Source organism: Fistularia commersonii, chromosome 10, assembly GCF_037954325.1.
Source record: "Fistularia commersonii isolate RoL2024-O1a breed Wild chromosome 10, RoL_Fcom_v1.0, whole genome shotgun sequence".
NCBI lineage: Eukaryota > Metazoa > Chordata > Actinopteri > Syngnathiformes > Fistulariidae > Fistularia > Fistularia commersonii.
In genome coordinates this window covers 16964099-17022150 of record NC_141293.1, presented here as the reverse complement: position 1 = coordinate 17022150, position 58052 = coordinate 16964099, and the positions used below count along the sequence as shown (strand labels likewise).

Here is a 58052-nt window from a genome sequence, read left to right as displayed (position 1 = left end):
ACTGTATGTGCACAACTGACTCCAAGTCAGTTGGCTGTTAGTGGAGTCACGTGCAAAATTCAATTGTATTCCGTGCAATAACCCTGATTTATACACATAAATACTACATGTCATCATATACATGTACTTGTAAATAAACATGTATATTGTCACCCTCTTAAAATAATCGCCTAAGTCATTTTTTCAGGAAACACAAAAAAACTGAACCATTTGACATACTCTTGACATAGGCAATTTCTACTAAAGGGGTAGAATGGCACAATCTGTTTAACAGAGGATGTAGGCAATTTTGCAAGAGGTGGTCAGCATCATGAGGAGATGATTTAGGCAAAAAAACATTTTTGTAAAAAAAATGACTGAGGCGATTAATTTAAGAGGGTGACAAAATATTTTTAAATACTCTTTACTTAATTTTTATTGATTTCTTTCGATCTTTAACATTTGTATTTTATTTTTATTCTCATTTTTTTAATTCCTTATTATTCACTATTTCATTCGCTATTTTGTTCTTTATTTTTTATATGGAGTTCAATTTCAATTCAGGATTTTTATTTTGTGAGCAGGAGCTGCTTAAGACAAAAAGCACTTTCCCCCTTGGGGATCAATTAAGTGTTCTAATTCTGATACAGCCCGCAACATAGACCTGCGACAACCATACTTCTGCTGAACAAGCACGTCAAATTCGTTGCACGCCTCCCAAATACCTTCTCGTTCGCATATCGGTCAAACTGCTCAACCGAGGATGTTGTCTCCACTCCACTCGCACGCTAGAATGCTGTTCATAGACTTCAGCTCAGCATTTAATATGATCAACACTCATCAACCCGGTCTGCCAATCCAGAGGCGCTATCCCTGAAGTTCATGCAGAGGCATGTTAACAAGACAGCCCCACAATATCCAGAGCCTTGAGGAGCCCAGGGTGGATCTCATCCAACTCTGGGGGCCAGTCTCCCGACTCCAGGCCAGGAGATAGGAGATCCCATAACCAAGTCCCCAGAGCCAGCTTCCTCATTGGTCGGCATATCGATGGGATTCAGAAGGTCTTTGAAGTAATCCCTCCACCATCCAACAAAATCAGCAGTAAATTTTACCACTATCAACATGTTATCAAAAAGTATCTTCAAGAAACCTTGAAAAAAATTGCTCACAATGTACAGGACTGTCTCGGAAAATTAGAATATTGTGATTAAGTTCTTTATCTTCTGTAATGTTCTGTAATGCAATTAAAAAAACAAAAATGACTTTTTCATGATATTCTAATATTTTGAGATAGGACTTTAGAGTTTTCTTAAGCTTTAAGCCATAATCAGCAATATTAAAATCATAAAAGGCTTGCAATATTTCAGTTGATTTGTAATGAATCCAGAATGTATGACATTTTTGTTTTTGTAATTGCATTACAGAAGATAAAGAACTTCATCACAATATCCTAATTTTCTGAGACAGTCCTGTATAACCCATGTAACAATCAATAAGAAATGACAGAGAAAACAGTTATTGTGAAACCATAAGGAAAGAGAAAAAAAAAGTCAAAAAAATTTAGAATTAAAAAAAAGAAATATGGGATTTAATTTGATCAGTTTGATGCAATTACTATTCAATGAGAGTAAATAGAAATATTTTTAAAAGCACTTAATTGAGAGTTGTATGGATCCATTGGGTGTCCAAACTCAATGGCCTCCAGTCACTAAAGCAGTGACCCTGGAGGTTAATACCGGGGCTGTATCGCTCACCTTCCGCCTGGATTTTGCCCACTCCCACATGATGTAATGCACTACAGTATTCTGTGTTGACTTGTGCAGGGCGACAAAAGAAGCATGCAGATGATTTTGTGCAACGTCCTAGAAAAGAGGAGCAGCTTTGATGATTAGTCATTGGTTGGGGAGCCAACATTGCTTGCCATCAGACATGTCATCTTTTAGTCTTAACATTTTTCTGGCCTTAACTGGTAAGTAAATAAGCTATATTTCTAATGTCATGTATAACAACCAAAAATTTTGATATTAATCTTTTTGATGTTATTCATTCCTAAAGCAAGTGTTTCAGGTAGTTCGGTCTCAGACTGCTCATACTTGGGGCTTGTGAATCACCTGAATTTAAGAATATCCAATGATATTCTGACAGTCGTACGGCCTGTGAAGAACTGGACTGACGTCACCCTCGTCAAAATGGACATGTATCTGTATGGCATTTTGGATGTGGTAGGAATTTTTTAATCCTGAGAAAACAGAAAAAAAGTCTTATCAATTGATCGGTAAATCACCAATATACAGGAGAAGTGACTTTGTGTTTTTATACAAATTGGACAAAATAGAAATACAAGAAAAGAGTTTAAGAAATGCCCCCCCCCCCAAAAAAAATAAATTCAATATTAAATATTGAATTTATTGAATTAAAATAAATAAGGAAAAATTAATAAATCAGACAGGTTTTTAGGGGAGATGATATCAGTTTTGGGAATCAGATTTTTGCGTTTAAATGTGTGTGAACAAGATTTGAATATCACTCAAGAGATAAAACTCATTTAACACACGGTTCAAATTGAAGTTTTTTTTTTCATTTTATGTTTTAAGACAATAATTTCACAATTAAATACCCATTTTTCTAATTTTTCTTTGTTGTTTAAGATATATAATTCATATAATTCTCTTATTACTCTTGTCATTGCAGTCAGACAGCAGCAATATTTCAAAAAATAATCTTTTTTGATCTTAACCATCACTCAAAATCAGTTATATCGAAGTAAACAGGCTGTTTTAATCAGAATGTCCATTGGTATTAAACACAACACTGCTGATTGTCTGCAGAACGAAAAGTCTCAAACTGTGACGAGCCACATCTGGGTAAATATGGTAAGACTAATGGAGATAATCGTGCATAGAGGATATTTTTTGGATTGTATACCTTTGGCTCACTCAGTTTTTGAAACCCAGTTGATCTTGTCTTTGTACAGTATTGGCTGAATGAATTTCTGATATGGAACTCATCAGACTTTTGTGGGATTGACAATATTATCATTCCAGCGTCACTGGTCTGGATTCCAGATATTTTCATCCAAGAGGAGTGAGTCTAGCTACATTTGTCACATTGTTTAAAATTGAAGGTTCATAAAGCCCTGATGAGTTGATCCAGTCAGATATGTATTTTAACTAGAGAGAGTATATCATAATTGTTGAATATTTAATACATTTTTGGGAGTGTAAAACTCATGTTGTGTTAATTCATTTATTAACATCATCCTTTACCTTATATTACCTTATGTGGTTTGGTTCAATTACAGGTGCTATTAGTAAATTGAAAAGAAATCCCTTACAACTTAAAAATTTGCAAGAAATCTCAAGAGCAATAACACATGGCCTAGAAATGAGTAACAACTGATAAAGAATCATACAAATTACCTATAAAATTCCCCCAGGATTATTAATACCCTACCTTGCAGCAATAAAACCCAAGTGATTTTGAACTAATTTAATCCTATTTCAATTCTAATGCTGTTTTTTCCGCATTTTATGGCGGATCACTGTTTAACATCTATTTCCACGCAGTTTTGCATGACATCTTGTCTCACCCCATTAGTGCCTCTGACTCTGGGAGTATTCAGATGAGCAACCACCTCCACCTGACCTCTGATGGCCATTTAACTTTGAGATGGCGGCAACGGCTCACCTCCACCTGTCGCTTCAACCTTAAATACTTTCCATTTGACACACAAACGTGCAACATCACATTTTCACCCATGAACGTCAACGGTAATCTCATTTGAGGCCACTCTTTTCCAACATGAAGGACTGTTTCTTCACAAAACAAATATGTATATTTGACTTTGTGCAGATGATATTTTAAAACTGGATACCATCACCAATGACACCATCCTGACGATGATCTCTTCAGAAATCATGATCACAAGGGGAGAATGGCGACTCAGACGGATGGAAGTTTTAAAAAAAAATGGACCTTATCACAGCCAAATCATATATATGGTAAGAATTGTAAAAAAATAATTTTTTTATTTTTCAAGTGTTCAGTTCTTATATTTTTTGTGCAGTTAATATTTAAAATATAACATTACATACAATTTTATGAGTGCTTGTCTGCAACATATGAACCAACCATACACATACAGTATATGTACATATTTATGTCTGTTGAAAATGAGACTGTGGAAAGAGATTGCATCTGTTCAATTAACAAAGATACAAATAAAGAGAAGAAAATATTAGAAAAAAAGATCAATGGATAATTATTTGTGATTCTTTTTTGTTGCAGGTAAAAATCACAAGAAAACCGATGCTTTACGTGACAAACTTTATTATGCCACTCTTCTACCTCCTGGTTCTGGACTTGGCATCCTTCTTTATAAGTGAAGCCAGAGGGGAGAAACTAAGCTTCAAGGTGACGGTGATGCTGTCAATCTCTGTCCTGCTGCTAATACTGCAGGACATCCTGCCCTCCACTGAGAGCAACGTGCCCATGATTGGTGAGATAAACACAATTAAACCCATATGTTGATATTGTAAGTACAGCCAGAGACAATACTTTACCTGCCAGGCTTACAGTTTCTTTAAAATTACTTGAGAAATGTTAAGAAAAACAAAATGGAAAAAAAAAGGCAGAATTCTGAAATGATTTAAAATCGATTTAAATGTACAAGAGGCACTTACAGCTCAGCCCTGGTTCGATTTTGATAGGGGACCTTTCTGTGTGGAGTTTTAATGTTCTGCCCCGTGCATTGATTTTTTTTAGGGTTCACAGGTTTTCTCCCACAGTCCAAAAACATGCAGAGGGTTAAGTGGAAAAAATAGGGATTGCCCTTATGTGTGAATGAGAGAGTGAATAGTTATTTTCTCTCTATATGTGGACCTGCGAAAAACAAATAATGTGTAAACTTGTGTAAAGAGCAACACTATACCGTAGACACACCAATAAAAACATGCTGGGGGCTTTTCTTGCTGTCAGGAGGACAGACCATTCAATTTATCTGTATTATTTCTTGTGTATTTCTTATTCTCCCCTTTTTTTTACTATTTTTTTTCTACTATTATTTATTATTGTTATATTTTTCTTGTAACTCTGGCACGATGATTTCTTTGGGATAAATAAAGTTGTTCTTATTCTGATTCTTATTTCTGTATGTTTCTTTAGCAATCTACTGTGTGACGATCTTCGCCCTGGTCGGTTTGAGCGTCTTGGAGGCCATGCTGATCTGCTTCCTTATCGACATGGATGATTACTATGGGAATGATATATGTAAGAGATCTGACGAAAACATCCAGGTGGATGTTCAGGTTGATAGGGACCAAAATAACGGTGAGTTTTGGGGAAAATGAAACCTGTTTCAAACCAAACACAACTCCCCTGAAACCGCATCTCCACAAAAAAAGAATAAAAAAATGAATGAGATAAACCACGCATACTGATTACACTGCTTTCATTGCATCTCAATGTTTCAATTGTAACTGCATCTTGGAAAAAAAACAGTGTGTGGAAAAATCCAAGTTACCAATGAAAACCTTTCCATTTACAACCAGCACCAGATCCCAGCTCGCCGATATCAGGGATGCTTTGCAAAAGTGAAATACCAAAAATTCCATAACAAATACCATTTTAGCCTGAAATTTTGGTTAAAAAAAAAAAAACAAACAAAAAAACAAACAGCTACAACAACAGCAAAGACTTAACAGGAATATATCTTTCCAGGCGTCATAGCCAAGATTTTCAACTTAATGCCCTGACCTAGATAAAATGATTTTTTCCTTTTTTTGTAGACAGTCAGAGGGGTAGATTATTTAAAAGTAATAATGATTATTAATACTTTATCACTCCCTCATGGGGAAATTCCTTCTCTGCATTTAACCCATCATGGATGAACCATAAGCAGTTGGTTGCCATCTATCAGCGCCAGGGGAGCAGTATGGGGTTCAGTATCTTTCTCAACAACACTTCAACACACTAGGAGGAGCTGGAATATTTGGTTCCAAGGACGATCGCTCTACTTTCGCATGGTTTCTGGAAAGATGCAAAATTATAGTAGGATTTCACATGGTCTATTTATCTTTGTTTGTGCAGAGCTTGTGGAAGTTGTGGAGAAAAAAGATGTGGACTCTGAGACAAGCATGGTTCTGTCAGCTGCTAACTTGCTGAAACTTACCCTGGAGGAGTTAAAGGCTGTGAAACAAGAAGGTGGAAGAGAAAACAAGAAACAATTTGGAGTCTATGCTAAAATAGCTTTCATCATTGACTGTGTTTTCTTTGCAATCTATTTTGTGACAGTTTTGAGTTTCTTGACATACATGCGGCAGCAGTGGATTCCAAATGATTATATGTAGTTGATGTGATGAAGATTTATTTACACCTACAATCTGCCAAGTCTACTCATTGTTTTGTTTACTGTTGACTCCAAATTTTATCTGAGCAGTCTGTCTTGTCTCACTCCTCTTAAAGATTTTGCAAACTTAGTAACAAAATATAGAGTTGAATATGAAAACATGAAGCAGAGATCAAGCTGGATAGGAATTATTGCTTTTTTTTTTTTTTCAATTCATCTCAATGTGTTTTATGCATTATGTAATTTGAATTGAATTTACATTTGTGAATTTAATGTGATTCAGACAGCAAATTTTCCGGTCATCTTTAAGAGGAACGCTTTGTTCTCATCATAATCAGACATATTTCTTCCTGCTCTCCTGGGCATGTTTTTGTTACAATGCTTACATTGGCTTACATGGTTTTTCTGTAACTTTTCATGTGATTTCTCGATTTTTAGGGCAGTTAATGTAATAAATTCTTATTACTATGGTGCTTCAACACAAATTGGAAATTGCTAATGTAAAAAAAAAAAAATTCTTACCATTGGTAATTGGTACAAATTCATTTTGTCCAGTTTGCCAAAATAAATAAGCACCAGAGGGTGCTCTACAAATAATAGGAGTGAAAATAATAGTAAAATAACAGCTTAAAATTATGTTTTAATCCACCTAAATGTGATGTTTTTGTGCAGACATCAAGTGCTTGTTTCTACATATGCAAATAAAGAACAACACCTTGCTGTATATTCCTATATGTATGATTTAGATGTTGTTCCAAATGCTCCTTAAGTGGTTCAGTTGTTTTGAATATATATAATCTAATGCTATTAGTCTGGTGTGAAGGTGGTGTGTAGTGTAAGAAATTTCATTGCATTGTCTGAATCATCGTATTCTTATATGATTCATGTATATGACAATAAAAATCCGAAACTCGATTCTATTCTTTTCCTTTTGGTTTTTCCCAAAGCAAATCAACCCTCTCCACCTAACTCCATTCTCTGTATCCTCTTCTCTCATGACAACTTATTTCATGAATAAACACGATTAAGTTAACTGGAGTGTTAAATTAAGTGTAACATGACAATAATACCACAATGAAAAAACCCAAACAAAACATTTTACTGTGAAAGAAACTACCGGAAATGTAAATTGTGCTCGCTAGACGGCAGCGTTAGCTTTGCCGTCTATGCTAGCCAATGGGGAGGTATTCTAGTCTAAACTCTACATGTATCAGGGGCTAATGTCTACGTTTCTCGCTAATAAACTGCTAATGTTATTTATGTTAATACACATCTTACCTTTTCCTTTTTAATTATAGGATTCTTGGTAGTGTCGATTCGATCCAGGCGATAGCTTGGCGCATCCTGTTAGCCTAGCATTTAAGTTAGCAGGTCCCACTGAGAAGAAGTGAGCTGAGGTAAGCGCTGTTTACTTTTCTTTAAAATACACTTGAGGCACTTTTAACAACCATATATTTACTCTTGTCCCCTCTCGTGTTGTGATTTTACTGCCGGTCGTTTAAAAGCCTGATAGTTTAATTCCCCAAGTCACAGTAGCTGGTAAATTTTTAGCTAGGCGTCATGTGCATAATTAGTGCAGGTTAGTTTGCATGTCAAGTGTTATTTTCTAAATTCTGTGCCGTTTTGAGGATTAATCTATGACTGTGACACTCTACACTTTGTATACACTTGATTTTTATTTTATTATTGTTTGCAGAATCGTGCAGTGTGACTTTTTAAAGATGTATTGCTATTTTTATGTTTACAACTCAGAACTGTTTTCTGAGTCTCCAATCTCAATCATCAGCGCTTTCAGTGTATGTTGAAATTAATATTTTACATTGTATTTAACAATTACACTTTCTATTAATGTGAATGGGATGTGAATGTATAATGCACGACCTGACTGAAGTTTGTTAATGTGACTTTTCAAAGCTAGCTTATATCTGTGGTTTGAGCATGACAGTAAATTGATGTTATACAAATTTTACGATCTTCAAAATTTCTTTCATTCTCATTTCTACATTTTCATCTGTAATTTATACATAAGTCGCATTCTCAAGTGTGATAAATTATATCACCTAATATTGTTATTAATATTGTTATTAATTAAATTGGCATTAGTTTTATTTTGTGCTGTACTCTGTCAGTGACAATAATTTTGAATTTCTCTATCTAAACCGCAAACCGTAGTTTTTGTTCAATGTTCTTTTTTTTCTTTTTCTGATTACAAATATCTGCTTTTTTACAATAACCAAAATTAAAAACAAAAAATTGTAAAATTGAAGTTCTATTTATAAAATTCAACAACTAAAAATGCTCTTCTTTGTCGATTGAAAAGCAATCCTGATATAAGATGCTTTGAGCTAAACCCTTATTCATTTTCACTAATGTTTGAATATGTCTGAATTTAAAACCACATGATTTAAGTTCTTGTTTTTCTTTCTTTTTAACAAGTTGAATAGATAAGCTGCCACTTGATACCCAATCTCAGGTCCCCATTTGGCAATTCAATAAAATAGGTAATGCCAATATAGGGGAGTGTGATAATAACAAACTGGTTGGTATTTGGTTTTTAAAGGTGAAAATTGGTACCATCAACCATGGCAGGTGGAATTACAGAGACCGGGGAGCCGTACTCTGCATTTGTGAGTATTTCACTCGTCTAATAATTCAGAAAGAGAGAAATTTGCTTTTCTTGGGTGGTGTGGCGCAGGGTCGTCCTTGGAACCGAACCTTCCTGGTTTGATTCCCAGTTCCTCCAAGCCTGTCGAAGTGTTGTTGAGCAACACACTGAACCCCTAACTGCTCCCCCGCGCTGTTCCTTAACTGCCTTCTGCTCATGTTCATCCATGATGGGTTAAATGCAATGGTCAAATTTCAATGACGCTGCACTCAATGGAAAACTGTATGTGATAATAAAGGTATTTCTTCTAAATCCAGGCTTGTAAAGCATATTGCAACTTTATGTTTTGTCATTACCCTTGGTCATAGTAATCCCATAATACATTAATTTCCGACGACATGAAAAGTGTCATCACACAAAGGACTTATCTCTTGACAGAAGAAAACTCACAAAGGCTTGAAGTTTGCTGAAGGATAAGCCTGATTGGCTTATCTGTCCAAACCAAAGTTTGAAACATTCGTAGGACCAACTTTGAAGAGATTTTGGAGAAATGGATGGTCAAAGGATATGGCTTTTCCGTAGCCACTGCTGATTTACTCGAGCTATTGCCACCGTTGGAAAAGGAAATACAGATAAGGGGAATGCACTATAGCCTTTAGCAATGAATGTGAAAAAGGACTTAAATTGAAGTGACACTAAATCAGAGCAAATTTGGATCTGCCACTTTATTGCTTTCTGACCAAAATTTGTTTGTTTTGAAAACCTAGAGATCATTAAGGCAGGCCTCTTATCTTTTATTGGCTTGGAACCTGAAAAAGTGAACCCTTGTTCGTGAGAAGGAGGAGACTCATGATACTCATGGGACTCATTAACATAACAAATATGTCTTAACATAAGCAAATATCATATGTTATGGAGATCAAAAAAGAAAAGTGTTTAGTTTCTGACTTTGGAAATAGTATAGATACAGGAACTGGACATTGCTCATGATGACTTTTATGTTTATCTGCTATGTCGTGTTATAAATGTTTTTTTTTTTTTTTTGTCAATTGCATCAATTATCAAGACCAGAAGGCGTTGTACCTTGTACAGATATAAAGCTAGTTAAAATAGATTGATCTGAGTTCTTCTTGGTTCCTTTTAGCCCTCGATTTTCAGCTCAATGTAAAGACAAAGTACCTGATCTTTATATTTTACAAGTTCTTGCATAAATATTGCATGAAACCTCTCAAATCTTACATTTCTTTTTGTGTTATGTTTTAACCACCTCCCCCCAAAAATAAGATACCTTCCAGATATTTATGACCGTCCCGTCTCAAAAAACTGTTAAAGCGCACAATTGATTATTTGCCCCTTTTGTTGCAATTCTAAGAAAAGTAGCTTATTTTTACTATATGAAATTGATTTCTTTGGTAATGCTTTTCCAATTTGATGTACTTTTGTCACCAACATATAGATGGTCCTGTAATTTTTGAATCAAAGGTGAAAAAGAAAGAAGTTATTTGCATTCCATCAAAACTAACAAAAAAAATTGATAAACATGTATTAGAATAACTCGGTGAAAATTGGAAGTAGCAAAAATCCACCAGTTATATTTGGTCCCTCAGTTTTTATCATTGTAACAGTTCTACTTAAAATAGTACGTTTCTTATAAAATGTATTTGATTTTATCCAGATATTTGATTTTCTGTAAATCATTGTGCGGCATCCACTGTATGGATCAGCATTCCCATCTGATAAGTTGTTACTGCATTTTGAGCTTCAATGACAGTTAAAATTTCTCTCAGTATTCACCAACACTATCACTTGATTCTAAGAAAAGAAGGCGTATGTCAAAGAGGAAGCTAAACTGCTTACATATTCTCTTTCCATTTTCTGTCTTCCTCGTATTTGCTGATGTCTCAATCATACTGCTGCTTCTGCTGGTTATGTTTTGTGTTTTCTTTTTTTCTTCTAAATTATTAGGATTTGGCATTGATTTTTTTTTCACATTGGTAAATATTTTAGTGACTGTAATTGAGTTTTACTGAGTTAATCGCTGTTCTACAAATGTGCGATATATATTTGATGGTTTACAATATCATTACAAATATGCCAAATATTAAATAAGTAAATTATGACATTTTAATGTAATTATCATTGCATTTCGAAAAATAGCAAGCAGTGACATTTTTGCGCTAAATCTCTGGATAAAGCCTGCAAATTCCTGTAATTTTTCACCTATTTTAATGAATACAAATTTATTTATTTTTTTTTTAACTTCAAATTCAATTATTTATTTTCAGAGTGATGAGAATACCCCATGTGATAAAATTATTAAAAATGCCAAGATTTATCCTTAAAATAACCAGAAATCAGCGATAGATGTTCTACATAATTTTGACCACAACTTTGGTTGGTGACTTTTGCTTCAGAGCAATAGTTTTTATTTTTTGGCCGTGTTTATATAATGTTAAAATGCTTAATATCAACATGTCAGACTGGAAGGAGGGTTCTCATACCTTTTCTCTTCATCCCTTCTGCAGGTGGGGCTGGTATATATGTTCAATCTAATTGTGGGAACAGGAGCTCTAACGATGCCCAAAGCTTTTGCAACTGCTGGCTGGGTGGTCAGCTTGGCAATGATCTCCTTTTTGGGATTCATGAGGTGAGTCTTCTAACAAACCAGCATCAGTTCAAAGGTGGTTTTACACATTTTCTTTCTAAATGTGACAGACAATTTATCTTGGAAGATTTTATGTATATTTAATAAAGAACTTCTCAAATCTTTAAGCCGTTTAAAATGACAAACGGGTTTACCGACAGCTCTTTACAGTCTACTAGAGCAACATGCACTTTTGCCCTTGCAGACTCCGAGAATCCTTTAGTGAAATATCATATGTGTGTCTGGAAAATGACGAGCTTGAATTTTGACGTAATGGCAAACAACTTTTGTTAAATGGTTTTCTGGTGGGTTCAGAGCCATCCCTTTTTTAGCCTGAACCTACTGTGCATCATACAGACACTAAGCAGCCTATACTATCTTTCAACTTCATATGTATATTCATTTCTATTTGTGTTTATATTGCTGTTCCATGGGAAATATCCAGTATCAGAATGTATATTGAAAACTGTTAAATGTTGTTAATACATGTCAGCTGACACTGGTTTATGTTTCTTCAAAGTTTAGTTTCTTCTTTCTACAAAATGTGTATTTTTATAAAAGGGTAATGCAGTAGTCATTAATTAACAGTGGAGTGAATATTTTTGTGATTGATTGTGGTCATAGAATAGTGTACACAAGTGAGCCTGTTTTCTGAAAAATAAATAAATGTTGCTCTTCTTCAAATAACATTTGTCTTTGATAGTTGGTCTTTTCTGCGAAGAATGTGATGGAAAAAATACTTCTATGTGCAGAAATGTTGACTTTTGTCTTCTCTGTTGACAATTTTGTTTGAAGACTCTGCTTGTTAGGATGTAGCGACTCAAAGACTTGAATTATCTTTAACATCAAAAAACAATTTGGACAGTAAACTGGTATTTACTGCAGCTATCTTCAATAATAACATTTTTCAACCATAGAGATGATGTAACTGAAGAAGTGACCATCCACAGATGTATTGAAATAAAAACTATATATTGTCATTCTCTACCCTGCAGCTACATGACCACCACTTTTGTGATTGAAGCTATGGCGGCAGCCAATGCTCAACTACGTTGGAAAAGGAAGGAGCAGGAAGAGGTGAGTTAATCTCAGTCACACAGCCTCTGTCTGGATAGATAGTAGACAAATGAGTGGTGGAATGATACTCTGTCAGGAAAAAAATTAAATGTTCACCCCTGTCAGATAGAATTATTCACAAAAGACATTAAGGAGAATACTTTTTATTCCCTGCCAGTGAGGGTATTGAACTGATGTTGGCGTAAATGTAGCAGCCAGACATTTTCCAGACTTCAGCATCATTGACACGATGTATATTTTCCTGTCGAAACAAACACTAACCTGTTCGGTATTTGTTAATTAGCTCTAAAGTTGCGTTTAGGAATCTAAACAGATTATAGTAAAGTATCATTCATTCATCCATTTACTGCTTGTCTTTGTCTGAATCAAGAAAGAAGCAGACTGTGAAGTATAGAAGTTTATTTGGTAGAATGACATGAGAAATGAGCTGGGGAAAGGTCAAAAACGCCCACAAATGATCTCAGAATACATCTATAAATGTTCTCTTAATACATTTTCCTAAATGTGCACGTATGGCCCATAACCTGAGGGAATACTATATGGTAGTGACTCCATATGTTGTCAACAGAAACAGTAGATTGCAAAAGAAAGGTTTTCTCTCTTGACACCGTTCATGACGAAAAAAGGCAAAGGTATCAAAACGCAGAGCAGGATTAGGTATTGTTGTTGGTTATATCTTGCAACCATAAGCCCACAAAAATCATAGCAAAAATCAATGGACTGTCACTGGGGCTGTGCAGTCAGTTACAAAGCAATGACAAGTATTTTAAATCCAAACCAAATCATAGAACCAGTGTGACTTAATGGAGTAAAACAGATGCCATAGAGTTAAGGTGATATTAGCAGCTAAAGCAGAGATAAGGGATAAAAAAAGACTAAATTACTCAACAGTAGAAGACACAAACCGAGCTGCAATGGTAGCTGCTACATTGCGGTGACAGTGCAAAATTAAAACACGTTAACAGCCATTTTTGCATGATGACAGCAATTGTTAATTCTCAAGTCTTTTACCAGATTGCTATTTCTGCAAGTTCTGCTAAAGACGAGGTAACAAGTTAAAGTCATCTGATTGATGCTCACCATCCAAATACCACTCAAGTATCACATTATTTGGTTAGTACTGATATCTCGATCTCAAGTCATTTGTCAAGGATTGTTCGTATTAATCCTGCTTTATTTTGAAAATAACGAAAATGTAGATTTTTACATAATATGAAACCTTGAACATTAAAATGTGCATTGTAATGGATTTCAGTGAACTTGTAATTTTGATTGTGGCATTATCTTTTCATGTTTGTTTTACAAAGAGTAATTGGCTCTTGGCTAAATCCAACTGGGCTCGCTTCAGTCCTCAGCATAACAGGCAGCTTGTCTGCTGGTTTCTGTTGGCCTTTGTGTCGTACCTTAAAATGCTGCCGGAGATGGGTAATGCATATAAAAATACATTTAAATGTATTTCCCTAACCATACGTCCCGCTGAAGTGTGATTCTGATAAAAAATGGCTGATCGGCAAAACAAACCAGCGCTGATTAAAAACACAAGATGTGACGGATGTTTGTCTTGGCAGAGGACTAAAATCCGGCCACTCTAATGCATCGGGTTGTGCACATTTTCTGTTTATTCATTTTCAAATAATCTTCAAAAATAATTGAAAGTGATAGAAATTGTGTGAACAGTCATGTCCCACATCCATCAGAGTATCTCAGCTGCCCAAGTCATTTGTTGTCCCTTGTGTTGTTTACACAGCTAAGAAAACAGCCAACAGCACATAAATTGGTTGCTGTGAATGCTGTTGTAATAGGGAGAAATCTAAAAGGTTACTCATTTGTTCCTTGGCAGATAAACGACAATGAATCTACATCTGACTATTCAGACGATGACAGTATTGGTCGGGATCGATCGGAGCCAGAGACCAAGCCCATCTTGTCTGTTCGTGAGTTTCTTTCTTTTCATTGAAAATTGTATTGAAATGTTGCAGTATAACCTTTACGAGATCATTTCCTTTCAGCAACATAACTTACACACTGAATTTACCAAGAAAAGTATGGATAAATATATCATTGTTACAGTAGTTATAGAGCAGTGGTGCAGGAGGATCATTCAAATGTTGCCTGGACGATCATTTAAATATTATGTTGGAATAACCTACTCTAACCTTTGAGTCACTCTTGTGTAAAGAAAGAATGCCGCTTACTGCAAAGAGTTAAAAGAAAGATAGCCATGAAGGTGTGTCCACCAGATTCTCTAATAATGGTGATACTCCATCCTTGTTTTGTTTAAAATGGCTTAGGACTCATCAGATTAATACGGTTTGACACAATTTTTTCTCATAAAAGACATAAGACAACCTAGCTTTGGGGCTGAAAGTGGAAAAAGAAACACAATGTCCAATGCATAGCATCTACCTCATGCATTTCATTCTTTCTAAGAGATCTTGAATACCCCAAAAAGTTGTCTAATTCATTCATTCATCATAGCGTTTATCCTGCGGTCAGGGTTGCAGTGGACGGGAGCCTATCCCAGCTGTTATTGTGAGAGAAGCAGGGAACACCTTGGAGTTGTGCCACACATAGAGACATTCAACCATTCACTCTATCATTCACACATTTGAGCAATTACGAGTCTTCAGTTAACCTACTGCATAATTTGGGACTTTGGAAGAAAACCGGAGAACCTGGAAAAAGAGACATGGGAAGAACAGGCAAACTCCACACAGAAAGGCTCCAGCCAAACTGAATGACTTCTCTAGTCTAATTAAAGAATCTGATGGATTGCAGGGGCATCAACATTATTATCATCGTTTTCTTTCTGCCTGAAGCCAAGTTGATTTGTAGTTTAAGCCACGTTGCTTCTCATATTTACACATTTACAGGCATTTTGCTAGGCTGCATCACGGATACTGAATGGTAGTGGTTATTGTAGATTTTTTTGTGAATAATGTGTGTGCGTGTGTCATCACCCAGTTTCACCTTTAATATTTTTTAGGTTGTATCTTAAAAATATTCCAGACAACAACATCAAGACCGCACAAGGTCTCAAACATTTGTGGAAAATAAATGCAAAATTGAGACATCAAAGAAAAAAGGGGGCTGAAAGTCATAATGGCAATGGCAATAATGTTGATAACAGTGACTGTTTCAATAATAATGATATGGTAACGTCTTATAACTTACAATGTTGATGTTTTCAGAAAGATCCGGAGGTCATACGGATCACTTTGACATAGTGGAGCGGGTAGAGATGGGTCAAATGGCCTCCATGTTCTTCAACAAAGGTAATAATGCTCCTGCCTCACAGCCCATTACTCTTTGAATAGCAGACAACAGTATCATTATCCTTGTGTAACATTTATGGAGGTTTGCTGAAGGTTGTTGAGAAATCAGAAAGGATTTTTTTTTTTTTTTTTTTACACCTGCCCTGGATCCTGAATTCACTTTACAAAGGCGTGTTCCTGTAATTGGATGTGATTTTTAAATTGCCTCTGGATGTAATTAATGTCGGAGACCCTATCGAGGTTGCTAATCTCACCACTTTTCATGTACGCGTGCGCATGTGTGCACGTGTATTCATATGCGGGGGAGGTATGCCCTATACTGGTGCCAAATTGAGAAGGCTGCTACCTGATTGATTCGGGAGCTAATGATCCCTTTGCCAACTTGATTGAATTAGAAGGACCTTTCTCTCCTTGAGCAAAAAAAAACATTTGCCTTTCATGCTGTGGATATTGGGCAGTGCCCTTTCCTCCTTATTCTTCTCTGCTGAAACCGTTGACCAGTTCCTCTGCGAGCTGAGACTGACAAGTCCGGATTGCCCAACCTGTCATTCTGTAGTATTTTTGGGTCAGCAAAAAAAAAAAAAAAAAAAAATTCAAACAAAAATGCCAAGGTTCTCAGGTCGTCATTTTTGCTGATGGATTATGTTGATTCATCTCTGCACCACCAGGTGGTGCACGAGGCACACACACCCAAGGTTCACCCACACTTGGTTGCAGGCTGTTGAGTCCTGTACACACTGCTGCCCATCACTCACCTCTATCCTCCTGCCTGTTAAGGGTGGAACACTTAAAAATGGAAAAAAATCTTTCCCAGGCTTTAAAGGGTTCAGGTCAGACATTTGCAGCTATTGAGTGGTTGTAAGGAAATTAGTTTTCTCTCCTCCTCACTTTCCTCATGCTACTGTGAAGCTAACCAGTGGCACTAATCAGAAATGAATTAGACTGTGGATCCAGCACATGGCGAACAAAGGGAGGGGCAAAACATTTCCAATGTTCTGCTCTTGAATTTGCATAAAACCCACTTTCCAAGCACAAATTATTCACTGTAATGCATAAGGTAAGGTGTCGTTTTAAAGTTTTGAAACCTGAGGTTTTGTTTATATCATCAAACTTCAAGATACAAATGTTAAAGTTTGATGAGACTGCAAAAATGTAAGTTAAAATCCTGCTAAAATAAGTGTTTTTTTTCTTGACCACCATGAAATATATTTCTCAAGTTTCTCCCTCATCCAGGCCATTTTTAATCATCATATACTATTATTTTGTCTTAGAACTGGGTTTCTTTAGTTTATTTTCAATTGTTTCTTTACCTTTCATTTGAGGGACCAATCAAACCCTTTAGTTCTGACTGAATTTTCAGTATTTACTGAACTGCCGTGTGTTAGCATGAATACTCTGGAGTTTTTTTCAGTATCAAAAGCATGTGGCGACACATATATACACACACACACACACACACCAGGCGTTTTATGAAATTTGTTAGTACTACGTTGTGCCCCTTTATACCTTCAAAACTGCCCTTATTCATTTTGGTATGGATATAATAAGGTTCTGGAAACATTCCTCTGAGTTTTTGTATGCGCCAAGCAAATATACCCCACATTGTTTTAACCACCAGGGGTCCTTTTTTTTTTTTTTTTGTTAATTTTTGGTTCTTAGTTGATCTTCCATGCCTGAGAGTTGTGCTGCCATCATTTCCACCCGTGCCATAGCTCTACCTGTATAATGTCTGCTGGAGCAGAGAGGTCTCACCTTCCTTCGGCTCACAGCCTCCAAGCAGAGGCTGGTGTGCTCCCACTTTGGCTTTTTCGAATCTTTCTTCACTTGGAGGTCAATAGAAATTACAGCATTTATAGACAGAATTTCTAAGCACCGACAGGGTGTTGGGAGGATCCAGTTTGGCGGCTTCAGAATTGGGTCTCTGCTTTTTGAAGATGATACGGTTCTGTTGGCTTCATCTGACCATGATCTCCAGCTCTTAGTGGAGCTTTTTGAATGTGAAGCGGTTGGGATGAAAATCAGCATCTCCAAATCTGAGACCAGGGTCCTCAGCCGTGAAAAGGTGGAGTTCCATCTGCTGGTCGGGGATGAGGCCCTGCTCCAAGCGTGGTCAAGTGCCTCGGTGTCCTGTTTCATGAGAGGGGAAAAAATGGAGCAAAAGATCAACCGGCTGCTAGGTCTAGCATCAGTAATGTGGACTTGGCATCAGTCGCAGTAAAGAAGGAGCTGAGCCAAAAGGTGAGGCTCACAATTTATTGGTCACTCTATGTTTGTACCCTCACTTACGGTTACAAGCTATGGGTAGTGACTGAAATAACAAAATCACAGATACAAGCAGCCCAAATGAATTTCCACCGCAGGTTGTGCGGCCTGTCCCCTAGAGTTAGAGGGATAGAATTTATATAATCAGAGGAGCCAGATGAAATGGCTCAAGCATCCGGTCAGGATTACTCCTGGAAGCTTCCCTGGTGAGCTGCTCCGGGCACTGAAGACCCAAGAAACTCTGGACGGAGGGACTCTGTCTTTCTGCTGGCCCGAGAATGCCATGGCATTCCCCCAGTGAGCTGGACCATGTGGCTGGGGAGATGGAAGTCTGTGCCTCTACTTAGGTTACTGCCTCATGTGGCCCTGGACAAGTGTCGGTAGATTAATAGAGGTCAATTATTACTTTTTTTTCCGAGACTGATTTGTGTGTGTCCGTCCGTCCTCACATTGTTGAGCCGCTACCGCTGACACTTCTTCTGTCTTGCCTGATCTATCAGCCTGTCCATCACCTATGCAAACAAGAGGGGACCTGATACAGTCCCACCTCCACCTTGATCTAATGTCACGCCTGTAGCACACCTCATAACTATCACACATCCCATACATGTCTTACACCATTCTAACATACTTTTCTGCCTCTTCCTCATACAGTACCACAGTTCCTCTCTCGGCATCCCGTCTATGCTTTATAAATCTACAAAGGTACAATTCAGCTCCCTTTGAATCTCTCTGTCCTTCTCAACATCCTTAAAGCAAATACGGCATCTGTAGTACTGTTTCTTGACATGAAACCATACTGCTGGTCACAAATGCTGACTTCTGCTCTCAGTCTAGGTTCCTCTACCGTTTCCCATAACTTAATTGAATGGTTCATCAACTTTATTCCTCCATAGTTACCACAATTCTGCACATCTCCCATATTAATTAAAGCGGGCATCTTCACGCTTCTCCACTCCTCTGGCTGTCTGTTGAATAATCGAGTCAGAAACTCTACGGCTGTATCCACTCGACATTCTCATACTTCTACAACTATGTCAACAGGCCTTTCCACTCCTCATCCTCTTCAGTGCCCTCCTCACTCCTAATCACTTTTCTTATCTCTGCAACTTGTGGTCACTTCTTAGTTCTCACTAATTTTCCTCATTCATTTGCTTTTCAGAGTACTCTCTCCATATTCCCATCACTCCTCTGGAATCTGTCAATCCATGACTCTCTCTTTCCTTAATGACTCAAACCTGCTGTACGTCCGTAACATCTCTCTGTTTTGCCAACCTGACAACACATTTTCTGTCTCCAACCAAACATCTTTATATGCCCTTTGTTTGGTCTTTGCAAGCTCTACCTTCACTTTTTACCTTGATACCAAACCTGTCTTATCATTTTTTCATCACCACTATTGCCAGCGCCAACCTGTAAACCATTGAAGTCAGGTGCAGTTACCACTCTTTCACTTCTGGGGATATTCAGCATCACTCTTTCTGATACTCTTTTCACCCCAGAACATGCCTAACATACTCCTTCCAAATAACTCCTAATCCATTTCTCCTATCAATACCATGAACATAAAATAACTTAATATGTGCTCCTTAGCTTTTATACATACGTGTGTGTGTGTGTGTGTGTGTGTGTGTGTGTGTGTGTGTGTGTGTGTGTGTGTGTGTGTGTGTGTGTGTGTGTGTGTGTGTGTGTGTGTGTGTGTGTGTGTGTGTGTGTGTGTGTGTGTGTGTGTGTGTTTGTATATAAACATATATATGTATGTGTATATATTTGTGAGTGTATGTATATATATATATATACACACACATACATATGCATATATATGTATGTATGTGTATATATATGTATATTTATATATAAATGTGTGTGTGCGTATATATAGTTTATATATATATAAACTAAATATAATATATATTTATATATTTAAATATAAATATATATAATATATATTATATATAAATATATATATAACTAAATATATACATACTTGTGTATTAGTGGTAAACATATATGTGTATAACTGGTGAACAGCAAATTAAATCCAGAGAGCAACACTTTTAAGCAGACACACTCTATTAGCAGCAGATGCTTTGTTTTACACTCAGCCTTTGAATAATTTATAATCATCCATAAACTGACTTGAAGGCATGGGCAGGCATTTTCTATCTTAATTTCTGTTTTATTTTTTGTGAATATTACTATCCTATATACTATATATATACTAAACTATCCCTCTCCTTTTCTTAGGAAGCGACTAATCACTGCCCGCTGTGGGGAGTTAAATAACTAAGCAAATTTCCAAGGGCAGTTCTTGGGAGATCTGATGTAGGACTGTTACTGCTTCCAATTTACATTTCAGGGGTTGTCCTCACAATATTTTTTATAAAAACACCTGAATCAAGTACTAAGCAGAAATGATTAATTCTTCTGTGAAACCTGTGCCCGGATAACAGAATTGTAAATCAGAATCTTGTACCAAGAGAATTGCAGTGCAGTTTGTTAGAATTGACAGCTTAATCTAAACCAACTCAGGCAACCTCTAAATTACATGGTATTATGGGATTTTCATAGGACAGATGTCAGACATTCAGCAGGGAAGCTGAGTGGAACAAAATTAAGCTTTGAGGTAAAATTAGCACAATCATTTTGTGTAAACAATCTGAAAGACTTCAAAAACATTTATCACTGTGCAGCGATGGTCACTCTGCAGTGATGGTAGAAGATGTTTAAACCAACATAGTAGCCTGTTCCTCTGACATTTTACAGGTAATTAAAGCTTCTGTTGTGGAAAAAGATACTTTAGAGGGTGTGTGTCTTTCTGCTGAGCTGATTTGACACTGCAGCACGACTTGGAAGAAGGCCATGAGTGTCTACCTGACATCTCGATCCTGAAAGGAATGTCGATGCTTATCGGTGAACATTATATACCATTGCTTTCACATTGATGACTTGAAAGTTGATAGAAATATATTTTAGACTAAAGCTAGAGACCAGATGCCTCGGTATTTTAATTCAGCTATTCTTCTCATTTGCATGCAGTGCCACCACTAAAATGGCAGCTGTTTTTGTTTTTTTTCTTTGTTTACCCTAAGCCATCTTAGTACACTCATCTGGGGGCAGTAATTAAATTGCTCTGAGGTATTCCTTAAATGTCACTCTTCTGCCTTAAGAAGTTTTGATTAATTTAAAATCTAGTGCAACTTAGAAGTTCAAACATCACATTTTGATTTTCAGCTTGGTCCCCCATGTGAGCCACTACCTAGACACCTTCTTGTGTCTGGATTATATCTGTTTTGGGTGCAATTTTAAACAAATCACCCAATCAGAAAACCATTTAACGATAAACCCAGGTGGTAACCTCAACACACAAATACGATTTGTCAGTTGTCCTTTTATTGCATAATGTGGACTGATACTGGATTCTTCAGAAAGGTCAAAACCAAAGACACTTACAATGTTAATTACAAATAATTGTTGTTATGAGAGTTCATTTTAACATAATCCCGTTTAACAGGCTGACAACAAACTCCACAGGATGCAGTTTTAATGTCAGAGAGAATCCAGACTTGGCTGGGAGAAACTCTTTTGTTGTACACAAGGTGTCCATGTGGCTGTCTCCTTGGAATTGGTACATTACAGTATGATATATTTGACATCGGCTGGCTAAAATCAGCTGTGTGATGTATTGAACTAGCCTTAGCAATAACTTAGAGAATTTCCAGACCTGGCTGTAAATATGTACTAAGTGAGCCCATGCATCATGTTTGAATGCAATCAAGATGCATTGAAGTCTAAATGCAGGAGGAAGACATGTTGTGATACCTTTGTAGAGAAAACTTGCAAAATCATTCATTTTGGTCTTGTAAGGATACATTGCTAGGATTAAGAAAATGATTTCTCCTTGCTGGAGAAAGAAACCCCTCTCACATATCCTGTGCTATACACACAAGTAAAAAGCATTTTCCTGAGGACAAGCCATCATGTCTGTCACTACAAAGAGTTTCCAACAGATGAGTTAAGAACAAAGAACAGGGAATCGAGATTAATTTGAAACATTAAAAAGAACCTTAGTTAAATTTTTGGATATAAAACCTAGATGAATTTTTATGAGAACAGAGAGAAGAGAAAAGCAGGGTGAAGGACAGAAATAGCTCACGATCTGAAAGCATCTTGTCAACCCCTTTCTAACTTTGAGTGAAATACATGGCCATGTTTGGCAGTCAGTGCAACTGAGTCGCTTGTGTTTATCGATGATTGTCCAGTTGCTGAGTCAGTCACCTGATGCAACAATTTAGAACATGCTTTTCTTTTTCTGAAGGTAAAACTGACAGTGACAGACAAGCGTTCAGTTTAGGCAGGTGCATTATAAGCATGGTGAAGTATCTCTATCAAAAATAATTTAAGTTCAGTGATGTGTATCATACTGCAGTTATCACTCATTTTTTTTGCCAAAATGTAATTATTAAAAATAACCCAACATATTCAAAACGTATTGTGTTTTCCTTTGTCCTATTGCTTGTTAGTCTAATTATGTTAGGTGATCTAGAGTAAAATGGTTTTAAGTCCTGATCAGTTATTGCAATGTTTACTCAATTTCAACTCTCATCAGTTTGTGCAGAGTAACATTCAAGTGTGTCACTGTAGCTTTTCCAAGCCCCTAGATTAAAAAGAAAAAGAAAAGAGTAATAAAAGAAGAAATACTTTACCACATGGTGGTGGTTTTACAACATTTACAACATTCATAGTGTTGGTTCCTCAGGGGCTAGCTTAATTTAGATATTGTTTGAGAATGTCTAAAGTATAATTTTCCTCAAATTTTACTTGGTGTGGACAGTTAATGCACTAAAATTTGCCTCCTTTCTCTTCATTTGTGAACACAAGTCGAATTAGTGATTTGCAATAATATGCATCGCTGGATTTACAGGAGTGAGACGGAAAAGTAAACTTCCTTTATAGTGAAATAGTTAATTTATTTGTTTTGTTTATGTGTCTGTGTGTGTACTATCAGCCTTCCGGCCATAGCTGCTGTCCCTGCACTTAACTAGATAGTAGTTTACCAACATCCTTTTTGCAGTGGTCTGCAGAAGCAGTCAGGTTTACAGTCAGCGAGAAGCCAAGCGGTGACGGACAGGAATGCATTTCACAGCTATATAAGAGACCGGGCTCCCGCCGGAAGAGCCATTTAGCAGCAATTTTGCCTGTGGCTCTGCTTAATTTGGATATATTAGTTAGAGCGTCGGCAAGGCCTGCACCCCTGTGATCATGCAAATCTCTTGCTTACTGGCAGCAGTAAACATGTCCTTTTTCTGTTGTCTGCCACGAGACACCAATGTCCTGTTGTTCCATCAGAGACACCACCGAGGTTACAAGAATTGCCTATTTGTTTGAGAGTAATGCCACAAAAACACAAACAGAAATTGATTTTCTTTGTCTTAAAGTTAGAAATCTCCTAAGATTTCAGTATTACTTGATATATCAGGGTAGTGTGAGACTTCAAATTCTAAATTTCAATGGGTACCAAAGGAATATTTATATTATTACTATTATTATATAGGAAACAAGTCAGACAGTAATCGGTCTGCTGTGAAGTGCTCTTATGTCATGGTTGTCTAAATGACCAATGTATGAAAGGTGTAAACAGATTATTCTCGTCTTCTATTCTTTTCATCTGTAGTGGGTATTCTGGATGCCCTTTTGATTTACTGGAAAATTTCTGTTCTTCCTGTTCTTCCTCTCTTCTTATCGTTTTCTGAATTTGAGCAGGTTTTGTCATCAGTGTTCAATCATGGTATTTGAAGAATTTGCATTAAATCCAACACAGCAAAATAGAATTAATTAATCTTTTTTTTTTTTTTCTATAGCCACAAGTGGATTGGTATTGACGTATGTTGATATTTTTGCCTTCCATATTTAAAGTTGCCATAAAGTTATCATCTATCAGTTTTCCACTGCTTATCTGGGGTTGGATTGTAGGGGCAGCAGTTGATGCCCAGACTCAATCCTTCCCACCCCCTGCACGATGAGCTGTGGCTGATGTGCAGCTCTTTCAGCCAAGGGTTCATCCCAACCCGGTGCAGAACCGAACGCTTCAGATGCTCTTTTGTGCCCACGGCCATCAGACTTTACAAAAGCAGTCTGGACGGCACACAACTCTGACTGGCCACAATCCACAGTTCCACAATCTCACCACCCTATCCCATTCACTACCTCACCCATACATGTCACGTCCTAATTCTGCTATCTCTCTTATCCTTATCCTGTCCCAGCCCACACACATTCTACCTATTTTGGTTTATTTATTTTATTCATGACTTTTTATTTTTGTCTCTCTTATTTTTATTGTTGTTTAGTTCTAGTTGTGTATTTTTCACCCTCACTGCTCCTTGACGTTGCCCACTGTCATCACTGAAGATGTTGTTGTCTGCTGTCTTTTTGGTCATTTATTATTATTATTTTTTAATCAATTAATTTTGTTTGTCTTGCTGTCGTCTGTCTTCTGCCTTTCTATTCATACTTATATATTTCTATTCATATTTCTTCCTTTTTTTTTTTTTTTTTTTTTTTTTTACATTATAACTGTTACACTTCTGTGACAAAGGAATTTCCCCTATAGGGATCACTAAAGCTTATCTTATCTTACTTTTCACTTCCCTCAAACGCATGTCCTGTGTCTTCCCCACTGCCTCTCTGGTTTTACTCTCATTCCTACTCATTTTGACTGCTTGTGTCCCTGATCTGGTTCGAGTGACTACCCACACCTCGTGACAATAGACCAATGCAGAGTCTGCATTACTGCTGGTGCTGGACCGATCTGCCAGTCGATCTACCCCTCTTTTCTTGCGAACAAAACCCTTTTCTTCCACTTTGGCTAGGCTCTTATTCCCTACCTGGAGGGAAAGCTACTTTTTCTGGCCAAGGGCCATGTCCTTGGATTTCGAGGTGCTGATTCACATCCCAGACGCTTCACGTTGGGCTGCGAACTGCTCCAGTTAGAGCTGGAAATCGCAGTTAGATTAAGCCAACAGGACCACATCATCTTCAAAAAGCAGAGACCAGTGAAATTGTTAATGCTGTTGAGAAAGAATTAATATCAATCTGTCCTCTTCCACCATATTTTTCTGTTTTAAAAATAAGCTTCTTTCTATGCCATTTGGTTTGCCAGCAGCTACATTTACAACCCTCTCACACATTCTAAGACTTTGTGTTAAACAAACCTCATGTTGCTATAAGGCTACTTGCAATCATTAGTAGAGATTGAGAAGACAGCAGATTGAGTGGAACACAAGTCAAAACATAGTTAGCAGCATACCATCTGCTTAGTTTTAAAGTAAAACACAATACGGGCTCATTGATTTACTGGTTGGAGGTTGGACTCTGGCATGGGAGGTCTTAAGATAGAAAAATACAAATACAGATAACTTAAATGCAAACCTGATTACATGGATTGGTCATAGTGGAAAAACAATGAATCTCAATATTAAATCTATAACAGCGTCACCCTGTACGCATGCAAGAAGTTTCCTAGTTCACCTGTTGTTGACCCCAAGATTTTTTGGTCTGTTTGTATAGAATATGTGCATATTTTATCCTATTATTAAAATAAACAGGATTGCCAGTAGAATATGTTACATTTCCTTGTCACCTAAGGGTTTACTGTTATACTCAATTAACTGAGGGGTCCTGTTAAATGGTTGAACCCCCTTTCAAGAATTCAGCAGTGAAATTGATATGTAGTTACTGGTGGTGATATTTATATCAGGATGGCAGCTGGGGCAAGATAATGAAAACTTTTATTCATGGTGTTATTAATTTCTAATTACTACAATCACTTCTTTTCATTGGAGCAATTAGACAGTGATGTGACTGACAATGACATGTCAATAGAAATGACACCACACTCCTAGAATCTGACATAAAACGTCAGGCAACCACATTTCCTGAAGAATATGTTGATGACAGCTGATAAAGATGACAAATGTGTTTGCTTAGTACCTTTTAGCCTTTAATAGTTTTATAAATGTGCTGGTTTAATTCACATCTAGAGTAATATCTATTTTTGTCTTTCAGTCGGTGTCAATATGTTCTACATCTGTATCATTGTCTATCTGTATGGAGACCTGGCCATCTATGCAGCAGCCGTGCCTATCTCTCTAATGGAAGTAGCCTGGTAAGACCAATTTTTAAATGTTACTTTATTCATTTGGTTTAATTATAAAATAAAAAATACACATAGCTTTATTTTAGCCCTCTCTGAGAAGATTTAAACATTTATCACCTAGGCATATTTGGCACGCTGAAGCATATCTGTCCTTGTCTCCTTGGCTTCTCTTTCCTCACACTTTGATGGGTTTTGCACCTTATGAACTGAAGAGCGAGACAATAAAACCTTGCTGACAGAGGCCTTTAGGCCTGCTAACCTCTCACTGGCATTATAGCGGTTTTTGACTTCCTTCCAGGCAAATACTTATTGTGAGACTGTTGGCCAGACTGGATGGGTGCTATTGTATGTATTTACAGATTTCCCTTCTCTACTCACCCTGACAGAACTTTCCACTATTTATTTGTATAGATTTTTTTTTCCCAAACCTTTGGTGTTTTATTCACTTTGAGCAAATTGAGTTATTACAGCAGATTATTTATTCGACTCAAATATTTTCTTTCCAAATATAAGCTACCAAGCTACTTATGTTTATCTGCCGGCTTTGTTTTAAGCAGATAGAGACTGCAGGCTTACACTGATATCATTTATATTCTTACTGTAGAGGCGTCTTTGACTTCAGCTGATGGAATTGTACTTTTACAGTACAAGAAGAAATTGAGCTTTATGTTGAATTTTAGTGCAATGGTGCTCATGATTTTCCAGTTAAATAACTTTGAACTAATTAATTCCTTCATATTTGTTCCCATCCAGTGGAAACCACTCGTGCACAGCAGGGAGTGTGAAATACAATGACACCGATCCATGTTGGGGCTCTGTCACCAGGAAAAATGCATACAGAGTGTTTCTAGTAAGTAATTTCCTCATTTTCTACAGTATGTGTCTCCCTACTTTAACAGTCTGTTTCAAAACACTTTAGCATGTATGAGTTTTCAGCCTCTTCATTCTAATATATGAAAAATGTAACTTTGCCCAGGCTTATACTCAAGAACTCATTTCAGCTCAGACCTGGTCCTGACTAGTCTTTAAAAACATCAGGTGAGGCATACAAGTCATAGGCATATGAAAAGGTCCCGTCTTGTGCTGGATTTTACTGTTGGGAATCTAATCTAATATTTAGCATCACAATATGTTTCCTATACAAGCTTAGTGTAATTATTAGCATGTAGGATACAATTGTACAGCTTTTCTATTTTGAATATTATTAATATACAGGAAGGGTATCCTTAAAATTATGATATTCTTAACTTAAAATTTTGTTGCACAACCTTTAACATTCTCCCAGAGGCTTTGTGGCCTGTCAGTATGAAGTGTGGGATACCATTCTTATTATCCATTATTATTATCTTCAGTTCAACATAAATTTTGCTTTTGCAGCAAAGTTCATGGAGGTTGGTTACAGCCATGTGGACCCGAGACATCTGAATAACATGTGCAGTTGGAGATGGTCTTACAGCCTTCACCTTTAGCACGCTTGTTGATAATTTTCTTTCTGATTTCCTGAGACAAATCCTCTTTGCTTTCTGTCCATGCTCAGTGAGCTCATACCATATCACCAAACAGCACAGTGACTACTTGTCACCCTTTAAATAGACTGACTGCAAATTAGATGACACACATTAGTTTAACAATTACCCATGGACAAATTATTTTCAATCTTTTGTAGGAGTACCAGCATTTTTTTAATTATTCCGATGAACGACAATTCAAAGGCAGTGTTTGATTCTCAATCAGTCAATCCTTTTATTTGTCATTGTCAAAGAACACACGGTTGGAGGTATCATTTGGAGGATCCCCCACTGACATTGTACACCTATAAAGTGAGAGAAAAAGAAAGTACAAAAAGTGCGTATGGCATTATCCTGCCAGTTATTGGATGATTTATTTTTGAGACATAGTTCACAGGAACTGTATTGGAGGCCCGGGGGGGGGGGGGGGGTGATCACTTATTAGCCTTACTTCTGTTGGTGGAAGCTACGGGCTAATCTGGTGGTTCAAGTGCTCAGAGGGCAGCTAGTGGAAGAGGTTACGTGCAGGGTGTTAGTGGTACCGTAGGATGTGTGGACTCGCTTCAGACCGCGGTAGGTGTGGATGTTATTGATCCCTGGAAAACCGGTCCCGATGCTTCTCTGTACTTTTTCCACCACTCTCTGGAGGGCCCGCTACTCTGTCTAAGTGCAGCTGGAAAACCGCACTAACCACACACTCTTATTGGTGAATTTTCAGAGAATATTCATTTATTATTACTTTTGTCAGTTTCAAGTTATTTCATTGACCATTGTGGAGTTTTCTTTCACTGACAGAGGGGTGCCAACAATTATGCCTTGGGGTACGTACCTCCACTGTCCATCGGATGAGTGTCCTTGAAGTCTTAAGAGAGTACTAACACTGATTTTCCAAGCAACTTTAAGTTAACATAGTGACAGTGATAGATGTGCTGATCTCTGTCTTCATAATTTGGCTCTCCTCCCACCTGTCTGCTTGCTCTCCATCCTAAAGTCACCTTCACTGTAACTGAGAAGTTTGTCCTTGAAAAATTTGCAGGATGAGCCTCTTGCTTTTTTAGAAGTAATAAAGGATTGTGATTTGCAGACAGTTTGTTTACACCTGCGTTTTTGAAAAATGATTTCTTTGTACCTCCTGTCTGCTTCGGAAAACATTGTGGATCTTTAACACAAAATGCAAAGTGGAGGAATCAACATCCTAAATAGCTGGGAAACATTCAGTCAACTCAGAACGGTACAAAACATGAGGCCTTTGGTACAGTTATGATAGTTTGATAGTTAGTGTAATGAAGAATTAAACAAAACACGAGCTATATTCCTCTCCTGATGAGCAGAGTTCTCAACGTTTTCTGAGATTATCTGTCCTCATTGTGTCACAGAAAAATCAAAATGTGGTTAACCCATTCATACTGTTTGACAATTTTAAGACATTTGTGACTGGACCTTGGAAATACAAAAATCAAATATTTCACTTTTTCAGCATATAAAAAAGGACTGTTAGGGAACATGCCATAGATGCTGTGCAGGACTGTCTCAGAAAATTAGAATATTGTGATAAAGTTCTTTATCTTCTGTAATGCAATAACAAAAACTAAAATGTCATACATTCTGGTTTCATTACAAATCAACTGAAATACTACAAGTCTTTTATTATTTTAATATTGCTGATTATGGCTTACACCTTAAGAAAACTCAAAAATCCTATCTCAAAGTATTAGAATATCATGAAAAAGTCATTTTTGTTTTTGTAATTGCATTACAGAAGATAAAGAACTTTATCACAATATTCAATTTTTCTGAGACAGTCCTGTATTAACTGAAAGCAGTATCTAGCACCAGCTCTGCTCAGCCTGAAGATAAACCTCACAGGTTATTGTTGAAAGGCTTGGCTTTACTCAGTACAAGGCCCAACCAGCAGGCATTTTTGGATCCTTTGAATAGTGCCTCAATGTTTATTTTTATGCCTCCCAGTATCTGTTACATTTAAAAACAACTACTCAGGATTAATTTGAGATACTTCCCCCTGGTATACCTGTAGGCCTACAGTCAGGCTTTTAGCACTTGAATATACTTGCTAAAACTACACAAAAACAAAGCCAAGGTCAGGTTCCTTCTTGCTTAAACTGGACCAGCATTTAAATAGTAAAAGGTTGCTTGTTTTCATTTTCAACAGAAACCCAACCCCCCAAAACAAATAAAGACACAAACCAGCAACGAATAAACAAGTCATTCTTCCTTTTTTCATTCAGCTGCTCCCTTCAGGGGTCGCCACAGCTAATTAGCTTTATTAGTCTAACATTATTTACCCACTTCTGTCCAATTAACTTATTTCATATCCTCTTTCACTACATCCATAAATCTTCTCTGTCACTGCCTCTAAACAATACAACATTGCTGGTCTCACTGCTGCCTTGTACATCTTTCCTTTTATTCCGTTCTCTCTGCCGTCCAACCTGCTTGAATGCATTTCTTCACCTCTTTTTCACCTCTCCATTGCTCTGGACTGTTGACCATGAGCACTCAAAATCCTCCACCTTCTTTATCTCCATTCACTGTAGCCTCATGGCTACCCTTCACTTGGTTCCCTGTCATTCACACACATTCATTATTTCTTGTTGTGTCTACTCTTCATTCCCCTCCTTTCCGGGGCAGAACTCCTTCTCTTGAGATTTTCCTCCACCTGCTCCCTGCTCTTGCAACAGATCACAATGTCATCGGGAAACATTATAGTCCACGAAGATTCCCGTCTAACCTCATCTGTCAGCCTGTCCATCACTTATGTAAAGAAAAAGGGTCTCAGAGCTGATCCCTGATGTGGTTCCACCTCAACGTTGAACTTCTGTCACACCCAATACACATCTCACCACTGTTTCTGACACATGATCTGACACAAGTCTGGCACCAGTCTAACATACTTCTCTGCCATTCCAGACTTCCTCACACAGTACCGTAGTTACTCTCTTGGCAACCTGTTGTATGCTTTGTTGTTTGCAAAGGCACTATGCAGCTCCCTCCAACCGTCTGTACTTCTCTATCAACATTCTTAAAGCAAACGCTATATCTGTAGTACTCTTTCCGGACATGAAACACGCTGTTGGTCACAATGCTCCCCTCTGGTCTCAGTCTAGTTTCCACTACTCTTTCCCATAACTTAATTGTATGGCTCATCAACTGTATTCCTCTATAGCAGGGGCGGGCAAACTTTATAGCTCAGGGGCCGCATTTGACTTGTAAAATTTGACAGACTGGCTGGGTCACCACAAGAAACGATATATATTAAAAAAAAAAAAAAAATAACAGTACATATCAGACTCATCTGACATTTGCTTTGAAAATAAAACTAGCTTGGTTTTGAAGGCTCAGAAGTTGCTTGCATTTTGTGCGCCAACCAGTTTTACCCTTGTAGCTTCACGTCTAGCTCATGTCCACAGAAAAGGCTAAAGCAAAAAGCCAATCTGTGTCATTCAGCTCGGGAAAATTCTGTCCTCAAGTAGCTCCAAAACTGAAAGAGCTCCCACATTCATTGATCCAATCATTGAAATCAAGTATGAATTCTGTACCAATCTTTGGCGGGCCGGATTAAAAAGGCCAACGGGCTGGATGTGGCCCGCGGGCCGTAGTTTGCCCACCCCTGCACTATAGTTTCCGCAATTCTGCACATCTCCCTTATTCATTAAAATAGGCAGACTTCACTGGCTACACTGTCACTTACCGCTACTTTGCACTTTGTCACTGATCTCCTTTAAATTGCATCATCTGTACAAGATGGGTGTACCTGTGTGCTCCCACCTGTTACCCTATGTTCCTGTCTCTCCTGTATTCACGACAGTAATTTCCGTCGTTTTTGAAAATCTGCCAACATCTGTCCCTTTTGTACCAATTCTCACAGTCTCTTCCCCACCTCAGTTGCCTGCACCAACATGTCCATTGAAGTTTGCATCCATTACTATTCTGTCATCTGTGGGGTTGTTCTGCATCACTTCAACTAACTCACTGCAGATTTTCTTTTTCTTCCAACTCGCATGCCATCTGTGGGGCATAGCCACTCACAACATTGAGTATCACACCATCAATTTCTAGCCTCTGACTCATCCTTAGGACACTTTTTTAAAAACTATTACATCCAGAACATTCCTAACAACATCCTCCTTCATAATAACTTCTACTAATTTCTCTTTGTATCAATACCATGACAAAACAACGTAGACCTGCTCCTAACCTTGTAGCCTTGTAGCCTCCACCTGGTGTCTTTAACACAGTATATCTACCTTCCTTCTTCTCATCAAGTCAACCAGTTCTTTAACTTTTCCTGGCATTGTCCTAATATTCAAAGTCCTTAAATACCTACATTTCTGAACAAAAAATGCAAGTGCATGAACAACATTTTGATAATAATTTGATACATTTTTTTTTTTTTTTTTTGAAAAGTCCAACAACTAGCAGGCTGCTAAATGTGGGCTGAGATATGCTTTTGCACACCGCCTGTGCTATAGCATTATGAGAATCCCAGCATTAGTTCTTTGGGCCTTGTATTTAATTCTACTGTTTTTTGTGCTTTTTTTTAAATTAGTGAGAACCACACAGGTGAAGAAAGATATTGTAGTCAAACATCGAAAAGGAATTCTTTTTTGTTGGATCTCGCTCTACTGTACTGTATGGTGAGACAGGCGCTCTGTGCCATATTGAAGAATGAAGAGCCAATAAGGGAGCTGATGCTCTGTATTACAAAGCAGAGGCAGTATGTATTAAGAAAACAAGTTTTGTTGACTATCCTGAGCAGGCAATATTTTTAAAAATGTAAGTCTATTAGTGGGGTCAGGGAGGAACTAATCCATTTTCTATTGTTTCTTTGGGAACATTTGTTTTGGTTTGTATACATTTTAGTTTAAGAAAAACAGTTAGGAAAGAGTGGTACAGAAGTACCACTGTAAAAATGGTCAATCCGTGAAGTATCAACTTTGTAACCTCTTAAAGAAAAAAAAAAGCATTTGGGATTTTACCAGCTGATTATATATCTCATTATTTATTATTTATTATTGACTTTACACTTTGAATGTCTAGTCTGTCACAAGTTCTTCCCATGAATCTCTGAAAGCTCTTAAGCAGATCAATTCACTTCGAAAATTACTCTTCCACTAATTGACTTTCATATTCGGTGACCTAGTGGACTACTCCCTACGTCTGCAATTTTCTTTTCTCTATGGGTAAGAAAGATTCAGATGAAGGCCATTGCATAGCAGAGCAACCAGCAGCTGTGATTGAAGAGATTAAGCGCCCACTCAAAGGTGATGCCATTTTGTGCTCAACTCAAAACCATCTCCAGGACCCCAATTAAACTTTTTTTCCTGTCCTTTATTGACTTCTGCTAAGTTTTTGTTTGTAATTTCTTGCCATCAGTGTAGTTTTATCACAATTGCAGCACAAGTGGTAGCTGGTAAATGCACCCCTGCTGTGCCAACAGCAATTTGAATAGCTTGTTTACTGTCTTCTTAGTATGTGGAAAGTGATAGAAAATCAATGCAGTATATGAGCACAAAGGCACTTTATGCTTGCGTGGCATTGTTTGCTTTTTATCTTTCTGCAGCTGTTTAATGGCTGTGTGCACTGTGCCATGCATTGAAATAACATTAAAGTACAGCAAGGATGTCCTCAAGAAGTTTAGAAATTAAATATGCTGTTTTTAGTCAGCAAAACAGACCTTGTTTGTAAATTTGCCAAGCATTTGCTAAGGGGCACACAAGTGGCCTTGAGAAGTGTTATGGAAACTGTTATTGTTTATACATTTTTACCGTCTATCACGTAATTAACAGAAATAATTCGGGGCATATTGGACTTAATCATGTTTAACCCTAATGGAAAGCAAGGTCAGGCCAATTGTAGCCAACAAGAGAAGGTCCTCATCTACTGTTTTTAGAATTGAACAGAACCTTTTCTTTTTAAATAGATATTCTGTCTTGCTATGATGTGGGCTAAGTTAGATTTTCATGCATTCTTTCATCTATTATTGATGCTTTAGCTTAAAGAGCTTTTTTTGCCTCATGCTCATGTTTTGCCTAAATTATATGGCAATGACATTCTACTTATCATTATATTACAAACCTATGAATTATGCAGTTTCAATTAATTTTTTTTCTCTTTCTAGTTTTTTCTTTATAAATTGACACAGTTTATGCAGATCTTTTTTCTGTTTTTTTCTACCAAAAATCTTTGTTATGGAACAACTTTGACACCAACAGAGACAAATTAGCAGTAGAGAATTAATAATTTATGCAGTAAAATTTAATCTGCTCAAGATGTGAGATTGCAGCAAATTATGTGGTGTACAGCAGATAGTTTGTATATCAGCTGTTCACTTGAAATTACTTCCAAACATAAAAGTCAGAACTTATATTGGAGATGTCAGTGTTATTTATTGGACGCAAAACACGTATTTTCACATATTGAAAGCTATTATTCCTGGCGGGAAATTGTTGATCCTCAGCAAGTAGCCCATCTCGAACCTTGGAGCAGTGGGCGGCCACTGAGATGCATCTGGAGAGCAATTTGGAGTTCAGTTTCCTTTCAGCAACAATTTGGGAGGAGCTTGGGAATTGAACCATGACCTTTCATTTCCAAGATGACTGCTCTCACACACTGAGCCACACTGGAATGGCTCAGGTGTTGTACTGTATTTCTTATAAAGTGTGTCTGTTACTCAAAAAAAGAAAAAAATCCGTCCTCACATATGTGACTGTTTTAAGTTCCTGGAGCTGCGCATTTTTTCTGCTCTGTCAATTTGAATAATAAACCATACCATTTAGGAAAACACCAACTTTAGGACCAGTTGTATTGCAATTATACATTAGGCAGATATCACTGGCATCTTAAAGAATGACTGCAAATTTGCACTGAAGTGCCTTGTCTAATGGGAAGTACCTAAGTATGTAAGGCTTAGTTACAAATTGTGGAGAGATAAGCTGACAGAGGGTAAAATAGGGATAATTGCAGTGGTCATAAATGTTTGAGCTGTGTCCATTGTTACGGAAGAAAGAGGATCAAGCTGCACTGGAAACCCTGGGCCCTGCAAATGAGGTCGAGGTAGTCAAAGATCTGAAGAACTCAAGATTGTTTGTGAGCAGCAGGATGGTTTCAAGCCTATAAAGAGCACTACAGATGCAGTATTTATTTTACGGATGACCAAGAAGGTTAGCGGGAGCCGCACTGTGCCTTTCAAGATCTGGAAAAGAAACAAACCATAGGGTGCTGAGAGAGGAACTATGGTACTGTGTAATGAAGTCTTGAGTGGCAGAAAAATATGTTTGATTGGTGCAGGCCATGTATGAGAGCTGTGAGGCAGTGGTTAAGGTTCGCTGTAGGTGTGACAAAGAAGTTCAAGGTGGAGGCGGAATCAGCTCTGAGCCCGTTCTGGTTTGCAGCGGTGATGGACAGGCTGGCAGATGAGGCTAGACAGGAATTTTTATGGACTGTGATATTTGCAGATGACATTGTGATTTGTAGTGAGGGCAGGGTTCAGTTGGACAAAAATCTCGAGAGGTGGAAGAATGCCTCTGGAAAGGAGGGGCATGAAGGCTGAGAGTGGAGATAAAGAAGGTGGCCATTATAAAATTAAAGGTGTCCAGAAAGTGGTGCGACAAAAAGACAGGAAGGAGAGCTGAAGGTAGCAGAGTTGAAGATGTTAAGATTTTATTTGCGAGTGACTAGAATATAGGGAGAATAGGAGGTAACCTCAGAGAGCTTATATAGTGGAGGGATAGTGAATATATTGGTAGAAGGATATTGATGTTGGCTCTGCCAGGGAGGAGGCCTGGAGGAAGACCGAAGAAAAGATTTATGGATGTAGTGAAAGAAGACATGAAGTTAGCTGGTGTGAAAGAAGAGGATACAGAGAATATGGTTTGTTGAAGGAAGTTGATTTGCTACCCCTGAAGGGAGCAGCCAAAATAAGAAGTGCTTTTGTTATCTCATTTTTTGGAAAAGGGGAGTATAGCAGGGAAATATTTACATTGCAAATGTGAAAATGTTGAAACATTGCTGTGCAAGAAGATTTCAGATCTGAAGGTCTTAATTGTTATCTGAAAGCAATCAGACCTAATTTCCATAAAGTGAACAGCAGACAGGTTACAAGTTGCCTATTGCTTTGGGGGCCAGTACTAACTAATGTTATTGCTTGTGTGGCTGCATATTTGAATGCTGCAGGTTCTCCTGAGGCGTGACCCTCCTTCTTGCTGTCTTTTAGCATTGATTGGGTGATTAAGCCATTGCTATTTTCTTAGGGAAATGCTACTCAAGTTTCCGCTGACCCATGATGCCCTTCATGGGTCAGTTGAGAATAAAAATCCCCAATCATTGTTCATTTTGGTTATTTCTTGGTGATATGGCAGAAGGTGTTTCCCAATACATCTTTTACTCTTTTTCAATAGATGATGCTAAAGTGAAAAAATGATTTTCATAGACATAGATGAAAATCGTTTTTTGAGGCAAACATTTAGATGAAATGATTTACTGCACATAAGGTGAAACTAATTAGCACCCTTACCTGCCACACCAGTACAATATAAAATGAGAATCTGTAAAGGTTAACATTTGATGGGGTGGCCGGTACGAGGACGCTGATCTATTGTTCTGTGAGGTCTCTACAGTGAATGCACAATCCATAAAGTATCAGAGTCAGATATTGGTATTATTTGGTGAATTTGGATTTAAAAATGAAAACAAACTATTAAGTTGTGAAGTGAATAGAAATCCAATAGAATAGTGAATAGAAAACTGAAAAATAGGTATTATTTATAGAATTACGAATGTTAACCACTTAAATCCAGGGGTGTCCAATACAACACACCCATGACTTGATACCAAGGCCATTGTTTTGGATTTAATGACTATAATGAATAATTCATGATTCATTACACTAGTAGCAATGACAACCTCATGCCCTGTCCTTGACCAGACCACATAGCTGTATAAATAAGTGATTTACATCATAAGGGGCGGCGCGACTCAGGGGGCTTAGAACGGTCGTCCTTGGAACCGGACATTCCTGGTTCGATTCTGGCCTTCCTACTAGCCTGTCAAAGTGTTGTCGAGCAGGATACTGAACCCCCTAACTGCTCCCCTTGCACCGCTAAGTGGCTACCAACTGCTCATGGTTCATCTGTGGTGAGTTCAATGCGTAAAGAAATTTCCTGCAAGGGATTAATAAAAAATTCAAAAAAATGTTATTGCTTTGGTTTAGATACTTAAAATTAAACCGTTTGAGTGTCCCTCTTTTGAGCAAACTACTCTTTCCCCTGCACACATCATCCCTCCATAAATTACAGTTGCTTTTCAATACATAATATTGAATACTATTTAAAATGTCTCTTTATTCTGAATTATGTATGTGCTCAATGTTGTGGCACAGTGATCCTCATGTTTACATTTGGTGTGATATGATACTTGTTCCTTGTTTTAAGGATATTGTGTACACTTTTAAAAGATTAATAAAATATATATAAATTAGCGGCATTACATTAGTCATGAAAATTCAAGAATCCACACCTTGAAGATTCTCTTCAACTGATACTAATGCCAATATCAACATTGCCTGTAAGATGCATAATAATATCTGCAAGCTGGTACAAATGGACATCTAAAAAAAAAAAATTAAATATGGAAACAAAAATTACTGATGACTTATAAGTGTCACTGCCATGAAAATACATACCTGCTATTTTGTATACCATCCTTCGCTATTAAGGTAAACAACAGATTCATGTTTATTTATGATATTACTTTTAAACATACATATAGAGGACAGCGAATTCTCAAGCCATCTGTGGATGGCATACATAGTCTTACTCCTACATTAGTGAGATCTGTGACCCTGATCACAAAACGTGTCTATCCTTGAATGGATGGACATCAGGTTGCAGTTGTTTTTCAGGTAGGTGAGTGAAGAAAATCAACTTTTTAATTATACACTCTTGCAAATTGCTAAGGACTCATCATTGCTTTTGCTTCCGATTCTCAAAAAGTCTCTCTGTCAATAGGTATAGAACTGGTGAGTGGTTTAGTTTCATATATGTGTCTGAACATTCTGTCAGGGAAAATTAAAAAAACTTTGGTAGCCACCATAGTCATTAAATTCTGCTCTAACTAGAAAAAGAACAACCATAGCATATTTGTTGAAGCATACTGAAGTCCCCATTACCACAAATTATAGTGTTCAGTATGGCGCTAGGATTAGGAATTTCGATTAATTAAGATTGTGACAGGCTCTCCCTTTCCTACTCAATGCACAGGAGTAGGAGAAGCAGCACTTTTAGAATACACAGATCAGAAAAGATACTTAAATTGGGTTATGTATTTTCTTTTGAATATTGCTATAGTACTTGTCAACATTTAGCACAAAGAAAAAACAGGCAAAATAAAATCTTACAAAACTAGTCATTGCATTTGTACTGTACAATTAGATGTCCAGAAAAGTCATAATGTTACATTAATTTCAGTAATATTAACATCAGGAGAAAAAAAATAAAATTGGTGCAGATGTTACCTAACATGAAAATTATTTATATTACTTGTCACTTTTGGCTGTATTTTCCAAAGGGTACCCATGTTGGATTCAGGATACAAAAAAAAACATTCCTTGGATATCACTTATTTGAAATTTACTTTCACGTAGTGAAATATACTGGAATATAGACAAATACGATGATATATAATGTTCTTTTAATTGTGTTATGCTATTGTTATGCTAAATATACTAAGCCCCTTGTCTTTCTCCTGGCCCTACTGTGTTGTTGATCGACTGTTTAGTCCGGTTTTCTTGTATGAGCTTATTGCCTTTTTGATTCATGTAATGTTGAAACTTTCTGTGACGTCACTGTGAATGGGCACAAGCCAATGAGTAGTTGATGAGTAGTCTTCCGTTATCTCATGGATCTTTATAGGTAGTATGTGGCACCGATGCTGTGATGTTAACATAACAGTTTGAGCTATCAAGTGAAAATTAATACTGTGGTATTTCAGAATAGACATGTGTAAATTTGCTGCTTTTGGATATTTGGAGTACTATAATGGGCAGGTTGTATCTATATTCCCTGTCTGTCTTGTTATGAACACTAACATCAACACACTTGATGAAGTTGGTCAGAAATGCCGGTTTGCTTCCAGTCAACTTATGTATGAGGTCGTTCCACCAAGGCCAAACCCATCTCTCTCTTACCCAGCTGTAATTTCCTGGATTTCAGCATTTATCCAGAGATGCAGCATCCTGATGCCCAAAGCTGGAACAACTGGTCGCAGGATAATATAAAAGTGACAGTGCTGGGGGCATCAGGTGGCATAGGCCTACCACTGTCATTATTGCTCAAGAACAATCCCCTGGTGAATCGCCTTTCTCTGTATGACATTGAGCACACCCCTGGGTTTGCTTTAGAGCTCAGCCACACGGGGATAAGTAGCCACATTACTGGCCACATGGGTCCTGACCAGCTTGATGCCGCTCTTCAAGGCAGCAACATTGTTGTTATACCTGCTGGTTTGCCCAGAAAACCTGGCACGTCTGATGATGACCTGTTCAACACGAATGCTACCATTGTTGCTACATTGACGGATGCCTGTGCCCGTATCTGCCCAGAATCTATCATCTGCATCATCGCCAGCCCTGTCAACTCAACCATCCCTATTGCATCAGAGATCATGAAGAGACATGGCGTGTACAACCCCAACAAAATGTTTGGGATTACAACCGTGGACATTGTCAGAGCAAACACCTTTGTGGCAGAGCTCAAACGTCTTGATCCGGCTCATGTCAATGTACCGGTTATTGGAGGCCATGCTGGGAAGACCATCATTCCCCTGATCTCTCAGTGCTTTCCCAAAGTAGTTTTCTCTGATGAACAGCTCTCTTTGCTAACTGGTAGGATCCAGGAGGCCAGCAAAGAGGTGCTAATGGCCAAGGGTGGAATGGAAACTGCTGCACTATCATTGGCATATGCTGGTGCCCGCTTCATCTTCTCCATCCTAAATGCAATGAATGGAGATAAGGGTGTTATTGACTGTGCCTACGTAAGGTCTGATGTGACGGAGTGTAAGTACTTCTCTACTCCTCTCCTCCTGGGGAGGAATGGCATTGAGCAGAACCTTGGGCTGGGCAAGCTGTCTGACTTTGAGGAGAAGCTGGTAATTGATGCCATGGATGAGCTAAAGGCTTCCATCAAGAAAGGCGAGAATTTCGTCGCTAAAATTAAGTGAGCATTGAGAGTGGCAATATTATAATCCTTCAAGAAACCTATTTTAACTCATTTAAGGTAAACGTTAGACTCAATGTCTTGGTAATGATAACATTTTCTCTCATCACCCTGCAAAATAAGCTTTACAAATATTCATTCAATAAAATATGCTGTTCTGCTTTGTAAATAGTCCTGTGTCTATAATTGTAGATGCAGTACATAGACGATTCAAAATGTTTATCGTCATATGCACGGTTTTGTTTCCCTGTACAATGAATATCTTATTTTGCTGCCTACAGTGAAGCCAAATAGGTAGTAATAAATAAGAAATATATTGTTGCAGCCAAATGTAAACAGTGCAGGGAAATGTAAACTGCACAGACATGGAAAAAGTATTAGCAGATTGTGCAACTTGAGATGGTGCAGATTGACAGCTTGAAAGTTGAGTGGAACTTTGAGTGAGAAAACTTGAATTCAGGTGCATCTTGGATGCAGACAGTTAAATAAACAGTTCAGTAAAAATAATATTTGAGTACAGGGCTGTGTGTGCTGAATCTAAGGTGCAAAGACGTGAACAATCAAGAGCATCTTAATTTCTTAATTTTCTTAATTTCCAGAGTTTCTCCTCACCTTAGTGTCTCTTTTTCCTAAATTCTCTACTTCTATTTTTCTATTTACTTCTTATTAACCTTGACAATTTATATTTTATTGTATTTATTCTCCCTCCTTCCTACTCTTATCTATTACTGTTATGTTTTTGCTTGAAACTCTGGCACAACAATTTCCTTCGGGATAAATAAAGTTGTTCTCATCTCATTGTTCTGACGTAGAGCATAGTTATTGATCAGCAGTCTTAACGGCAGTTGGGTGGAATGAGTTCTTTAGTCATGTCCTACATTTCCCATTCTGGCCAGAGGGTAGGCATGTGAACGTCTGTGTTGGAGCTGGGTCTGGTCCTTGGTGATGGAGGCAGCTCTCCTGTGGACTCTGTAATTGGTATAAGATCAGCAAAACCCAACGCTCTCTCTGCATCTGTTTTTGGGGTCCAGAGCAAAGGTGCTGCGGTACCGTACGGTGATGCAGCTGGTAAAGATGCTCTTGACATTATATTGCTGAGGATCTTAGGCGACATGCCAAACCTCCTCAGAAAGCAAAGCCTCTGTTGAGCCCTCTTAACCATCTGCATGGTGTTGAGGAGCCGGGGGACGGCAGCTCAACAATGAGCTGTCGGCCCACTTACTTTACCCATCATGGGTAGAGCCCCCCGTCTCTCACAAGCAGGGACATATTTTTGAGTACCCCAACACACTCATGGCAAACTGATTTTTTTTTTTCTTTGAAGTACGTTTTAAAATGAAAAAGTATTTTTCAGTCCAGCTGGGTTAAACCGCCGCGTTTTCATTTTAAACGTAACATTTCAGAGATATAAAGGACATGTATTAGACTTTGTATTTTGTCACCACGACTGACAGCCTGTCAAAATAGCTGCACTCAGTTGCGGGTTGACTGCTGATAGGCTATGTGGAATAAACCTATTACAAAACAAAATATCCACATTGTAGAAATTTCTTAAATCCTGTTAAACAATCTCTGTCTATCATTTGTTCCAAAGATGTGATTAACACCTGCTGGGAAGAATCCAGAAATACAATATAGAGGACATGATAACAGACACTAAAGCTCAGAGGAATTACACAGCTGATGTCACATAGGAAAAGCAGGCAACCTATGATATCGATGTAAACAATGTTTTTATTAAATGGCCTACAGGATGACCTGAAGGAATTTTTTTTTTTTTTTTTTTTTTTTTGTGAAGTTCCTATATACATTGAGAATTTGATATATACACACACACACATACAGTATACAAACTGTATATATATATATATATATATATATATATAGTTGAAAATTATCTTTGATGTATTCTGGTCGAAAATGATGTTTAACATAGATTTCACTTATCCTGACAAATTTATAGTGCCAATCTGACTATCAGCCGACTCTCCATTTCCTGTCTTACTCACATTTAACGGCCACTCCTTCCTTAATGCCGAAGCATCTTTGCCTTTCAACACTTTGCCCTGTCTCCTCCGGTTCAGTGATTCAGGTGACTTATTATTGCTATCCCAAGGTTTTTTTTATGTATCCCCTGGGTTTATGTGGTCTATTTCATACAATTTCTATTCAATACCACCATGGTCAAGTTACCTTCAAGTCTTTTATCATATATGTCACAACCAAGCCAATGCTTTGCTCTATAATATACACTAACTCTGTTTTGTATAAGATGTAGATAAAGGGTAAATTTCTCAAAATCCTGTCACGTTAATTCAAGACCAGATGACTTTATAGAGCGTAATTTCTGTATTTTTCTAAAACTGTCAATTTTATAGATGCTCAAGCCATTTTTCATGACATATGTATGGTCTCTGGGAATTCATTTATTGGTTCATTTCCCTCTTATAATTAATATTAATCTTTCCAAGTAAAAAGACAGGTGAGTCATGGAAGGTTCATACCGCAAGTGTCAGCAATCTTTTGTTTCCGTTCCATCTTTCTGCTATACATGCAAGGTCTCAACATAGTCTCCTGATAAAAGATAAGAAGGTTGTTAAATAATTACAAATAATAATATAAAGGATAAATGATTGGTGGCCTGCAATGTTGTGTTTGAAATAAGTTTGGTAAAGAGATTAACTTCGGACACAAATGGTGGGGATCTTGGGATTGTGCAGATTTGGAAAACATAATTTCTTGTTCTGTTTGACTTTAGAGGATTATCAATCTCCATTCTGGCCCATAGCTTGGAACCACACAGACAGTCCATAGTCTTATTACGGGCTTTTATCCGTAGTGTAATCTGTACCCCTCAACTCTCATCGTATCTAGCAAAATAGCAGCACAAACGTCCCAAAGCTGACAGCTTTGCTGTCACGACTACAGTAATCGTATGTCTCCCTCTGGAGATGAATTGAGCTGCACTGATGTCCTAGAGCTAGAGGACATCTGTGCTATTGTGGTGACTGGCAGACCCAACAGAAGACAACAGAATAATATGTTTATTAATTACTGAAATGGAATGGATGGTCATGGGTTCACATATGTTGCCAACTGTGATAGACGAGGAGGACGTGCAAAAAAAGAACCGTTTGCATGTGTGGTGATTTTTGAGACCACTGGGTTGGTTCTTTTGGTCCGAATGACACAATCTAAAGCCGCTTTAAAGCCTTTCTGTTCCCTCTGCAATCTCTCAATTGCACATATAAAAAAACAAAAAAATAGCCTTCATCGTTTTTTCGATGTAGAACATTATTGACATATATAACCTGACCACTCTTTAGTAGTGATATATCTAAAAGTGTAGTGACAGATGGAAAGCTGCTGCTTTTTTTTTTTTTTTTTTGCAGCTCTTGATGAAGGCAGTGCCTTTACAGGCAATCGGAGCTTTGACCTGGGGGTTTTGAATTTATTGAAGACTGTAGATTGGTCCAAACATTCCCCAATTCACCCATCTTTGAGAGAGCCTGTAGGATCTGAGGGAGGAAATTGCCCCTCGGGAAGAAATCAAATTATAAATAAAGGCTGCAGTCTGAAATTGATACATTTGGCAATTTCTAGATATTAGTTGAAAGCACAAGTTAAAAACAAATGGGCTAGTTCTTGGTTGGTGGATGGATTATTTTTGTATGAAGTTTTAAAAATGGAAAAATTCTGAGTATACCACTCAAGTGATGGAGCTGGTGTATTCAACAAACTTAAAATGTACAACCTGTATTATTTGCCCAAATAGGAAGCAACTTGCTTTGGAAGCCTCTGATATTAAAATTCCCTACTGTGGTTAAAGCAGCTGTTTTCCAAACAGCTTTACCACCAGGAGTTTAATTTCTTTGCACTTATACAGAAAATGACATAGTTGGTCTATTATTTTACATCATAATGAGAAAAAAACACAAAAATGATCAGTGGTGACTCTTTGGTTGAATAATCCCAATCTGCAGCTTATTCCGGCTAACATTTTCACTTTGACAAATTTTATACACATAGTCTGTTTCAAGTCATGTTTGGATTTGAATTGAAATGATTTCAAGCGATTGTCATATAGTATATAACAAAAGCGAAAGTTCAAGACACAGTTCTGAGCACGATCCAGCTCGAATTTAGTTCAAGGAACTATCCTCATCTAGGGAAACCTTTTAAGTTTTGCCTTCCCACAGGATGTAAGGGACAGTTGTAGCAACCATGGACAATCAAGTGGGTTTAAGTTTTTTAAGTTCTCCCTGCACCTCTTTACACTGAAACCCCCACCGAGCTAACTACTTATTTTGGTGAAAGATTTCATGTTCATGGTTCCATATGTCGCCCTGCAATCAACTGGCGACCAGTCCAGAGTGTATCCTGCCTTTTGCCCAGTGACAGCTGGGATAGGCTCCATCATCGCCCCTGTGATGATAGATGGATGGAAGGATGTTGAGAATGCAATGATAATAAAAAGCGTCAACAAAATTTTTCCTGAGTTTGTTCCATAAACAATATTCATAGCCAGAATTAGCTTTTTGGTAATTACTTCATGCTGTTTTATCGCCACTGTTTCTCATTATCATTTTGGAATTCTTTGTCTTCACTTAAAGATATTTTAATTTCATTTATTTTGTTATGTTTACACCAGTTTGTTTTTTTTTTTTTTTTTAACCTGATCAATATATAGAGATATTTATTTCTATATTTTTCTCTTTCCTCCAGAGTGTCTTTACTCTTTTGCTGGGGCCCTTCACGTTCTTCAGTGCTCAAAAGACCAAATATCTGCAGATTCTTACCTCGCTCATGCGTTGGATTGGTAAGTATAAGCTATATGCAAAGTATTTATAAGGTTACTTTTCGGATTTTATCAAGATGTTGGGGACTTCATCACAAAATCTAAACATTCTGATACCTTTCTATACTATTGGCTTTTGCTTCCTCTCACCCCCCAAGTAATTTCCATTACGACCCCTCCCTCTCCCCTCCAGACAAACACAAAAAAAGGAAAAATGTAACCAAAAACATCTGTGCCCATTTGGCTGCGGTGTTAAGGTACCGCTGTCACAGTTTAGTCCCACTTGGTATCTTTGATTCTCATTTTTTAGTCTGACAGGCATGAAGGCCTGACAGGTGCTTGACGGCCGATTTGACCGTCACTCAAATGGTGACAGGCGAAAGTAAACCACCTGTCTCTGTTTTGCAGTAAAAACCACACACCAGCACCACTGAATCATTGCAAAACTGTCATCAATGCTCAGCTCACATAAACAAAAGCCAAACACCACGGCTTCCACGACAAATGACTACACCGTTCACTCTCCATCACTGTTTTCTTTCGCTCACTTTTTTCTCAAGTCATTCAAGATAATGTCCAGGACAATGATTTACAGTGTTTGTAATAAAACAGAACAAGTAGTAAAAGTAGCTTTTGATTGGATCATTATTCCGGGTTCTGAAGAAAGAAAATGTAATTTAAGTAACTTGCTTTAAATAATTGAACAGTTCTGTCAACTGTGTTATATTTCATTTGGTTTGACACCTTCAGTTAGACTGCCTGCCCTTTAATAGTTTCTCCTTTGGGAATTAGCCAGCGATCCTCAATTTATTAGCATCAGTGTAGCTGTCTTTGCTAGCCACAACACTTAACGTTGCTAATTTTGCCGTTTTTTAGTTTATTAAGGCCTAGTGTTTCCTCCAAAATCCAGTCCAATCATTTGTCAGTGAAGCTAGTAAATATGGCTAAATTATCTGATTCATATTTTAGACTCCCTGCTTCTTCTGCTCGGGTCAATCATAAGGAGGCACAGTATCTCCTTGTAAATGCGATGATCATCAAATATGTGTGTATATGATCTTTATGATATATTATTATTATTGTAATTATATACACAATAGATGTGTGTGTGTGTGTGTGTGTGTGTATACTGTATATATTGATGAGGATTTGGAATAGTATGGTCTAAAACATGTGATAAGATTCTTTAACTATATAAAAAACAAATTATTCCAAAAATAATGATGATCAATATTAAATCTCTTTCTGATACAGTTATTTACAAATTTCATACATCCTCTAAAGTTCCTTAAAACATAGCTTTAGAGACATGGGAACTGCGTTACTGGTCTAACGGTTTTACTAGTTTCTTTCAAAGTTTCAGACGGCTGCTTCTTTCATGGTATGGAAGAAGATTTAGAAATCTGGCTATCCTGAATGACATGAACAATTATTTTGTGACTTTTTTTTTTAATTCAAGATAGAAGAGTCCATGAGTGTTCCATGACAGCATCATGTTAAAAGTGTTAAAAGTACATAATTTTTACTTTTCATAAGTATCAGAACACAGCCTCAGAGTCCTTGATGTTGCAACCATAAAGATATTTTGCAGAGAACGACTCTACCTCCAACATGCAGCCCTCTGCTGCTTTGTAGCGCAGAAGATTGATCACCTCACCCCAAGCCATTTTTTTCCCCATAAAATGAGTTCAGGAATCCCATCATTTGTGGAGAACCAGGCAGAGAGTCCTCCTTGTTAGAACTGGATGACTCTTCAGAGTATTGAGAATGTGCAGTGGTGGTTTTGGGGTAATATGAACGGTTTGTTAGGCAGCAGTCAGGAGATTGTCCTCTAGACCCGGGGGTGTCAAACTCAAGGCCCGTGGGCCGGATTAGGACCGTGAACAGGTTTAATCCGGCTGGCAAAGCTAAAAAATACCAGGTTTGAGGAGTGAATCGCACAATAGGTACGCAACAGTGGTTCATGTGTCATGATTTTACCCATTCGGCCCACCTTAGAATAGATTTCCCCCCGTGTTGCCCCTGAGCTAAAATGAGTTTGACACCCCTGCTTAGAGGGCTGTTAAGATGAAAATGTTAATCGCAAGGTCATTTCCATTCACATCCTGGCAAGATGAATCACAGGCTGTGTCAGCTTTGGACACCTATTAGCTGGACTTGATGTGTGGCTATTTGTCACCTGCTCTACTTTATTTCTGCCGTGGTATCTTTATGTTGCGATTGCTTGCAGAACCCTATTTGCCAGTTTGGTGTATATCCATATTGATTGAAAATTGAGCTTTAATTCTGTTGCCAATATAAGGAGACTTCAAAACATTCCATGGATGAAATGTGTAGGCAACAACCAATTCAGATATCATATACTTTTTCCTGCATTGTTGTTTTTCATAGTTGGATGGTGTCACTGTATAATGTATTTACATCTCAAATGAAGAAAACTGCAGAAAAGTCAGAAATATCTCCAACTTGTGGAATGAGAAGTAATTCAATTTAAAGGGTTCCTTTAAAAAAAAATGCACAACAAAGGGTGGCTGTGCAAATAAAGGAAAAAATTCCCAGATGTGATACATGATCAGATATTCAATTCATAATTTACGGGACATGTATTATTTTCTTTGAAAGATCTTTTAATGTAATCCACCTGTTGAAATGATTATTTTTTTAAATTATAAAATTCCACTTAAAAAATCAAAGTGTGTTTAAAAGCCTGGGGAAAAAAAACAGAAAACCTGTGAGAAATTTGAATAAAAAACAAAAAAACAATAAACTAGTCTTTATCTGCCATGTGATGTTCCGTGCTCAATATTTACAATCTGTATATCTATATTTATTTATTGTTAAAGAATCAGCCTCTGAAAATGACTTTTACAATTCTCACATCTTAATTGCAGTCAGAGTCTCAGGTGTTGAGGATTAGAATTAGGTCAGTGTGAAATTTCAATATGAAATTCTATAGTAGTCAAGACGGCACCCTGACCAGGGGTAACCTCAAATTGTTAAATGATTGCTAACATCTGTTCTGGCATGAAAGTGGAGAATTGGGTCAACCTCACTCCTCTAAAGATATGGAAAGACAACTGCTACAAATTTCAATGGCATTTAAAGAACCATCTAATATCCTTTTCTTTTCCAGCTTCTTCAGGATGGAAATTTGCAGCCCAGACATAATGAAAAAATATTAGAAAGCCATGATGCTCCAAGTCAGTGACAAATTACCCCATTATGGAATACTTAATTCTATTGGCTCTTAGTTTCTTTAAGAATATGGGAATAAGAATAAGATAAAACACTAAAAAAAGACAGTCAGGTTATTTTTTCCTAAATATGTCAAGCTGAAAAAATATATAATCTTCGGTTCGAAGAAAGATCTGTCATGTTTCTAGAATGGAAATTATTAGAAAGGTCTTCTGAATGCAGCATCAAGCAATTTCCTCCCTGACGGGAAGGTTCATGTGAAACCTTGTAAGCTTATTACACAAGAGGAATGGCAGAAAGAAGATTGCAGTTTGAGAGCAGCAGAAATTGCAGCCAGGGAGGGTTGCAGTGATGGGTCTTGGCACTTTACAGAACAGGGAGTAAAGGGGGTAATCTTGAATTAGAGAGGGAAACTGTTTTACGACTTTTACAGGCACATGACTCCCTAGATGTGCATGTAGTCTTGGTGGCCACAGGTCAGATAGGGGGGCAGTACTACTGGTAGCTTCTCTGCAGCAGACGAGATGTTGGTGCGAGCCAACAAGATGCATGAAACACTTGTGAAGCAGGTTTGGTTCAGTCCACAATGAATGAGAATGTCCACTACTCTTTCTTTTCCTTTCAGCTACTGCCATCAGGGGTTCCCACAGTGAATCAACCTCCTCCATCTAACCCTATTCTCTGTATCCTCTTCTCTCACACCACCTAACTTAATGTCTCTTCACTACATCCATAAATCTTCTGTTTGGTCTTCTTCTAGACCTCCTGCCTGGCAGTTCCAACCCCAGCGTCCTTCTACAAATATATTCACTATCCCTCCTCTGTACATGATCGAACCATCTCAGTCTGGCTGTTCTGACCTTATCTGACCCCTTTGTGTCTCTGATGGACTCATTCCTGATCCTATCCATCCTCTTCACTCCCAAAGACAACCTCAACATCTTCATCTGTAATATCTCCAGCTCTGCTTCCTGCCTCTTCCACGAAGACACTGTCTCCAAACCATACCTCGCTCCCCTTTCTGGCTGATCATCTTTTATCCCAAAATAACCCCTGGCACTTTTCTCTATCCGTTCCAACGTGCTTGAACATGTTTTTTCACCTCTTTTCCATTCTCTCCATTGTTCTGAACTGTTGACCCTAAGTACTTAGTCCTCCCCCTTCCTTCTCTCCACTCCCTGTAGGCTCACTTTTACAATTTGGTTCCTCTCATTTACACACATACATTGTGTCATGCTGTGACTAACCTTCATTCCTCTCCTTTCCAGACCATACCTCCATCTCTCGAGATTTTCCTTCACCTGTTCCCTGCTCTCACTACAGATCACAATGCCATCTGCAAACATCATGGGCCATGGAGATTCCTGCTACCTTCATCTGTAAGCGTGTCATTCAACACTGCAAACAAGAAGGGGCTCTGAGCTGACCCACCTCCACCATGACCTTCTCTGTCACACCAACAACACACCTCACCACTGTCTCAGAGCTCACATACATGTCCTGCACCAGTCTAACATACTTCTCTGGCACTCCAGACTTTGTCATACATCACCATAGTTCTTCTCTTGGCACCCAGTCGTATGCTTTTCTAGGTCTACAAAGGAACATTGCATTTCCCTCTGATCTCCTCTGTACCTCTCAACCAGCATTCGTAAAGCAAATTCTGCACCTGTAGTAGGCACGAAACCATACTGCTGCTCACAAATGCTGACTTTTGCTCTCAGCCTAATTTCCACTATTCACTCTGGAAGATTCTTTCATGAACTCTTCTGCTGGCTCTCCCGGACATTTTCATACATCTGCAGGTACATCACCAGGGGACCAACTGCCTTTCTGGTCTTCATCCTCTTCAATGCCGTCAGAACTTTACCTTTACTCATTTCTGCTACTTTGTGGTCCACAATAGTCACCTCTTCTACCCTTTCCTCTTTCATTTTTCTCACTCATGAACTCTTCAAAGTACTCTTTCAATCTTCCCATCACTCTGGTACCTGTCAGTACTTTTCCCTCTCTATCGTTATCTGCCTGAACCAACCGCTTAACCTTCCCATCTCTTGCTCTGTTTTGCCAACTTCTATAAATCATTCTCTCCCTCCTTACTGTCAAACTTGGCATACAAGTCATCATATGGCCATTGTTTGGCCTCTACCTTTAAGTCGCGCTGCATCTCCCTGTACTTCTGTCTGTTCTATTCAGTCCTCTTCATGTCCCTCTTCTTTGCTAATTTCTTTCTCTCTATATACTCCTGTAGTTCCTTATTCCACCACCAAGTCTCCTTATCTACGTTCCTTCCAGACGACACACTAAGTACACTCCTACCTGTCTCCCGGTCACATTAGCTGTAGTTGTCCAGTCACCAGAAAGCTCTACTTGACCACCCAGAGTCTTTCTTAACTATTTCCTGAAAACCATACAACACTCCTCCCTCTTCATCTTCCACCACTTTGTCCTCTGCTCTGCCTTTGTCCTCAGGTTTCGTGTCACCAGTCATCCTACAAACTACCACCCTATTCTGCCAGGTTATGCTCTCACCTACTATTATTTTGCAGATCTCCTTCAGCTTGCATTGCCTGCACAATATTTTGTCTACCAGCATGTTCCTACCTCTGCAGATAAGTTACCCTATAATCTGTCATATGCTTTGTTGTTTACGAAGGCACATTGCAGCTCCCTCTGACCTTCTCTGTACCTCCCTATCAACATTTTTGTACTAAATACTGTATCTGAGGTACTTAATCCTGGCATGAAACCACACTGCTGGTCACAACACTCCCATCGGCTATTAGTCGAGTCTCCCCAATCTTTCCCATAACTCCACTGTACAGCTCATCAACTTTATTCCTCTTTAGTTACTGCAATTCTGTTAATCCTATGCAGTCCGGCTACACTCTCCTCTACCACTACTTAGCAGTCATCTCCTTTAGATTACATCGTCTATAAAAGATATAGTCCACTTGTGTGCTCCCATCTCTGGTCTTATAAGTTACCCTGTGTTCCCGCCTTTTCTGGAAAAAAGTATTCACTCCAGTCATTTCAATCCTTTTTGCAAAGTCTACTACCATCTGTCCCTCTGTGTTCCTATTCTGGATTCCAAAACCTGCCCATCATTTCTTCATCACCTCCAGTGCATGCACCAATTACAACTCTCTCACCTCTGGGGATATTCTGCATTACTTCACCTAACTTACTCCAGCATTTCCCCTTCTCCAACAAACATCCCACCTGTGGGGTATTTCCACGAGCAACACTGACCATCACACCTTCAATTTCCAGCTTCAGACTCATCAGTGTATCTGCCACTCCTTTCATCTCCAGAACAAGCTCCTCCAAGATGAGGCCTAATCCATTTCTCTTCATATCAAAACTGTGAAAGTACAACTTAAAACCTGCACCTAAGCGTCTTGCCTTGCTACCTTTCCAAGCGTCTTGCCTTGCTACCTTTCCACCTGGTCTCCTGGACACACAGTTCATCTACCTTCCTTCTTTGTATCATGTCAACCAACTCTAGCTTTTTTTGTCATCATTCCAATAGTCAGAGGCTTGAATATTCCTGACACAACCCTTTGCATTTTTCTGGACATGGGACCGGCTCAGAAAGACACTTGCTTGTGCCCCAGGAGGCTTCATCATGAGAATATTCACTACTATTCCGATAAAATGTTATGGCAAATGTATTTTTGTGCAACTGTTCTTGTAGCTGCACCATGTCCAATACATCTACTAGCCTTTTTCCATAAAAAATGTATTTACAATTAAACAGAGGTAAAGGCAGCAAGAGACTGTTGAAAACTGGGCCACGCTATGACAAGGAAACAACCGAAAGGGGCACAGAAGATCTCCGAATGTGGTCTGAGTGATTGGACCTAATTATGTCCATGAACCTTTTCTGACCTCAACTATTTCAGACCTTTTCAGACTTTTCCAGACCTTTTGCTATAGATTTGACCAGGATGATTTTCTATTTCCAGTGAAATACTTTGGTTAATGTCTCAGATTAGTATTACACGCTGCAGAACATGCAGAATCATTCATTTTTGTTACATAAGGTGAATATTTTCATAATACTACTCACAGTACCTTTTGTGCTAATAATACATTCTCAATCCTAGTTTTTGTTTTTTTTGTTCCACCCGCTCTCAACACACCCAGTACTGAATATACTTTGTCTTTCAAATCGTCCATTCTGTCCTCCTTAACCTGAACTAACTACACATTTGGTGTTTTAAGTTCTGTTGTATTAACATAATCAGGTGATGAACCGAGCACTCTAAAGTTGACAGTTTCAAGAATTCAGGGGTTTCCTCCACCCTATCACAGCATTCCTCAGAATTTGAATCCAAGACAGCTAGGATGTCACTTGTCTAGTTAAGCCAAATACATTGAAGTTTGTACTGGTGAATAATTTGTGTGTCAAATGAAGGCACATGCTGCTCTTTCTAAATGTCACCCTCTGTTGAAGGTTAGCTCCATGATAAAGCTGTGGAGATGGTACTCGTCCGTTGACTTGGCTATGACTAATCGGTGGTGTCACGGGTTTATATTGTGTTTGCTAAGGTGAGATGGCTGGTTGAGTCACTCAACTGCCTCCCTGTCACAGTAGGACTCCTTTAGACATGTTTTGGTTCCATCTACTTTTGACCAGGCCTTTTCATTAGGGGGCAAAAAGCAGATTAAATACATGACTATAGTACACATAAAGAACAGTAATAAATAAACAGACATTTGTGAACAGATGGATGCATCCTTTGGAAATAAGATGAAATAAATGCATATTAAATAAGCAACTTACTATCAATATTGTTTTTTTTGACTCATCTGCTTTTTTTACTTTTGAAAATGATAGTAACATACTGATGCAGGAATGAATCATTATTGAAAATATGAAATAAAATTAATATATAAGTTATAATATTGTAATTTAATGTAAATACATCATACTTTTCGCTAAATGTAAATGGACCGTTAGAACATCAGCATCATGAAGCGTAATCAGTGAATCAATTTGGCCATTTCATAGGGACGCAACACACAATCTAACTCTGCTATTTCTTGTATTTGTTATTTATTCCTCATTTATCTTTTGAAGAACTCAGTAATGTGAAATAATGAGTCCAAACCGCTGCCAGGCCAAAAGAGGGAGTGATTGAAAGAAGGATTAGAGGGGAAAAATCTTTCACTTGAACTGCATTACTTTGATAAAAACTGATACAACTTATCAAACCTGCAAAATATAGACTTTTAATCTACGACTAAAATTACTGCACATGCTAGACTGTACACAAAATATCGTTCAACATTAGATAATATAGATTTTCCTGAAATGTATTAGAGCCACATGCCACATGCCATCTTCAAATCAGTGTTCCTCCTTCTCTTACCATTACTACTAATTGTACCAGCACTACTTCCACCACGTCTACTACTTGTACTACTACATTACTTTTATTTTATTGTGTTCCATGCCCAAAAAATTCACCAAAAAAATTTGAATAAATTTTAAATTACTAATATTTATCTCTGTAATAAAATGCTTATTTTAAAAAATTACTTTTTTAAACAAATGGACTCCAGAGTAATTTGAATTATTTAAAGATAGGGAATACTGTAGTGGTTGTTTTGCCCAATTAAATATTTTTATATTTTGCAGTGGACTTCAGCTTACAGAGTAACAAAGAAGAAATATTGAGGAGCACATGCTTGACATACATACTGCTTAATTTATGCGCTATAACAAATCTAATCTTTTAAGATACTTGTACTACTCAAACACATGTAAAGGCAGCCAGAGATCCATTATACATGTTGTAATTTGTTCTTGGCTTCATCAAATTGTGTGGCATCTCATATATCCTACCATTCATCAATCATCCGCAGCATGGCGGGGGCTGCTGGAGCCTATCCCAGCTGCCATCAGGCCAGAGGCAGGGTACGCCATGGACTGGTCACCTGTCCATCGCAACACCACATATAGAGACAGACAACCAATTACTCTATCATTCACACCTTTGGGTCCTTTTTCCAATTAACCTGCTGCATGTCTTTGGACTGTTGGAACTGGAGAACCTGGAGGAAACCCACGTAGACACGGGGAGAACATGCAAACTCCAAACAGAAAGGTCTTCAGTCAGAGTCAAATCAGTGTCCCTCGTGCTGTGGGGAAGAAACTCAAACCACTGCACCATCATGCTGTCAGAGTTGTAGAACAGAATTTTACACTGACTTTTTATTCTTGTTTATTTGCATTTTTCCAACTTTGTCAAAACGGGATTCGGAAAGCCTCTATTTTTCTTTGGACATTTTTGACTGATTTAGCAATTTCTGCTCATGGTATGGGTTTGTTCAGAAAAGGTAACAATTACTTACCTCTTATTTATTTCGTTTTCTTTTTTTTTTTCTACAGCCTTCACCATGATGATCATTCTGGCTCTGATCCGTATCGCTAAAGGCACCGGCGAAGGTCGCCCACCAGCTGCCTCCCTCTCTGGGGTGCCCAACCTGTTTGGTGTGTGTGTGTACTCCTTCATGTGCCAGCACTCCCTGCCCTCTCTGGTAACACCTATCTCTGACAAGAAGCGCGTCGGCCTCCTGGTATTTGCCGACTACATCCTGATCCTGGGTTTCTACGTGCTCCTCTCCTTAACCGCAATCTTCTGCTTCAACAGCTCACTGCTGCACGACATGTACACCCTCAACTTCACTGATAACTGCCATGTGTTAGATATCCCTGTTCTGCGCTACTTCCTGGGCTTGTTCCCTGTTTTCACTATCAGCACCAATTTCCCTATTATTGCCGTCACGCTACGAAATAACTGGAAGACTCTGTTCCATCGAGACGGTGGCACTTACCCGTGGGTGGTGGACCGCATTGTTTTCCCTCTTATTACTTTGGTGCCCCCAATTGTGGTGGCATTTTGCACACACAACCTGGAATCCCTGGTCGGCATCACAGGAGCGTATGCCGGCACAGGAATCCAGTACTTTGTCCCAGCCTTCCTGGTCTACTTTGCCAGACGGCAGGTGCAACCCGTAATGGGTCGGGATGCCGTTAACAAACACCAGTCCCCATTCCGCCATGCCTTCTGGTTGTGGTTTGTCGTGTTATGGGCTGTCTTTTGCCTCATGTTTGTCACAGCCAACATCATCCTTGCTGACACTAAGAAATGAGAATTTTTAAAGCTTCCTTTGGCTGATCTTTGTTTCTTTACACGTGGCCTTACTCGCCGCTTGATGGACAGTGTGCCTTTTTTTAAATGGGACTTTAGTTGCACATGTGTAATTACAAGTAATTTATCAAATTTCTTTTAAGGGACCAAATGTCAGTTGTTAAACGCTGTAGCTGAAAGATGCATGACAATTATTTATACATTTTCACTTGAAATATTGAAAGAGAGTCAGCCAATTAAACACATATTTGGGGCAAATGAAATATTTGCACTTTTAGCGCTCAATATTTTAAAAGCACATCTGACAGGCACCCAATACAAAAAAAAAACAGGGTTTAGCGTTGAAAGCAGGGCTCTCTGACGGCACACGATGTGTTAATTTAAACAATGGACAAGATTGGAACCACCCTAACTACACACACACACTCACACACACGCACACACACACACACACACAAACACATACATTTACCTGCATTGCTGTGCTCTATTTTCTATGACCTCTAAATGAAATGGTCACAAGAATAGTGCCTGTGCACCCCCATAGTAAAACAGACATAAAGAATGGGACAAGGCTCAGGTTAACTATACAGTCATCATTGTACTGCAAAGCAGAGTCATGCACTACTGGGTATGGACAGTTGAAAATGGATGTCAGCTACAGTTGCACCTTCATGGCAAGGCCTCGTTCTACAGGGATTAATTGTTATTGGCCTGGGTGTTGTGTATATTGTATATTGCTTTTCACAATCCAACTGACTTCTTTTTTCTAGCCATGATTATCGGATGATTATTGGTCTTACATATCTTTCCTGTCCTTTTTTTTTTTTTTTTTTTCGTTATCATTGTTGGAAATCAAAATTGTTTTTCAAAGTTCCCTACATTTTTCCAAAGCCCTTTCAAAAATTTAAGAGGTGCTTCAATCTGTATTAAAAGGCGTTTAATGTGTAGCATAAAAGTTTCAACATGAAGGAAGACCAAAGAATGTCTGAAAATTGGCCAAAAATGCTTGGAAAATTTACACTAATCTAGTGCTCACAACGTTTAATTGTGGATTATTATGGATCTAACATTCCATTAAGTATATTCACACTTTAATATTTCATTACCAAAGCATTTATATTGTGCAATAAAGGAAAATGGATCAGTAATCAAAACAAAAATATATATATGTATATATATGTATATATATGTGTGTGTGTCTGTGTGTGTGTGTGTGCGTGTGTGCGTGTATTTCTGTTGGTAAATCACAATGCAATCCCTTAAATGTTTTATTGCAATTGCAAAACGGTTGTGTGTAAAATTTGATATGCATTTGATTTTTTTTCATTTTCTGTCCAAACTTGAAGTTTGTTGAGTCTCGAAGGTTGGACCGCAGAGCAGTTGACAAGGCCAGGATTTGCAAGTCTATAACTGAGGCTGTCCTGAAGGGTTTGTTTTTCCAATGTGAATTTAGCAACAACAATAAGTTTTTGGTTACCACTGGAAAGTTGTTTATTAGTAAGAATACACTTTCAAATTGAAAACACATTTTCTTTTTTCCTCACCGCATATTATTGCTCTCAGTGTTCTGAACAAATGACAAACTTGATAGCAGATGATTAGAAAGTTGAATCAAATATTTTTAAGGAAAAAAATAAATCAATTACATTTTCAACACTCATTGAGGCTGAAGCGCTCAATTTAATTCTCGATTTTTGATCCTCTACTCTTGACTAAGGCCTCAAGCTTTAGTTAGTGAAAAGAAGAATGCAGCTTATATGAGCAGCTAAAGTTATTTTCATGAGAAGAACTTCATGGTTCTGGGACCCAGTAATGACACGCATTTACAGTATGGGTGTAGGAGCAATCTGTTTAAGGATGTAAAGTATATTTCAACCCAAATCATGATGTTTTCACAAATCTAAGCCTCAAAGTTAACTCACAGATGCATTTGACCTGAACTAGCATATTGATCAGCGGATCAGTAATTGACTGTAAAATGAAACCTTGATAACATGGTAATGCCTGTTTTTATTTTGAAATCCCTGTTGACATTCCTTGTTGCTATTGTAAAAAAGACAAATTTATTTTCTTGTTTTTCATTGAAATTTCAGAAATAAATTTGAAATTTTACATTTAAGTTGATTTCTGTGAGTTTGCATAAATGTCAATGTTGGCACTAAATGGTCATTTATCATGTTGGGTTGATCTTGGACTCCTGAGTTTAATTTAAGTTGAGACTGTGTAACAGCAGGTATTGTATTATACAAATAGATTTTATAATATTGTATTTCTTTATGACGCAGTGTAAAAACATGCACAGTTGTAGGTTTATAGTAGAGAATTTATTCCCCTAGCTGACACTGTTCCTGAGGTGGATTAAATCATGAGACACAATTTCATTGTTGTCAACAATAATATAGTAAAGTTATTCTTACCTTATTATTAATTTTTTATCAAAACATCCAATTAAAGGTGTAAATTCACAGTCATTAACAGAGGGTGATTATGAAAGAACTAAATAAGAGTTTGAACAGTATCATTTTCGAGAACTCAATATTTTTCTCATTCACAGGACACCATCCCGGGATGTCGGTCTGTTTCTTCAATTAATCATACATTCAAAGAGTTAATCTCTTTCCCTATATTTCCACTATTTCTCTGTCCACATTTTTTTTCCACATTTGAATTCTCAGCTATTCAATTTTTCCTGCAACCAATCACAAGCTTTGTTTTTATTTATGATATTGTTTATTGACCTACTAAATCAGTGGTTTCATCAGGTGAGTTAACCTCCCTCTCCTGAGTTTCAATCTCAGCAATCTGTGTG

The 58052-nt window shown here is 37.9% G+C and overlaps 2 protein-coding genes and 1 pseudogene across 6 annotated transcripts; all 3 read left to right on the top strand.

Annotated features, from left to right (window-relative positions):
• The first annotated feature begins 1844 nt into the window (after positions 1-1844).
• Positions 1845-7049, top strand: LOC147230633 (5-hydroxytryptamine receptor 3A). 2 transcript variants are annotated; one of them, XM_086154479.1, is made up of 9 exons: positions 1845-1948; positions 2035-2176; positions 2733-2852; positions 2954-3063; positions 3577-3749; positions 3832-3980; positions 4267-4477; positions 5143-5307; positions 6067-7049. In XM_086154479.1, the coding sequence occupies exons 3-9, from the start codon at positions 2766-2768 to the stop codon at positions 6324-6326; spliced, it is 1155 nt and encodes a 384-aa protein (XP_086010605.1). In that variant the 5' UTR covers positions 1845-1948; positions 2035-2176; positions 2733-2765; the 3' UTR covers positions 6327-7049. The 2 variants fall into 2 exon arrangements, with proteins under 2 accessions (XP_086010605.1, XP_086010604.1); XM_086154478.1 differs by having other exon boundaries at positions 1851-1948; positions 2035-2201; positions 2808-2852.
• A 425-nt stretch (positions 7050-7474) lies between these two features.
• Positions 7475-57358, top strand: slc38a12 (solute carrier family 38 member 12). Of its 4 annotated transcripts, XM_086154077.1 has the most exons (12): positions 7495-7509; positions 7624-7722; positions 8886-8952; positions 11456-11577; positions 12570-12651; positions 14492-14585; positions 15843-15926; positions 26256-26355; positions 27100-27196; positions 44810-44903; positions 49346-49456; positions 54478-57358. In XM_086154077.1, the coding sequence occupies exons 3-12, from the start codon at positions 8908-8910 to the stop codon at positions 55239-55241; spliced, it is 1593 nt and encodes a 530-aa protein (XP_086010203.1). In that variant the 5' UTR covers positions 7495-7509; positions 7624-7722; positions 8886-8907; the 3' UTR covers positions 55242-57358. The 4 variants fall into 4 exon arrangements, with proteins under 4 accessions (XP_086010202.1, XP_086010206.1, XP_086010207.1 ...); XM_086154076.1 differs by having other exon boundaries at positions 7475-7722; XM_086154080.1 differs by lacking the exon at positions 49346-49456 and having other exon boundaries at positions 7475-7722.
• LOC147230632 (malate dehydrogenase, mitochondrial pseudogene) lies at positions 34848-40088 on the top strand (annotated as a pseudogene).
• Positions 57359-58052: the final 694 nt, after the last annotated feature.

Excerpts from the sequence above, each read along its gene's own strand:
- LOC147230633 (XM_086154478.1), top strand. The coding sequence starts at position 1,864 with ATGATTAGTCATTGGTTGGGGAGCCAACATTGCTTGCCATCAGACATG. Across the intron at positions 4,478-5,142 it reads GAGCAACGTGCCCATGATTG|CAATCTACTGTGTGACGATC; the intron begins GTGAGATAAACA and ends ATGTTTCTTTAG. Across the intron at positions 5,308-6,066 it reads TGATAGGGACCAAAATAACG|AGCTTGTGGAAGTTGTGGAG; the intron begins GTGAGTTTTGGG and ends TTGTTTGTGCAG.
- slc38a12 (XM_086154076.1), top strand. The coding sequence starts at position 8,908 with ATGGCAGGTGGAATTACAGAGACCGGGGAGCCGTACTCTGCATTT. Across the intron at positions 8,953-11,455 it reads GGGAGCCGTACTCTGCATTT|GTGGGGCTGGTATATATGTT; the intron begins GTGAGTATTTCA and ends TCCCTTCTGCAG. Across the intron at positions 11,578-12,569 it reads TCCTTTTTGGGATTCATGAG|CTACATGACCACCACTTTTG; the intron begins GTGAGTCTTCTA and ends TCTACCCTGCAG.